Source organism: Nelumbo nucifera, chromosome 8 (genome assembly GCF_055504915.1).
Source record: "Nelumbo nucifera cultivar China Antique chromosome 8, China Antique-T2T, whole genome shotgun sequence".
Classification (NCBI taxonomy): domain Eukaryota; kingdom Viridiplantae; phylum Streptophyta; class Magnoliopsida; order Proteales; family Nelumbonaceae; genus Nelumbo; species Nelumbo nucifera.
In genome coordinates, this window is record NC_142656.1 from 28392060 (window position 1) to 28460463 (window position 68404).

Here is a 68404-nt window from a genome sequence, read left to right on the forward strand (position 1 = left end):
AAAGACAACCCAATCCGACACCTAGTGCAGTATCATAATCAAATCTAAGGGTCAGGTGTAACATTCAAGTTTTGCCCATCTATCTCCAAGGTCCAAGGCAATACTGGAATTTTGGTCCGATTCAGGGTTTCAAGAAAACCCACATTGCATGTATCTCAGGTCTCACCCTGGCAGTTGAGACGAGCCACCCCAACCAACTTGGCAGTACACTAGTGTCAGCCTTGGCAAGATAAATCTCCCTATATCTATCCAACGACTGTGATAATTCTAAACTAACACGAGTCTCATATGTGTCCAGTTTAAGGGTATTACGCAGAAATATATCACAATAACAAGAATTAAATATGTACTTTATTCATTTACAATAAATGTCATAATGTACATCATGTTGATTGGAGCTAAGGGCATACATTGTCTAACAAATATGTCTCCCAAGAAATACTTGAAGGACATGTAAAAAACCTATGGAATATTCAATCATCATTAACAACGAGATTTATTGAGGGTGGTAACTTGGAGTTTATTTTCGAAAATCTAGAAGACAAAAAGAAGGCTCTCAAAGAAGGGCCTTGATTCTATGGATCTAGCTGGTTACTATTGGATAAATGGTCTAACTCATTTACAGGGGGAATAGAGAAGGTATGGAAAAAACGTGTATGGCTATGGATTCACATGATCCCCAAAGATATGGTGGAAGATAGTCATGTTTGTTTCTTAGCTCAATATGCAGGAAAAGTGGTACCAAATCAGGATAAGATAAGAATAGGATATCTGGAACATGGGCTCTATGTCAAGAAAAAGGTAATCATAGATCTTCAACAACCCCTGCACACAGGAAGATTTATTATCTACAATGGAAAACCAATGTGGCTCCAATTTTGCTACGAACAACTACCAAGAATAGGTGTTAACTGTGGTCTACTGGGACATGTATGGACCAACTATAAACATCTTGACACCTCTGTGCAAGATTATAGATCGTACTTGGAAAGTCGCCCCATCAATAACCCAGGAGAATGGTTAAGAGCAGATCATTGACTGAATAAGCCATACAATATTCCTAACTTTAGTCCAATGTTTCAATCACCGAGTACTTGTAAAATCCGTCACATGATCAGGGTTTTTATGAGGATTCGGAAGATGGAACGGGTGGTCAAAAACATCATTGTATTAAACATTCAACATCTATACAGCCAGCGATTCACAACTCAATAACTCAGTGTCAAGCAATAGAGTCGATTCAGCCTCAAAAGGAGAAAATCACCCTACACATGGTAAATCCTCAACTCCACATAAATACCATGCAGAAGACAATCCTGTTATCCCCATGCAATCCCAACACTTGGACGCGAATCCTGTCCCATCTCCTACTACACGTAATCAACATGCATTAGTCCCTTCTGAAGCTTACTCAGATCTGGTTTCAAAGAATAGTCCATTGGTAAACCCCAACCACCCTCAAGTAATTATGTCAACCCATGCACAACCCTCAGGCCAATTTTTACAAGATGGATATAAGAATATTACATAACAAAAACTAGGGGAATAGGGGTCCTTGACCTATGCACCATGAAACGTAAATGGGGTAGACCTTTTGGTATCATTTTAAATGAGAGCCAACAAAATTTAATCACAGTTCAAAATGGACAATTGGTTAACTATTTTCCAGAGCCCACTCAAGTATCTCAAACACAACTAGCATAAGTACTAAAAGGACAACGTTCAGGAAAGATGAATGCAAATGATTTGTACGTCCAATGGCATCTAGGCAGCTTAATGAACCAAGAGCTAGCAACTTCTGAGGCAGTAAATCAAATGGTAGAGCTGCGGTGGGTAAACTCTATGTTAGTTGGCCACATAACAGAAGCCGTTCAATTCCCATATCCTCCAGTTCTTTGAACCCATGCAAAGGTATGCCAATATTTACCACATTCTAACATATCTGCTTTACTACTCTATTCCTGCTTAATCTTAATCACCCGACTTGTGTATATTTGTTCTAGAATAACCATGATAATATTGGCATGGAACATTAGAGGGATGAATAATCCTAAATTAGTAAGGAACCTACAAGCTCTATGTCAAACGGAAAAACCTAACATTCTTTTCCTCAGTGAAACCCGTCTCTCCCAATCTAAGACTGAAAGCCTAGAAAAAGAAAAACTCAAATACAATAACTACAATGGTCAAGAAGCCCTAGGAAAATCAGGAGGTTTGTTCTGTGGATGGAAGGACAACATGTTGATAACGATCCATGACACCCAATGAAATTTTATACATCTTATAGAGGGTAATTACCCTGTCCATAAACCATGGGACATTATTTTCTTCCATGGACACCCACAAAAGCACAAATGGAAGGAAATCTAGGATACTTTGAAGAACAAAATGAATTCCATAGATAGACCTTGGATACTCATGGGAGATATCAATGATATTTACCTACCCCATGACCACAAAAACTAACATGGAAGCCCACCCCAAACCTCAAAAAATATGAAACATTTCATAAATATCTTTTAGCTGGTGGATTTAGACTTTGTGGGAACCCCATTCACTTAGACAAATGGCCAACATGAGACTCAAAATATTAAAAAGACTTGATAGGGCTCTGGTTACACCCTCGTGATTACAAATCTATTCACAAACAACTCTCTACCACTTACCCATAATCTCTTCAAACCATGGTGCTATTAAACTATCCACCCTTCCTTTAAACGCTCAAAAGAAATCACAAATTCACTATCAACCATTTTGGTTAGACCACCTAGACTGCAAATACATAATTGCTGAAGCTTGGAATGTACAAAACTGTAATATAGTTCAAATGAAACTATAGTCTTGTAAACAAGCATTAAAAGGCATGGAAGAAATCTTCTTTTGGGTATATACAACACCTCCAACCCTTGCCAAACAAATAGCAGATTTGCAACCCAAACTTTTATCAGTTAGGGAAGAACAACAACTGACAAATTTGCAAAGACAGTACCAATGTTGGCTGCAGAAGGAAGAACAACTTTGGAAGATAAAATCTAAAGAACTTTGGCTTCAAGAAGGAGATAAGAAGACAAATTTTTTCCACCACATGACAAACCACAAAAACATCAAGAATGATATAGCCTGGATTTAAAAGCCAGATGGAGAATGGGCATTAAACAAACAACAAATAGCTAAGGTTCTCAAGCATTCTATGGAGGTAATTAGTGGAGTACAGGAAGACTTCAATTCAAGATCACTCTCTAACATTTCCCTCCCTTGTATCTCGCAAGAGAAATCACAAATTCTCATGCACCCCCCTAATGGAAAAGATAACTGCAATAGTTTAGCAAATGAACCTACATAAATCCCCAGGCCTAGATGGGTTCACTGCTCATTTCTATCAAAAACATTGGGATGTTGTGGGTAAGGACATTTATTAACTGGTCACAAATTTTTATAACATTAGGAAGTTACCAGAAGGTATCAATAATACCAACTTAGTATTTGTCCCCAAAAATAACTCACTAGTGGATGTATTTATCTATCGACCCATTAGTCTATGTAATGTCAGTTACAAGATCATCTCCAAGTGGTTAGTCATGAGAATGCAGCCGATTTTATAGGACCTAATCTCCCCTTACCAATCTGGATTTCTAAAGAACCGACAAATCATAGACAACATCTTGCTGACAAAAGAGATCCTACATCAAACATCAAATGAAATCACAAAAAAGGGTGCAATAGCTTTGAAATTAAACATGTTGAAAGCTTTTGACCGAATGGGAAGGAATTTCCTCATAGGAGTACTAAGAGCCATGAAATTTCCAAAGAAGTGATGCAATCTTCTATACCAATGTGTATCTACTCCAAGGTTTTCAGTTAAGTTGCGTGGGGAAATATATGAATCTTTTCAGCTCAATAGGGGATTATGGCAAGGAGATCCACTTTCTATGTACCTCTTCATAATTAGTATGGAGGTCCTTTTCCAATTATTGTTAAAAGCCTCAACACATAACCAACTCTAGGGAATTTCTATATCTAAGGACTACATTCCCATCACACATATTTTATTTGCAGATGGCTGCATCTTGTTTTGTTGAGCTAATCTAAAACAAATAAAAGAGATCAATAAAACCCTCCAACACTTTGAATCCCTCTTAGGACAGAAATCCAATCCAGGAAAATCCTCAGTAGCTTTCAGTATTCTATGCTGAGACACCATAGAGAAATCATCAATTATGTGCTCAAAGTGAAGCAACCTTTAGTTGGGACCAAATATCTGGGAGTGAGGTTGTATTCACATGACAAAGAGGCCACCACACAAATGGATCTTCAACAAAAAATCTTATCAAAGCTAAAAACTTTGGAACTCAAACTTGATATCCCAAGCAAGTAGAACCACCCTTCTAAAGTTAGTGCTCCAATCCATTCCATTATATCAAATGCCATCAACTATACTCCCTCCAAAATTTACAATTCTTTGGACAAATGGGCCCCTGATTTCTGGTGGATCTCTGGCCAAAATCAGACGAGACACACCATTTCATGTAACAAATTATGTCTCCCTAAAGTTTGTGGTGCATGCTTTTATGAACAAAGCCTTATTTAGTAGGCAGATCTGGTGACTAGCAGTATTCCCAAACAGTTTATGGAGCTCTCAAATGAAACAGAAATGTTATCCTAAAATAGGCCTGTTTTCAACAAGAAAAATAAAAAAGGAGATTAGCTTCCCATGGTGGCAACAAACCCAAAAGCTACTGCCAATCCTCAAACCGAATATCATGTAGATGATTAAAGATGGGGATAATATATTGGTCTTTGAGGACTCTAGGGTTCCCACAATAAATGGAGGGGTACCAAACCAGCACAAAATGAAAATCAAGGATCACAAGTTAAGGTGTATAACTCATTATGCCTAGGAGGAGAATGAAACCTGTCATCTCTACAATAGCATATACATCAGCAATCAATACCTCATATATTAGCCATCACTCCAAATAGAGAACTTGAGAAAGATACACCAATCTAGAAGTTAACAAAATTAGGAAAGTACACAATCAATTCAGTGTATTCTTCACCACAAAAGTAAGCTCATCATGTTCAACTTTTTTTTACTGGAAACTATTGTGGAAGCTTAAAATACCTTATTCCAATTATTTATTTGGAAAATTTTATGGGTAGGGCTGCAAACTAAGGACAAAATCATCACTAGCTATCTCCATCAGACTTAACTTGTGCCTTGTGATCAAGTGAAACAGAATCTTTTCATCACATATTCTTCCATTGTCACTTCACCAGAGCAATTTGGTGCTTAGCCCAGGTTGGACTAAACCCAAACAAAATAACCAACCAACCATCCCATATAATTCTCTTGGATTGGTATTAGAAGCTCAAGCTATCATATTCAAAGACAGAAATGCTTAAACTCTTTGGAAAAGGGTGTATTTTATTCTATCTCATCTGGAATGCTAGAAACAAAAAACATTTTGAAAACTTCACATACACCCCTCGTGAACTACTAGAAAAGTGGAGAACTTATCACAACTGAGATAGTCAACAGTACTTAAGAAGCACTGCTGATGTTCAGTGTCCAGACAACCCCCTTAGAGGAGTGGCTACACTACAAATTGATGGTTCATATGATCCTTTAACAGGAAGTACAGGAAGAGCTTTTATCTTCCAATGATCGCAGAAGAGATAAAGCCAACTTTGAAGGAAAACCATGCTAGGCCATCAGTCCTTATGATGTCAAATTAAGGGCTTTAATCGCTAGTTTAGAGGCAACTTCAAATCATGTAGTAGATATGTGGTAGTTTACAGTGGCTCTAAGCAACATATATCCTTTATACAGAATATGTCCAAGCCTAGTCTCTGGATTGAAAGTCTCCATCAACAACGGATTGCAAAACTTTTGATTGCTTTCGCTAAGGTTTTTTTGATATATGTAAATAGTTCTAACAACCAAGCTACTCAGTAACTGGTACGTAAATATTATCCATATTTATTATTGATTAAAGGAAGGTTTTCAGACCACAGCCTCCCCTAATCAAACACATGGCCCTCCTCCATTCAGACACTTGTCCTTCCAAAGTTTAAACAAATTAGACACATGCATAATTCTGAAGACTAAAGGGTAAAGTAGTCTTTTTATTGATCAATTTGACAGTTTTTGATGAAGAACCAAATTTGGCCGAGAGCACCTGTAGTTAATGCGTACTGCCGTTGCCATCACACACCCATCTCAGACGACTGATGTGGAATTCTTGTTAGAGATGGGACCACGTGATATTCCAAAGCAACCGTATGAGATGAGAATCTTGGACCATCAGATTATTTCTCTTCTTTAATAATAGAGATATTAATTCTACATGGATATAAATCGCCATCATCATAAATTCATAATCAGACTTTGTTGGCCATTCAGGAGTCATTTCCAACTGCTTCAAAATTCAATAGCATGCCTGCGCTTCTTCTAACCCATTAAAGGTGATTTAAGCTGTCTACTGTGTACGTAAATTGACATCAATTTCGAAATGACACCTGCCTACACCTGCCCTGATAGTGATTCAAGTCTATAAATTCTGACCCAGGGTACCCTGATGGTTACTTTCTCTTCATTTTATTTCCAACCACTTGATGCCGGGTTGTTTGTTGGAAAGTGGTTTATCGGATAAATGTTTTTATTTATGTTCTTTTCTGAGATAACGTCAGCGGCCTAAGTGAGATAATTTCTTAATTAAAGATCTCTAATTTTTGTGTGATAGCATCTTCAACCAATTTTCCCCATCTATTGGTGAGTGGCCCAAAAAGTTATTAGAAGGAAGATTCACTTTCTATGGGCCCCACACATCATGCATGATAAAAGAAATGGAAGAAGTTCTATCCTCCTCCAACCAACTCCATCCCCAATTTATGGGCAAATGAATAAGAAAATAATAACTCATTAACTCCAATAGAATTCTCTTTTGAACTATGATACTGTCCTAGGGCAGGGGTAAAATAGAAAATCATGACCTTAGATGTACTGTAGTGGCCCCACCAAAAAAGTCTTTCATTAGTTGTTTCAGCGCAGGGCTATGATACTATCATTGCAAATGTTGGCTGATAGTCTACATTGCAAATGTAGACTGATTTGATGATTTCATCTAATAATATAGGGTATGAGTTTGCATCTTATGTCTCTAAGGCTATATTTGGTTTAAAGGAAAATGTAAGAAAGGGAAGGGAAAGGTAAAAAACCTTTACAACTCTTTGTCTCTCCCTTCCTTTCCCTATCCAAAGATAGCCTAAGGCTGGTTTTAGTTGTTTTGAACCAATTAAGACCAAGGCCAACTAATTATGAACATGTACATTGGCATATTACGAAGATACCCCAGTCTAATACCTATTTTTTATGATATATTTTTAATATGATCATGTTATCATGTTCAAATGTATCAAATTAACTAATAAGTAGATTTATTGTCAAATTACAAGTTAAAAGCATATCTATAAATTATAGTTGAATCTTCTCATGTCAAAGTTGGTGGTCCTGATTATAAACCCTATAGCCCTTTTCTTTGGAATATTATGTTCACTAATTTCTCTACTTGATACATGGACATGGCATTTCCTAACTTGATTACTTCCAATTATCTCTTCCAATCGTGTCCAAGATTTTGATGCCCTTAAAAAAGATCACAATCACAATTTCCATTGTTAAAACTTAATTCCTCCAATGTTTAGATGGACGAATCAGAAAAAGTCCAAGGCTTGTTCTTTTGATCTGGTTTCAACTTCTAATGTATTGAAAGCAAAAGACTATAGATATCGTGTTGTTCATTTAGGCCCTGTTCACTTTTTGGGAATATATTTATCCAATTAATTGCATTTACTCATGTTCTTTTATTTTTCAGGTAAATAAGACAATGATCGTTTTAACCATAAAAATCCATTATTAAAATGGGCAATTTAGTCCCATTTAAGTGTTGGCAACTTTCTCCTTGGATGGCAAAGTTATTTACTCACATGGGAGATGGGTATAATTTACCCGAATAAGTCATATATAAGAAAAATAAATTTTGTTCATGGACTCTACATAAATCTGAAAAAATAACATGGATATCTTGATCAATAGGAACTAAAATCCCATTGACCAACTTTCCCCCACTCAAAATCCAAAACATGAATGGCCATTGATACCTCTTATTTTTTAGACATTAGACTTGCTCACTTTTTTTTATTATTTCTCTAAAACTTTATTATTTGCAAAGGATGCTATGCTATGTATAAATTTGTGTAGAAATTAGGATTGCCTCCTAAGATAGCCATTTTTATGTGAAAAATCCTTAACTTGGCTATTGCTATGGATTAAGCGGTTAAGAAGAAAGGTGTGTATTGATGACATTCAACTGTAGAAATTAGATTATAGGTCTAAGTGGTGGAATTGAGACAATTACTTTGCTAGGATCTTTGAAATCCCAGATTATAGATCTCAGCATGTTAGAGATATATGGTGAGGGGTTGATGGAGCCTACCTAGTAGAAATTGTTAGCGAAGTCAAATTCCTACTCCTTTTCCCTCGCTTATTCTGTGGGAAGTATGGCTGGAGAGATGTGAACAAACTTATTCCGTAAGTACTTATCTGAGTAAATGCAATTACCTGGGTAATTTTTTCAGGGGAAACACTTACCAAGGTAAGTGCATTTATCCATTTTCTTTTATTTCTCAAGTAAATAAGACAATAACCATTTTAGCTATAAAAATCTATTATTAAAAGGGGCATTTAGGTGGGAAAGTTATTTACCCACGTAGGAGATGGGTATCACTTACCCGGGTAAGTAATACTCAAGAAAATAAACTTTCTTTGGTCCCTACATAAAGCTGAAAAAAGAACATGAGATTCTTAGTCAATGGGAATGACCATCAACTTTCCCCCCTCTCCAAATCCAAAAAAGAGTGACAATCAAGTGTCCGTAGAGGTCTTAAAAGGATGATACGACCACCCTTGGGCCATACACTACAATCTCATTGAGATTAAACAAAATGCTGCTACTCTTAATATCACTTATTCTGATATATGTTTAGAGAGTTAGAGACTCAGAGTGTATGTGACTAAAGTCAAATAATTATATGTGTTTTTAGTTTGGATAGGGTGGAATTGGTGGAGGGATTTGTAATGTTTGGGCTTAGGGCAATAATGCGGAGTCCGCATCTGCTTACTACAACACATTATTAGCCACGTGCATCCTACTGCACATTGAGAACATTAGTGATGTAAAGTACAACTAATGTTCCCGATGTACGGCAGGATGCATGTGGCCAGAAATGTATTGTGGTCAGCAGATCCAAAATCAGTAAGGTGGGGCTATGTCTTCCCCTGTAATTTTTCTCCAATACAATAATAGTTAATAAAATTGCAAAGGTGGCCGCCCTTTGGAATTAAAAAAATAAAAAAAAAAAACATTAAAACCCTTATCTATATATGTACAATTATTAATAATTATTATGTGATCATATATAGTGGCTGAAATTTTATATAAATAGATAGATAGAGATAATTAGTTAGTTTTAATTACAACTTAAAATTTTAGCATTTTTGGTGAAGTAATCACAAAAGCTTCAGAGTATATGCAAAGGTGCAAACCCAATTAACTTACCTTTAGTAGGACAGTAGGGCAGTAACGATCATGGTGACAATTACTCATTAAACTCTTTTATAGTGACCAATTAATTATTTTGCTGAAAGTTGACATTAAATGGATGTACCTGAGTATTCCCTTTCTAGTTGAGAAAAGAATAAAAATATTGAACATTATCAATTGTCCCAATACACCATGGCTAATTGGCTATGCAATGCCACCTACCCAATACAACCTATTTGTGGAAACAATTTGAAATGATATAGATTGTGTTTGGTATCATTGCTCCTTCTACTCGAAATGTTTGAGGTTCATCAATAACAATTTTTTATAAAATAGGCCACTACTTGCACTAAAAAAAATTCATTTTAGTATTAAACGCAAGTACTATTGCCACTTCCTCAAGAAACCCTAAATTTGATGTTTCTATCGTAAATGTCAACACCAATCCCATGCATACTGATGTGATATTAAGGCATACAACAAACATATATATGTGAATACTTAGAATTGCTTGAAAGTTTAAACCATCTAATTCATGGAATTAAGGCTTAGAGCATATTCGTTTTCACTTAACTCTTATCTCTTACAAGAAAAATGAGTGTTCATTTTTTCTTATCTCTTACCTCTTAGTCTCCATTCATTTTTTGGTAAGTTACTTACCCGGGTAAATGCAATTACTTGGGTATGTTTTTCCTGGAAAATACTTATTTGGGTAAGTACATTTACCCATGTTCTTTTATTTCCTAGGTAAAAAAGGCAATGACCATTTTAGCCATAAAAATCTATTATTAAAAGGGGCATTTTTGTCTCATTCAAGTGTTGGCAACCTTCCCCCTAGGTGGGAAAGTTATTTACCCACCTAGGAGATTGGCGGGTAAATGGTGCCTAAGAAAATAAATTTTCTTTGGTCCCCACATAAATATGAAAAAAAAACATGAGATTCTTGGTCAATGGGAACCAAAATCCCATTGACCAACTTTCCCCCCTATCAAAATCCCAAAAAAGACCGCCCCCTTAAAGAGAAATCTTATAACATTTTGTTTCCAATGCCCCATTCTTGTGTATTGTCTGTTTAGTGTGATTTTTATGATTTCATAGCAATGTGACGAGCGGAAAAGAATTGTTCACCCTTCTAAGATTTTAAACCATGTAAATGAATCCTTATTAGAAAAAAAAAATCTTTGGATTTCTCCTATGTGCCATTTATATCTACCTTGTTAGTTAAACTCAAATATAAAAATTATACTTTGTTAAAAATAGCAATTTGTATTGATAGAAATAATAATTTATATTGATTAATTCGGAATGTTTCAGGTAGAAAAATCTTTCTTACACAAAATTATATTGATCAACCCAAAATGCAACAATAACACCACTGTACCAAACACTCCCTTATTCACTAAAAAGCAAAGCAACTATTCATTAGGGGGTGAACTCGGGTTACTGCCTTAGACTCGGGCCTATGGGGTAGGCCCATTCAAATTTCAACATAAGCCCAACCCAAACCAGCCCTAATTGCACCCCACTGGTCGTTCGGTTCAATCACTTCAGCCCCTCCTCCGCCCATACGAGTTTGCATATAAGGTGGCCCTGGGCCTATATTTATGCCCAGTTTACAGGCTAGGCTGGGCCAATGATAACCTAAGGTTAAGGTAAAATTGATGCTTTCGAACCTGGATTTGACATAAAACTGAAAATAGTTCACTGAAAACCCGTATGGTGTACCTTCCTCCCGTGATGCTTTGCTAAATTAGAATATTTAGGTAGGTGTTTGGCATCGATGTGTTGCTTTAGAGATGTTTTTTTGAGAAAATGATGTGGTATGTACGAGGGTCTGCTGCATCGTTTTCTTAGAAAATGGTTCATTTTTTTTTGTTTGAAATCGATTCTGCCACATAGGCTGTTTTCGAGGAAAAGAGTACTGATTTTGTTTGGTACCAGTGCTGTATAACCGTTTTTAGCATTGGTCTGCATTATCCAATACCCAAGATGATGCTATATTGATGCCACGCCATTGCACACTGCTAGCATCAACAGGCTGTTTTCTAAAAAAACATCGAATTTGACATTTCTTCAAACCACACTTTCCCAATTTCCAAGACATGATCTGGAACAACATTTTCTTCTGGAAAAAACGATGCCAGATAAAAGGCAGGCCGTTCTCTGAAGCACCACTTTTTTTGACATGACACCAATATAGCACCATTTCTTCAAAAAATGGCATCAATGCCAAACCCCGCCTCTGAGTATCAATGGGTTGGGTTAAAGTGGTAAACCCGAACAAGGGTGATCGGTGATCATTGTAGCACAGCCCAGAAATTTCCAGGCTTTGACGTTGGACAATTACCTTAAGCACAGCTTGGCCCACAATATTACATATATAACATACATACACATTTGTGTTTGTGCTTCTCTTGTTTTATATTATTTTATTAAATTTATATATCAAAATATCAAAACATGTATTATATATTACATAATACAAAATATTACGTAAGTGTTTTATATTGGTTGGTCAATATTTTAGTAATAACATATATAGTTGTCCAAATCTCTTTCTTTTAAACCTATTCACCAACGGGGTGTTTGATACAGTGGCATTATATTGTGGATGCAATTTGGGTTGATTAATACAAATTTGTGAATGTGTGTGAGACATCAAGTTTGATGTGATTAGTTAATTTGTATTGATCAACCTAAAACTTAATGGCAATACAATACCACTGTACCAAACACCTCCCAAATTAGGATGCTTAAAATACATTATTAGTAAAAAATTAAAAATAAATGTCTTTTCATATTTTTACCCTTTTATGTTTAATTTTAGTGTATTTAGAACTATAGGCCTGGAACCTGGCCCAGTCCTAGTCTTATAATTTTAAACCAGGGGTCTGTGCCTGATCCCAAACTAGAGCCCTTAAGACAAGTCTGGATTTACTCCTTACAGAGCACACCTCACACGGTTACTCCAACCTCATAGCACTTTAGTGGTGCACAGGAAACACCTCCTGTATTTGTATATTGTCGTTCATGAGAGATGTTCCCAATGTATGACTGCAATGTGCTATGGTATTGGTGTGAGACATGCTCTATGAGAAGAAAATCTGATCTCGTCACAACCAAGCCATGATCATCCAACCTTATAAGGGTTAGGGTCAATCTTAATTGGGTTTTGGATTGAGGTGAACCTCTCCTAAAATATCCCAATGACATTGTACCATTTAGAAATTTGTATTGTTAGGGGGTGCAAGTCGGGTGGGCTGGGCTGGGTTTAAGCTCAACCTAGGCCCAACCCTAAGATTGGGCCTAAGGCCCAAGCCTCACCCTAATGTCAAGCATAAAAGCTGAATTGTCCAACTAAGGCCCAACTAAAACTGAAATTTGATGCACTGGGATTAGTCAATCAGTCCACATTAAAATTCAATATAAAATAATAAATGTATGTATATGTATGATTTATCAAAAAAAAGTATGCAAATATTCTTGTATGCATTACACATATACGTTTATATAATATATGCATGCATGCATAAATGCATACAAATATTGTGGACCGGATCTAACTGACCACGGGTTGGGCCATCCAAATTGAACCCCTATGTATTGTAGATGTGTGATGTACATGAGATGGATCAGCTCTTTATTTGATTGGGACCATTTTACCAGCCCACTTGGCTACTTCAATGACATCATCATCTGCACGCTAAATCATACGGTTGGATGTCTAGATATTCCTTGATTTATATTACCACCTTGTATATACCAACCACTAATATTCTGACCGTTCGATCACAAGTCTATTTTTTGATTGGATGGTCTTAGGAATTGTTGGAAAAAGAGGAGCCCATCCGATTGAAGAAACAAGAATTGTAACAGAATTAACGGTAGAGATGGTTACTCTACCAACTACCAAGAATTGTGGTTGTATATTACCGTTGAGAAAATCTTGACAAAAGAAGGGCAAACTCGGAATTTTGTATTGTTCACGAGGCGTAGCGTAAAGACAGACGAGTCTGAAATTTTGTAAACGGGTTGTTCATGGAGGCTTTCTATTTCCAATTTAGGACTCAAAATCAACTCAGATCATGTGTATGTATGATCATCTCTTTCCCTCCGGTGCAAATAACAGATTAGTTTTTCGATTGATTCCTTCGCCAGAAATAAAACTCTGATTTTCTCATTCTGAAACTCATAAACCCTAGCTCTCGCAATCTTTCTCATTTTTTCATTCTCACTGTTCTGTCTTGAACTTGTAGTCAGTCAGAGTAATCGTGATCAGTCTACAATTCTTGATTGCGCAATGGGTCGTAGAAGGATCAAGATCGAGAAGATTGGGTGCAAAGAAAAACTTAATGTATGCTTTTCGAAGCGAAGGACGGGATTGTTCAAGAAAGCTAAGAAACTAGATGATCTCTCCGGTTCCAAGACTGCGATCATCATCTTCTCTCCCGCTGGTAAAGTTTTCACGTACGGCGATCCGGTAGTCGACTCCTTAATCGACCGCTACCTCCTCCTTCATCACCATCAACCGCACCGCCTTAACAAAAGCAGTGTAGCCACTGAAGATGATAACGGAAAAGTTGATCTGAACGATTCTGAAGATCGGATGCGAGAAATCGAATCTTTGTTGATGAGAGGCAAGGAGAATGTAATGAAACGTGTATGGGAGCAACAACAGAAAGAGCCTGTTATACCTAGATCTTCTTCTTGCTTTCAGGCAGCCTTGCTTCCGAATGAATCATTAGCTGGAATTTCGTCTTATTCGTCAAGCTCATCACTGGAAACTTTTGGCGTTAACGGTTTTGAGAATCCGGTTCACCTCGAGCAACCTGAATCAGCGAGCGCAGGTGTTTCATCTTCTTCTTTGTGGGGGTTTGGCGCAGTAGGTTGTGAAGCTGAACCTGAACGAACCGAGTTAGAATTCGCAACGGAGCCAGTGTTGCAACCCCATTTGTTCTTTGACATTGACGAGTTACTGAAGGCCTTCTCTGACCCGCTTACACCAGAAGAACCCACCGATCTGAACATTGATCATCACCAACAACAGCAGCTTGGCCGAGGATTTCAGAATGGCGAAATCTTGTCTGAATCGGCCGCAGAGAACCCACTGGAGTTTCCATCATATCATCGTGCTCTTACTCCACCTTCGCAGTCTTGGGGCGTAAAAATATAGCTCTCAGGAATCTCTTTGATATTTGGCCAGTCTCACGATCGACCTGATGAAACTCAATTTAATTAACGCTGCACGACTGTACTGATCAACTTGGTTATATAAATGGTATGCAAATTTTATTTTAATTTCCTTTTCTTGGTCAGTATCATTGAATCGTTGTGAGAATTTTTTTTTGCATGTTCTTTTTGTATCTGATTTTATTTTAATTAAAGATTGTTATATATACAATAAATTCATGCTAATTCTCATTGGTGTACAGTTAGATTTTTTTTAACCAGCTTCGTTGCTCATATTTCAACTTACAAGAGTCTTTTGTCAGGCTCAGCTAAAGCGTTCAGCTAATTCGCTTACGTGTACCCTAAAATAAAAAACAGTCAAAAAATCATCATCCAGGTCGATAGTTTGAGGACTGGATCAATGAGTTATTGACTAAATCAACATTATTTGGTGTAAGAACAAATTAAGGGTGAAACGAAATCAGTTGCTTAAACAATTTCTCAGCCAAATGGTCCAAGTGTCGGATCATCAATTAATAACGGTTTCGAAAGTAGCATGGAAGTAGAGTGATGAACAATGAAACATGTCATCAAGCCTGAAGGTCAGGGCAATATGCCTTCGAGCAGCTTTTAGAGCCTTGTATTGGACATATCTTCATATTCATGTGCTTTATTTTATGGGAAGATATTCCTGATGTAAGGTTGCAAGAGGCTGTTGGGGACGGTGTGAGCATTGGCTTACCCTATCTAAGCCGATCTCTGTTGAAGGGTGGTCCCAGAAACTTTTGCTCCATCAGTGTACGGATATGTTGCTACAATTTCATTATTTTTAATTGTTCATATATAAATAGTCAATGTAATGAATTACCCCATGCATTGCATGGTTTCCAAAATCGGACAGAATCAGATAGTTATTGAACCAGAAAAATTGGAAGCCAATCACTGTTTTACCCCAGAACCATCATTTTAGCCAAAAATCGTTAATTTGGTCGGCAAATCGCTGACCCAGGTGATCGAACCATTCAAACCGCCTAATATTTTTGGCCATTTTATTTTTTTAATTATTTTTGGTAGAACGGATTGTCTATTCAATTTAAACACCCAAGTAGTTTTGGATATTTGTGTTCAAACTTGTATTTGTATGCCTGATTAACCAAGTAATTTTGGATAAACAATAAAAAACCAAAAAAGAGAATCGAAAAATCTCTTATTACACTCTCTGACTCCGAAGTCCGAACCCATCCTATGTTGTATTGGGTTGACAAAGTAATCAAGGCTTTAACCTGTGTTGGTCAGGCTAGCTTCTCTATCGAAAAACATAAGTTGGCCAGGCTCAGGTTCGAGGTTTCGGTCTCTGGCTTGGGTTAGGCCTGGATTGTCCCTTACCCCATCCCAACCCCTGAAACATGAATTCAGCAGCAAAGTTTAATGACTCAAGTTATAGGGTGCTTACGGTTCGATTAATCGAATCCTGGTATTAAACTGGTACTACTAGTTTTTGGATAATCAGTAATTGAAATTGAATCAAAGACAATCGATTAATCGGTTGATCGATTCGATTCATTGATTTTTTGTTTTATTTATATTTATAATATATATTATAAAAAATATATAAGATATAATAAAAATTCAGAAATATATAAAATATTATATTTAAAATAATAAATATATATTTATATATAATGCATATTTATTAATTTATAATGTATAGAAAATATAAAATATATAATATGCATAAATATACCTAAATATATATATATATATCGGTTGGTTTGGTTAACTGCCGGTTTTCTATATTGGTTAACCAAAACCAAACTAGTACCTTTAGTTTTATAAAAATACCAAATCAATTGATTCGGTTAACCAGATTTTCGGTTTGGTTTCGGTTGGTTTTCCAGCTCGATTCGGTTTTTTGGTTTTTCTTGTTCACCCCTAGCTCAAGCTAATGCAATACTTATTCTTCATGTACCACGCAAATTTCAAACTTTGCTTGTTCTTGCATCTCCATGTTGAAAGACTAGGAATGGCAATGGGGCGAGGTGGGACCAGGTTTTCTATGTCCTATCTTTGACTCCCAACCCTATCGAGCCTAAAAATCCTAACCCCATCCTCTTCCCTATGCCCCTATCATTCTTACTTGCACACTTATCACAAAATCCCCACCCTTAGGAGGCCCCCAAAGGAATGGGTTGCCATCCTTAATTAAGAACATACAGAAAGTCAACAAAAATATAACTCCTCATTTTTATAGCAACGAGGGAAATCCAATGCCTTTTGAGAATAGGGAGTTCTTTCCACTATATTATGATATTTAAGTCATTTGGCTCATGTGAACACATGGAAGGTATAATAAGGTTTCCCACAATCCAAAATCAACTCTCCTTTTAACCTTTTTAAAATACACTTCAAGGCAATTGGAGCTAAACCAACTTAACTCAACTACCTTGTTAATGGCTTAAGCTGAGATTTATAATTATTAGAGATCAAAATGGCATGGGGATGTAGCACAGATGGTAGAGTGCTTGCTTAGCATGCGAGAGGTATGGGGATTGATGCTCCGCTTCTTCATTTTTATAAAATTTTAAGGTCTCGAGTAAAGTTTAGGGTTTAAAAAAATGAATTTTACCATTTTGCTATTACAATTGTTATTTTTCTCTTTTTTACCTTATGGAAACTTACAAGTCTTTTCTCGGGCTAATTAATAGGAGTTTTCTTACATAGTTACATATATTGAGTGTAAAGTATATATGTGACGCATGTTAGTGCATAAACACAGGGAGGCACAATTTGCTTGGGTCACCATATAAGGAGGTTCAAACCATTCGATTTTCCTTTTGTGCACTCCAACAGCCAAGACTTGCTTAAGTGTATTAAGATATAAATTTGATGTTTATATCATAAATCATGGTTTTCAAAACCAGACCGGACTGAACGGTTGGACCGGAAAAACTAAGAACCGGTTAGTTGACCGGTTCCGTTTTTCCCTAAAATCAAGATTTCTCAAAAAAAAAATATTGATTTTGGTCAACAAACCATTGACCTGGGCAGTTAACCGTTCAAACGGTTTTGATCGTTTTTTATTTTTTAATTTATTATTTAATTTTTTTTATTTTTTTGTCAAATTGGGTCGACTGTTCGTTTCGAACGGTTGAACTGTTCGACCCGGTAACTAGAACCCTAATCAGTTTGGTCTCCGGGTTGGTTTTAAGAACCATGTCATAAATGTTAATATTAATCCCATGTATAAATGTTATCTGATGTGATGTGACAAGACAATTTCTCAAAAATTTGTATGATAAATCCCAAAAGATGTGTTTGGTTGCAATGTAAATAAATTTGTATTAATACAAATGTATGGGAGTGCAAAAGTAAAAAATTGCAAATTCTTGTTTAATTTTGTTTTGGATTTTACTTTATTCTACTTTATGTCTTAATTTACTTTATTTGTATTGCAATCAAACAAAATAAGCTAAAATTTGAAACAAAAATAGGTCAGAATTTACACTCAAATCATTTGTACTGCCATGGTTTTGCATCAGTGCAAATTTATTTGCATTACAATCAAACACAACCAAGGTTTCTAATACAAATAGCAATGACACCAAACACAACCACAATATTCCATGTGTGGTCTACAGTACTTTTATAAGCTAAGGCATACAACAAACATATTGAATACTTTGACCCGTATCGTCCGATACATATCGTTCTGAGACCCCTCCGATATGCCCCTATAATGAGTGTATCGAAGGTCTGACCGGTTCAGGGGGTAGAGAAGACCTAAACCAGCCCCCCTGAACCAGTTGTGAAAAAGAAAAAAAAAAAAAGCCTGAAACACTATCAATTCGCCCAATACGCCCATACCGGTGTATCGGGCATATCGATATTTTGACCCTTGAGTATACATGCATATTTTAATACATCCACCATTTCCCAAGGTTACCGTAGTCTCTCTAAATTGTATACTTCTTGTTATACCTTATAACCATTTGAATCACAGATTGGGTGTCACAAATGCATTTTGTGAAATTTACAAGTTTCCCATGTATATCCATCCGTATCCAAATGGTTCCACTATATATTCATGCATTTTCGTGTCCCCCAAATTATTTTAAAACTGCCTTAGCGATACCAAATTACCAATACTTTGAACTTCGAAACAGACCTATATTTGAAGTTTTGAACCGTAGAGGTTGTTGATTGCAACAGATCATTATTTTCTATCAAAATCAGTGGCAGAAATGATTTCAAGAGATTAACATTTCCAATTTACAATCACAGAGGTTAACATAATAAGAAAATCAACTTTTAACAGCCTCAGCACCTACAGATGTATGAATGGATGATACACACGGAAACCAGTAGCGTCGCTTACGATCTTTGTGGCCGTCATCAATCATTGCAAGCCCCTCCTGTGTAAATAGAATTTGAGAATATGAGATACTACCAATAACAACAATAATTCAAGTAAATAAACCTTCCATAAGAAAGCAAGTACTTACTTTCAGGAGAGTTTCAAGGCAGTCAGTAACACGGCCAGATGACCAGGAAAGCTGCCTCTCTACCTCTTCCACAGTCACGTAACCTTGAGCCTAAGAGGTTTCAAGTCCATGCCAAAAGGGTATTAGAGTAATGGTCTCTGTGATTACAAAAATTAAAGCCGTGTACTGTCTCATTCATTCCATTGTTTTTATTTTCTAGTAGAACATAAAACTAATGCAAAATGTACTTCTCACATGTAAATGATTCTACTATTCCTAAGAATTGGAAATTTTGTGGGGTGTTTGCCATATTTATGATTTAATTTTGTGGAGAGCACCGGATTAGATTCTAATAAAAGTCTTGGTTACTTGTCAAAAGTCAGCCACCAGTGCTAGGAACCCAGTGGGAGGTTTCTGGACATGACCTTTATGTTGGGATCTCCCACATGGCCACATTATTCACAGGCTAAAATTCTGATTTGTTTTTGTTATGGCTCCGTCAAAACCAAGCACCTAAAGATATTGCGATTTTCAACGACACTTGGACTGCATCTGGTTGCATGTAAAACGAAGGCAAATAAATGATTTCCTTGGAAAATGGTATTCAATAGAAAGAACAATTTTCCTAATTTACCAATTAGTTTGATTTTCACATGGAAAACAAATCTAAATTGTTGAGAAACATACAAGTGTCACAAATTTTGAGTAAAGAGAAACAATCTTTTTGGAAAATGACAAAAATATTAGATATTTGTCCACATTTATTCCTCAATTATTTGGAAAAACATTTGTTTCAGTGGTCATGTATATACCAGGGTTCAATCCCGAGTCCCAGGTTTGACTCAAGACTACTAAAAAGAGGAAAGAAGGAAAAAAGGAATAATATGCAGTAAACCATTCTGTGAAGCAGATTATTCAATTTGAAAGGAAAATAAGAGAAGAAAATAGACAAACCTGGGCGAGTTCCAAAATTTCATTATGGTCTTTGTTCAATTCAGTAGGAACAGAGCGCACAAGCTTTTTCTTTCCAACCGAAATAACCTCATAACCACCACCCAGTACCTAAAAGAAACCAATCATCACAATCAAGTAGAAATTTCATAGAAAGTGACATGGCCTATGGGGTTATCCAAAATGTTTCATATCATTCCCATGAAGCAAGACAATCCTGCAAGCAGAGTATCGGTGCATGCACTATGGAAAATCATTTAATATGCCTCCACCAAGAGATCACCTCCATGACCTGAATGATCAGTTTTTTTCCTGGACTCTTCACTTGTTTTTTATTTATCTTTCCCCCATTTGATTCTCATAATATGAAGCTTATAATCATTCAGTGTGTTCGCTTGTAGTTAAAGAAATCTGTGGTTGGTCCAACTAAATCAAGAGTTCCACCACTATCCAATGCGCGTATTGCACCGTCATAACTAGCATTCTGTGGAAAACATGTTGGATTTGATCTAGAATACATGACGTAGCAATGAAAGCAGTAAGTTTCATTGATACCTTCAGCTTATTAATAGCACGCAAACAATCATCCTCAGAGACAGATTCACGAGCAGCCTTTCGCCTTTGACGAAGACGACTGCAGAGTTCCTGCAAGTTGATCAAACCTCCATTTTCAGATCTTGTTTCCAAGCAAATGTCAACAATTTGTACCCCTGCCTAGACAAGAAAGAAGCCTCATCTCAGTAGAAGTAATTCTAGAAAAATTAAAATTCAAACTTAACCATTTCATAATGGATAACCATTTACAAAAAGTAGTAATATGAGGAAGTAATGTTTTTAAATGGCATAGAAACAAATTTCTTGCCCAAATTTCATAGACAAGCACCTTTGTGTGCGTGTGTGTGTGTGTGTGTTCCATTAAATGAAATTGATATTAAGAAGAATCCTTCAATTCCTCCTATTGATCTTCAATTTATATTCTTGATCTTCTAACTAATCCCCAGAAATCTTCTCTTTTGCTTCTCAATTGCTGCTTGTTAATCAATGAGAAAGAGAAGCCAGCAAGAGAGAGCAAAGAAACTTCAGATCTGTTAGGTTTTATCAGTCAGATCGAACCAACCCAGAAAATATGAATTTATATTAAAAGGTGAATAGACAAGATTATCCTTACAAAAGAAATAAAGAGACAAGGCAATACACTAATATAAACACCTAATAATATACAGTAGAGGGTAAAAGTACAAAACTACCCTCCATCTTCTCTACACTCCCCCTCAAACTGATGCTAGGGAACAAACATCAATTTGTCTATAAGAAAACTATGTTGGGCTTTAGTCATAGCTTTGGTGAAGAGATCTACAAGCTACAAGCCCAAGGAGACGTGAGAGAGAGATGTGACTCACAAGGAGAAGGACACGAATGAAGTGACAATTCACTTCAATGTGCTTAGTATACTCATGAAAAACTAGGTTGGATGCAATCTTGATAGCACTCATGTTATCAGCAAATAGAGGGATGGCAGATGAAAATGATCAATGTCCATATCACGAAGTAGCGCCTTGAGCCAAACTATTTCACTACATACAAAAGACATTGCTCTATACTCCGTTTCCGTAGATGACTTGGAAACTATTTGTTATTTCTTGCATTTCTAATAAATCAAATAATCTCCAAGGAAGATACACTAGCTAGTAGTAGTATGACGAGTGTCAGGGTAGCCCACTCAATCAACATCTATATAAGCTCGGAGATGAATAGACGAAGAAGATGAGAAAAATAAACCATGAGAAATTGTTCCCTTGACATAACGAATGATCTGGAGAACTAAAAAGTGGGGCTGGCGTAAAGCATAAACAAATTGGCTAACTAGTTGAACAGCATAGGAAATATCTGGTCTAGTCATAGTGAGGTAGATAAGACTACCTACAAGTTGTCGATATAATGTAGCATAAGGAAGAAGCTCACCCTCATCCTTACTTAGCTTCTGATTGAGATCTAGAGGTGTATCAACTTGTTTAGAATCAATTAGGCGAGCCATTACAACTAAATTAGAGGCACATTTCTATTGGTTGACAAAATATTCTTGAGGACACCGCTGAATTTCAAGGCCTAGAAAATAGGTGACCAGCCCAAGATCTTTCATTTTGAAGGAGCTGCTGAGGAGTTTCAAGTTATTAATGCCTTCCACGTCATTTCCAGTGATAAGGATATCAACATAAACCAAGAGGAGAGTCAACCTTGTGCTCGCTTGAAGGTAAAAAGACAATAACCTGATGCACTTTACTGAAAACCAACCTCCACCACTGTACGAAAATGATCAAACCAAGCTCGTGGAACTTGTTTAAGACCATATAATGATTTCTTCAGTTTACACACCAAGAGGGGGTTATCACAATATCCAAGAGGTGATTTCATATAAATCATCTCTTGTAAATGCCCGTGGAAGAAGGCATTCTTGACACTCATCTGATGAACTGTCCATTTTCTAAGAGAAGTAATAGCCAAAAGTACATAAGAGTTGTCATTTTAGCAACTGGAGCAAAAGTTTCATCATAGTCAATCCCATATTCTTGCTTATAATCTTGAGCAACCAAAAAGGCTTTATACCTGTCTAGAGTACCATATGATTTGAGCTTTATTGAATAGACCAAATGGCTACCAATGATGGAGGCATCTGGTGGAGGAGAGACAAGCTCCCATATATCATTCTCTAGTAGAGCATGAACCTCTTGAGTCCATGGAATCTTTCCAATGCTTAACTACTATAGCCTGGTGGTATGAATCAAGAATGCATGTAGAGGACTAAATAGCAAAAAAGAGCTATGGCTAGAGAAGAAATCATAGCAATCAAATTGGCGAAAAATACGCGAAGATCAATGCAAAGGAATAGGTGAAGGTAAGTCAATAGGATGAGAGGAGGGACTTATAGTGACCAATCACTTCATCACTGGTGCTGGAGGTGGAGAAGACCTAGGCATTGAGTGAGATAGATGCTTCCTAAAATAAACGTATAGTTGCTAAGGACTGAGAGGAGGAGGATCACTTGCAAAACCAAAATGATGCAAAATAGAAAAAACGGTGCAGGCAATTTGTTTATGTGCTCAAAGAAGAAAAGATTCTCAAAAAAAATGACATTACGGGATATGCACAATCGACGGACCTTGGGATCATAACAAAGAAACCTTGTATTCCATACTATATCCCATGAATGCACACATAGTTAATTGAATAGTTAGTTTTGTGTGTTCATGGGGAGGGAGATAGACAAAGCAGACACAACTAAAGACACAAAGCATGGATAGATTCAATGGGCACTGAAACAAAGATTCAAAGAGAGAGGAATCTTCAAGGATAGATGTAGGAATGATATTAATAAGGTATACAGCAGTACTGGTCGCCTCCACCTAAAAGGTAATAGGAACACAGGACTCTTGCAATAGGGATCTCATCATACTAGCAATGTAACAGTTCTTGCACTCAGATACCCCATTTTGTTGAGGTGTATCTGGACAAGACTTCTAAAACTGAATGCCATGTTGTTTGAGATAGGTTTGGAACTCACCATTCTCACCATCAAAGTACTCTCCCCTTGAATCCAATCTCAAAATGCTTATACCACTTTTAAATTGGGTCAAAACCATGGCATGAAAATTCTTAAATGTGGGAAAAACTTCTGATTTCTTATGAAGAAAATAAACCTACGTGTATCTAATACAATCATCAATAAATAATATAAAATATCTATAACCCAATCATGAAATAACAAGTGACAACTAAACATTACTGTGAATGAGGTAAAAAGGTGTAGATTCTGTAGAAGCATGTTCAGTAAAAGATGAAAAAGGTAAAACATGAATTTTACTAATAACAGCAAGTTAAGCAAGATTTATCAACATTTAGATGTGGACAGAAAAACAAATTACATGCAACACTTCAAGTATACAGCAATAAGCACAAGAAATACCAAGCTGAAAACACAAAATAAGATAGATTTTTAGGGATTTCAGACCTAAACCTAAAGTAAAACTCCTCCTAGAACAGTCCCGCTACAGTAACAATGGCAGCAAGTTGGCCTCCCGTGCGGACACGCAGCGATGGAGGGATCGGAAGGTGCCAAAATGGGTCAATTCCTCAAAACCCAAGCTCCCAATACTTGAAAACCCTAGCTGGGGCTGAGCTACAGCTCAAACAAGAGAGTAAGAACTAAAAGACCCCCACAAAAACAGCCCCCTTTCTCTTTTATAAGAATCGCTGGCTTGCTGGACAACCTAGCTAAAATATTTACACATAAACCCCTAGAATGTGTTTTTTTCACAAACAACTTCTTAAGAACAAAACTAACTACAAGCCAACCCCCCAAAAGATAACTTTCATTACAAAAAGACCCAAGAGACCAAAACCCAACAGATGTACACCCAACTTCCCCTGACCAGAAACTGAATTATAAAACAACGAAAATACCCCTGGGCCCAAACTATCAACAAAGCTACCTAAAAACAACAATTTGGGATCCTACTACAAAAACATGCAAAACAAAATACATTCACATTTTTTTCTTTTTTGTTTTTTGTCGGGTTAAAAAGAGCTCAACCTCATGCGAGCAGCAATTTTAGCAGCCTTGCACATGCCTCCATCTAGCCTCATAAACTCTTCTTCACTAATTCAAGAGTTCTCAATTGTTGTTCAAACTCATTAGAACTCCTAGCCCTTTGTGCTTGTCCTTGCTCAACCTTTGTTGCTGGTTCTAGATCTCCATGGTAATCAAAGAGGTCTGCTACATTAAAAATAAGTGAAATGGACAAATCAGCTGGTAGTTCAACTTCATATGCATCATCGCCAAACTGTCTCAGCACTTGACATGGCCCAATCTTTTTCTACTTCAACTTGTAGTAAGTCCTAACAGGGAACCTCTCAGGCCACAAATAAACCATGACTAGATCACCCTCATGACACTCTTTCTCCCAACGATGCTTATCTTTAGCTTCTTTATACCTTCGATTGCTTTCTTTCAGCTTCTATTGTACATTTTCTTGAATCTCCTAAATGGATTCAACTAAAGCCTCGGCATCATCACCAGGGGTGGAGCCAGGGGTGGCAGAAGGGAGCCATGGCCCCCCTATGCCTTGAAATTCCCTATAGTAGCCATTTAAATTTTACATATATTTTGCCCCTCTTACCCATGTTTCCTATCTTTTGCCCCCCCTATCCATGTTTATTACGATTTGGCCCCCACCAATAAAAAATCCTACCTCCGCCCCTGATCATCACTAACTTGTCATGACCCTATTATAGGGACTAGATCAACAACACCTTTAGGTGCCCGACCATACAGAACCTCAAAAGGAGGACTGTTATAGGGACTAGATCAGCTAAAGATTCACAATTAGTAATTGATGCTCTAGCAAAAAGATTCAATGCAACATTTAGTTGGGTAAGGAGACTACTAATGGGATGGCAGATGCAGATGCAAAACAAGGTGTTGACAGACATCTTCTATATTGGGCAAGATTATAATATGTTGTAATCTGAGAAGGGGGAAAGGTTTATTGAATCTGCCAATCTATACTAAATGTAATAACTTCTATAAATCATTAATGAAATTTTTACTAATAAAAAAAAGTGAAGTCATTCGAAAAAAACTAGGAGTTGCTCCAATAGGTCATAAATTGATAGGAAGTAGACTAAGATGGTTGGTCACATGCATAGAAGACCACCAACAGGACCCATAAGAAGCTATATGTTGTAAGTTGAAGGGGATAGAGGGACTGGGGGTAGGCCAAAAAGAACACTGATTGTAGTAGTTAGAAATGATTTAAGAGCCCATAATTTAATAATGGATATTGCATTAAACAAAAGAGGATGACAAAACAAGATTCATGTAGCTGACCCCATATATTTGGGATAAAGCTTCAATTATGATGATGATTTATGATTTAGTCACTCACTAGACTCACTACAAGTGACTGTGGAGTGGTGTAATCTGTGGTTGTGGTGGTTTGAACCCACTATTTGAAGTTATCAAAGAGGGAAATGGAAGTAGATGTTGTGGGCAGGTCTAAATAAATTGTGTTAGTGGTGGCAAAGACAGATACGCTGAACTGTGAACTGCTAGAACTGAATTGTTAGTGTTGTAGAGTCATCAAGTTTTTGCTGCTGAACATGTGAATACTTTCTTGAAGACATTATGGCTGCATCTGGAAGTAGGGAAACTAAACCAAGTGGTTTTAATGAACCTGAATTAGTTAGAGTGCAGATAACTTCTATCAAATTGAATGGAGAACAATATACCTTGAAACAAATCTCTAGAAGTTTCTATCAAGGCAAAATGGAAGTCAAGATACTTGAAGGATAGGAAACCTGTGGTTGGTAGCAGTGGTTATGATGAGTGGGAATAGGAAATGCCCAGATAATGATATGGGTTTGGAAGAGCATGGAACCAAAGGCAATTGTTAAGGGGTGGATCTAACACACCAACCCATTAATGGCCCATTTAGGTAAAAGTAAATGGCTTGGGTTCAACCATTCAATGGTTCAACCCAAACCTGCCTTGACCCAACCCACATCTTTTAATTCATTAAACAAGACATTCATAAACTGTAGAAAAATACAAAAGTTATAGAAAAATACAGAAAATGCAAAAAAATGACTGAAATTGCAAATATGTATATAGATATAAGAAGCTAACAGCAATAGAAAAACAGAAATTACAAACAAAAAAAAAACAAAGAAAAAACAAAAATTACAGAAATTACTGAATAATATACCAATAAATATAAAAAAGCATAGAAAATGGAGATAATTAACAGAAATTACAGAAAAAAAAAAAGAAAACGGAATTTTCAAAAAAATAACAAAGGGGAAAACTACCAGAACATCATGTGCAGGTCTCATAGATAAGTGAAAAATTGTTGCCCAAAGTGAATAAAGAACGAAAGGGTAAAATGGTCCTTTCTAACCAGAAAATGCAGATTCTGCAATGAAAAATTTCCTGCAATCAACTCAATAAAGACCTGCAGAAGCAGTGTAGTGGTTTCCTTTTCATTTGACAACAAAATGAAATATCACCAACAATTGGAATGTTTATTCTTTGCTTTGTTGCACATTTCAAAGAGTAGTAACACCAACATCATATCAGGATCAGGAGATTTAGGTTGCCTCTTGATTGATATTAAGCTGTCAATGGATTGAAAATAGTAGACTAAGAAAAAACATGTGAACCAGTAACCAGAAATAAAGATTCTAATTAACCTACACTAATAGTGTTCCTTGGACATTGATAACTCAAGGCCTAAAACCACCGAGAAAACTATAAAGAGAGAAGAGAAATAGAGAAAGAAAAATGATTTGCTAGTTAGAAAACCTAGAGGAAGCAAAGAAAAAGAATATAACTTCAATTATAGGGAAAATGAATACCAGAAATTGGTGGTGTGAGTGATCCATCTCCAATTACCACTGCTGAATTTGGTTGCTTAGGGTTTGGATTAGGGCTATCCAACTAGAGAGAGAGAGAGAGAGAGGAAAAAGTGAAGAGAAAAGTATACACAAGGTTGAGAGTAGTAGTCTAGGGTTAGACAATGGTTTTCGTCACCATCTTGTACACCTTGGATTAGAGTTGCTTGTAGAGAGAGGGAAGAGATTGATTCCTAGAGAAGAAAGAAGAAAACTGAAAAAGATGAACCAGAGGTGGGGAGAGAGAGAGATGAAAACCAAGATATAAAAAACTAATCCGTTACCCATTGATAACCATGATCCAACCCATCAATTAATGGGTGAGTAGGATGGGCAGAGCAGGTTGGGTTCAAAATTGCCACTCCTGGTGTAAACTTCATGCACAGAGACTTTATTCGGGCAAGGATAACATTTCCCTAGTGTATCAATTGTTCCAAGAGTACTTTCAATTTCAACAAAGTAATTATGCCAGCCTCAAAAGTACAAGGAATGAGCCATATTTATCAGCCTCTTAGCTTAGATATTAAGATCCAGCAGCTACAAAGAGAGCATTTTGACGTGGCACATTTCCTTTCAAGTCTTAGACCAGAATATGAGATGGTCAAAGCTCAAATATTAGGGAGTACTGATCTTCGTTAGAGGTGTTGCATGGATGCATAGAATATCTCTATACCCATAGAGACAAGAGCTAGTCATAATAGATCAGCATTAGCAATTACCAAAGGTGGAGGACAAGGTGGTAACAGAGGTACTGGTCAACATTATAGAGGAGGTGGAGGGACTGGCCCAGGTAACCAAGAAGTTTTTACAAGACTTGGAGGTGGTCCAGAACAAGGGGGTGGACGTGGGCCACAGAAGTGAACTAATTGTGGCATGGATGAACACAATTAACTTTTGTTATGTTCTTGAACCACATACTAGTTAGGCAAATCATGCAGTAGAAAGTGATGATCATAGAAAAAGCTTGATGTGGACAGAAAAACAAGATTATGACCTGAATCTGAAAAACTCCCGGAACAGTTCTGATACAGTAATAATGGTGTCAAACTGGCCTCTCATGCGGACACGCCATGATAGAGGGATTGAAAGGCACCAAATGGATCGACTCTTCAAAACCCAAACTCCCAATACTTGGAAACCCTAGTTGGGGCTGAACTACAGCTCAAATAAGAGAAAAAGAACCAAAAGACCCCCACAGAAACAGCTTTCCTCTCTTTTATAATACTCAATGGCTTACTGGAGAAGCCAACTAAAATATTTTACACATAAGCCCCCTAGAATTTCCCCCTTCACAAACAGCTCCTTAAGAACAAAACCAACTTCTAACAACCCCCAAAAGATAACTTTAGTTACAAAAACACCCAATAGATGCACAATCAACTGCACCTGACCAGAATCTGAATTATAAAATGATGAAAATCCCCTAGACACAATTTGACTACAAAGCTTCCCAAGACAACTATTTAAGGATCCTACTACAGAAACAAACTCAAAACATATTTACATCATTTATTTATTTATTCTTTTTTCTGACCTCATCAAAGCTCCACCCCACTGACTGACCGATTGATCTATCTTCATTGGCAACCACATATAATACTAGAAAGGAGACAGTTAGCATCTCAAGTGAGGAATACGAGAAAATTCCTTTGATTCAACAACCATAACCATAATAGTACTATCATTGCTACTTCATATATGGCATGTTTTGCTTCCCATTCATTTCCTTCTTCAACTTGGGTCATTGACCAGGTCCTTAGGTATGTTTTCTTCTGTTTCCAAATCATCTCCTTATCAGTTAGTTACCATAGCCAATGGTACCTACCTCCTCTTCTATTCATGATGTTGGTAATGTTTCTTTTTATCCTTCTTTATCCTTATCTTCTATTCTCTATGTTCTAAATTTCCCTTCATTGTCAATGTCTATTAGGAAATTAACTAAATATTTAAACTACTCCAGAAGTGATTTTCAAGATCTAAAGATAGGGAAGGAAGATTGGTAGCGCATGAAGCAGGACTTATTATCTTGATTGGTGGTGGTGGATCAAAGGCAACCTTCCAATCATCTCTGTCTCCATTCCAGTGGCACTATTACCTCAGTCATCCTACTCTTCAAAAGTTGAACGCATTGGTGCTTACTTTGAGTAATTTGTCTTCATTGGAATGTGATTATGTCAGTTAAGTATGCATCAATAAGTCTCTTTTAGTCCTCGAGTTGAGAGTTGTGTCTAGTCCTTTTCAATTTGTTCATTCTAATATTTGAGGCCCAATAAAAGTCGAGTCCTATATTTAATGAAAGATCATCCAAAGTTTTTTTCAATATTCCAGTTGTATTATGCAAAAATTAAGAATCAATTTGGCATTTCTATTAAAACTTTGAGATCTGACAATGGCCATGAATATTTGAAATTCTGAATAAACAATTTCAAAACTTTCTTAGGAAAAATGGCATTATTCACCATACCTCGTGCTCATATGCCTCCCAACAAAATGGTGTGGATAAAAGAAAAAATCGCCACCTCTTGAATATTGCACATTTTTTGTTGAAATATATGAATACCCCAGAGAAGTTTTGGAATAATTACTGTTTGTTTCTTAATTATAGAATTCCATCATCCGTTTTTGCATAGTACTTCTCCTTCCTCTATTTTATTTCCTTCTCAATCCCTTTTTACTTTGACTCCACATATCTATGGTTGTGTCTATGCACCTCCTTGGTATGAGTCTTCATAAATTGGATGCCAGGGTTGTCAAATGTGTTTTTCTTGGCTATTGCCATACCCAAAAGGGATATTGATATTACAGTCCTACTTTAAGAAAGTCCTTTGTTTATTGCTACTTTCTTTGAATCTATACCCTATTTTGCTCTTGAAGTTGTTCCTGCTAATGATCCCAAGGCATTTGCTTATTCCTATCTTGCGTACAAAAAAAACCACCAATTTAATAAGTGCACCATCTACTTTTACGACAGATTATTTGCCTTCATTCAACCTTGGTCTTCCTATTGCCTTCCAAAAAGGTAAATGTAGTTGTACTGCTCATCCACTATCTAGTTTTCATTATTATGATCACTTATCTCTTGCCTATCATTACTTCCTTTCCTTCTTATGCTCTGTCTCTGTTCCTCTCTGTTCAAGAAGTTCTTCAGTCAATTGGTTGGAGACAAGCTATGGAGGAGGAATTTCTTGCTTTATAGAAAAATTGCACATTGGATCTTCTCTTTCATGATAAATATCTATTTTGTTGTTAGTTTTATACTGTGAAGCATCTCCTTGATGGCAGCATGGAAAGGCTAAAAACCTTCCTTGTTGCCAAAGGTTATATTTAGATTTATCTAGCTGCTAAAACTCACTAACCATTATTTCAGCTTGATATTAAAAATGTTTTTCTACATGGTGACTTGGAGGAAGAAGTTTATATGGAACAACCACCTAGGTTTGTTGCTTGGGGAAGGAGCATAAGGTCTGTTAGTTGCAGAAAGCAATCTATGGTCTCAAATGAACGCCTAGGGCTTGGTTTGTTCAGTTTAGTGAGGTGGTGAAACAGTTTGGATTGAAACAGTGCTGAGTGGATCATTTGGTGCTTAGTTGTGGCTTGTGATATGACAGCTAGTAAGATGATATTAGTGGTCTGTTGATGATATTGCCATCACTGGAAGTGATCAACATGAGATAGAGATACTTAAACAATTTTTGCAACAACATTTTCAAACCAAGGGCCTTGGTACATTTGCATGGAAGTGGCTTGGTCCAAATATAGCATCAATTTAAGTCAAAGGAAGCATGTACTTGACATACTTGAGGAGAATGGGTTGTTGGATGCACAACTTGTAGAGACTTCCATGGATCCCAACATCAAGTTAAGTGCTGATTAGGGGGTATTATGTGATAATCGAGGAAGGTATAAAAGATTGTGGTGGTCAAGTTGAATTATCTAACTATCACAAGATCCAATATTTTGTATGCTCTAAGTATTATTAGTCAGTCAATGCAAAGCCCTTAGTTCCATAATGGAATGCTATGATTAGAAAAGTCAGCTATTCGAAGGGAGCACCTGATTGTGATTGTTATACAACGCACATGGTCACTTGGAGGTTAAGAGCTACACATATGTTGACTGAGTTGGTTCTACTGGAAAGAGGAGATCCATTATTAGACACTGCACATTTTGGGTGGTAATCATGTCACTTGAAACAGTAAGAAATAAGGTGTAGTGTAGTAGCATAGAGTAGTGCAGAGGCTGAATATAGGGCAATGCTACATACTATATTTCAGTTAGTTTGGCTTCAAAATCTCCTACAAAACTTGGGTAAGGTGTTTCAATCCCTATGAAGCGACACTGTAATAACCAGGTTGGGGGGGGGGGGGGGGCAGTTCACATCACATCTAATACTGTTTTCTATGAAACAACCAAGCATATAGAGGTGGACCATCATTTTGTTAGAGAAACTAGGTAACACTATTTCTACTGTGTTTGTATAGCCACTCAAACGGAGAGTCAATGGGCAGATCTGTTCACTAAGAGTTTAAATGTGGTTAGAGTGATTCATATTTGTAACAAGATGATATCCATGCTCCAGCTTGAAGAGGAGTGTTGAGAGGTGTATAATCAGGGGCAAGGTTCAAAATATCGATACAGGCCGATATGCCCCTAATGCTACATACTATATTTCAGTTAGTTTGGCTTCAAAATCTCCTACAGAGACTTGGGTAAGGTATTTCAATCCCTATGAAGCGACATTTTAATAACCAGGTGGCAGTTCACATCACATCTAATACTGTTTTCTATGAAACAACCAAGCATATAGAGGTGGACCATCATCTTGTTAGAGAAACTAGGTAACACTATTTCTACTGTATTTGTACAGCCACTCAGACAGAGAGTCAATGGGCAGATCTGTTCACTAAAAGTTTAAATGGGGTTAGAGTGATTCATATTTGTAACAAAATGATATCCATGCTCCAGCTTGAAGAGGAGTGTTGAGAAGTGTATAATCAGGGGCAAGGTTCAAAATATCGATACAGGCTGATACGCCAGTCGCTTCCCCCTTTTTTTAGTTTTCTTTTTCAATCTGGTTCAGAGGGGTCAGTTTAAGGCCCCTCTACCCCCTGAACCAGGGTCTGACCTGAAACTCCCCCTGTAGGGGCCCCCCGATACAGGCTGATACATTGCAATTTTTTTATTCTTGCTCAGGGGTATATGTCTCCTTTTACTTTATTTTATGTTTTAAAGATATAGTTATATCATTTGCCTTGTTTAGTTGTATCCAATGTTCAGAGAACCGGACAAGGCATAAAACCAGAGAAAGGGAGAGGTTCACGGGTCAGAGGTTCAACAGGGGTCAAACCAGAGGTCAAACCTTAATGATGTGGCATATATGCATATATACTATGGGTTATCTAAATACTATATATTATATATTTTACAACTTTTAATATAATTAAATATGGTGGATGGATGGCAAATTCCTCATTTTTTAAAGAAAATGACTAGGGTTCAAGTCTCTTAATTTAAATTTTATTTAAAATGTGTGTAATAAAGTAATATATACAATAAAGAATCATTAAATAACACAAAGAATTCAACTAGTGGTAATTAAGTAATATATGAAAATAAGAAGTCATGGATTCAAGTCTTGTTAAACACGTTTTAAAATTTCAATAATTTAATGGCCTGGGTTGTTTCATGAAACCGGGACAGGTTCATTTAATCGGTTTTCTGGTTAAACCAGCCGGTCAGCTGGTTTTCACCAGGTTTTTAGAAAATACAGTTATTGGGGTGTGACCAAACTGGCCAAGGCCTTGGGTCATGGTTCAACCAGTCCAACCATCCGGTCCGGTCCAGTTTCCTAAACACTGGTTGTATCCATCCCAACTTAATCATGGTCAGTTGGTCACATTAGTCAGTTATAATGCTAATAAAAAAAAAGGTTAGTTATACTTATCCTTGAAAGCATGTATTTATTCTGGCCACCAAGGGGAGAGATTACTCTTCTCTCCTCTCAATTTCTCTCACTCTCCCTGTCTCGTTTCTTCTATTTATTTCCCTTTATTTTCCTGTTTTCCGCTCTATTTAAGGACTGAACACCATCAACACTCACCATTGATGACTTGAAAAAAAGAGAGGTTATATAATAACCAGCTTGCATTATATGTGTAACAGTAACAACAAGAATGTTAGACATCTCTTCATTGTAACTTGTAAGAGGGATCATGAAAGATTATGTGCTGATGCTGGAAACATGATTCCAGAATTTTTGAATGTTCAAAGATCGCCTTTTCTTGTCCACTCCTGATACAGTATCTGATGTTGGGATTTGATTTTGTATTTCCTTTTCCTTTTACTTTCTTTTTTATGCATCTCTCCGGGTTGGAGGCATGGAGTGTTTAATCACCTCTCTTCTATTATGTACTCTTCTTAAAGAAATTTATTTGCACTTATAATAAAAAAGTAGAACAATACAAATGCACAAAGTAAAATTTTTATATATTATTTCCCCATATTGTAGCCATGTACAACATGAATATTCCCTTTTAACATTAAGTGTTCAAAAGAATTGTTCCGTATACTACAACCAAAATGTGCAAAGACTTTCAATATAAGATCTGTGCCAGGAATAAAGATCACTACCAACCTAACTCATAGTAGAAGTCACCAATCCCGAGTAGCTCAGCCCAGAAACCCTTGTTTGAGGCAAGGGGATCTACTCCAACTTTAGCACACATCTCATGAAACTGTGATCTGAATGCAGGATTTTTACGAATGTCATTCTGCAGTAGCAAAATGAATGTTGAAAGTTCAAGATTACTAAAAAGTTGAGTATGACCATTACCAATGGAGAAACAACATTCTATCTGGAATTTTATTAAAAGAAGCATATAGAGATTGAATAAATATGAAACAGGCACAAAAGATTAAATTAGTCATAATTATAATTGTTGGTATCCAGACCTGTTCGCGGGTTGAGTTTGGGCCCGACTTTTCACTATGTCGGACTTGGGCTTTGGGCCGGGCCCCGGGTCCATTCAAATTTTACAAAAGTCAAGCCCAAGCCTGGCCCATGAACAGATCTATTGGTATCTTGACTCAATTATCTTTATTGATGAACTGATTGAAGATGGTGTCATATATAGGATTAGAATTATATCTATCAAATATATATAATATATAGGATTAGAATTAGATGGATAAGGCAATGTACTTCAAAAGTGTCATGCAATCACCAAAACCATTGAAACTGATAATGATGCCCTTTAGTTAACAAGAAAGACAACAAATTCAACCATGCTTTATGAAGAAAAAAAAAATTATACTATCAAGAAATGAAATAACCATAAAGTGGAGTCACTGGCAGAATTGTTGCATAAGCTTTGCAGTGATCAAGTGGACAGCAGGGGAGAGGATAGAAAAACTTGGGAATGGGAGGAATCTGGAGTTTTCTCAGTCAAATATTTTTACAATTACATCTCCAGATTGGAGGAAAAATCTTTTCCTGTTAACATCGTTTGGTGTAAGAATGTGCACACAAAGGTATCTTTTTCTTGTCTGGACTGCCTATTTGAACAGAATTCTAATCAGGGACAATCTGGTGAGGAAAGGTATGGCCCCATTTGGCATTACTGGTGATTCTTTGGATTCTTAGGATGAGAAATACATTTGGACACGACTATGAAGTGTTTCTCGTTCGAAGTGGGATGAGAAGCTGGCTCTATAAGCAAGATTCTGGGAAGTGAAAAAAAAAAAACGACACTTCTCAGAATCGATGATTCTCGCAAGAGGCAATTCTTGCCACATTAAGTTAAAATAACGAACACATGTGCTGAAAGCCACATGTCAAAATATGGGCAAAAACGTAAATTCATTGATTATCACAAAAACCAATCGATAAACCCTACCCCACAGCCCTTCATTCTTCTTCCCTTCCATAATGCCATGGTTAGAGTGTATTTATGAAACTGCTACATTATTTAGTTCAAAAGCTTGATCATAGAATTGCTTTGCATGAATTCTTTTTGTTGTTGGCCATTTTTCTTATTAGTCGTGTGTATCATTTTAATTTTAAAATGAGCATGAGACTTCTCTCCTTTTTTATACGTATCTGGCAATGATTTAAACGTAATAGAGTACAATGCAGTTCATTTGGACTTATATATTTATTAAAACTGACATGGTTTTGTGTATCAATCATCTAGAGAATTGCTGCCAAATGATTTAAACGTAATTCATTGCTGCCAAACACATCTAGTGATTCTCTCAATGAAAATTCTCAGAATCCATTGTTTTCTGAAAGGATCCTGAGAATGAGAATCTCCAGAATTGATGCCAAACTGGGCCTATGTTGCTGGATTCCACCATTTGTGTCTTAGATCAGGAGCAAAATGAATCAATCAACCACCTGTTATTGCACTGTAGATTCTCTTTCAAGGTCTGGTATAAGGTTAGGAACTTGTTTGAGCCTTTGAGGTGCAAAGGTGCTGCCCAGAATCGAAGGTGGATTTTGTGAAGGGCTGGAGAGTCAAAGGTCTCACTAAGAGAGGAAAGCTGGTGTGGAACATGGTCCCTAAAGCAGGTTTTTGGAACATATGGCAGGAGAGGAATGCAAGGATCTTTAAGAATAAACTCTGCTCTACAGATACAGTTTTTCAGAAAAATGTGGGAAAATTACTCTTAGATGGTAGTAAATAGATTGTTTAAGGACAGAAGTTATAACTCTTTTTTTTTTTTTTTGAATACACTGTTGTAAAACGGGGTGTGGGGGTATAGGACTGCATAGGCAGTATTTGTAAATCCCTATGTACAGCTACTTGTTATACATGCCTTTTGTTTATTTTAATGGCATTATACTTTACCTTTCTCAAAAAAAAACGGCATACCCATAAAATGAGTTCAAGTAGAATAATAGATATCTAATAATTTTTTCAGAGAATAAGATTGAATTTTCAGAAACATCAGCAACTCTAATTTCGGCATACTGAACTCACTATCTACAAATTGGCAAAGCATTACAAACTAATACCAAACAATTTCTTTCCAATTCACAAAGAAAAGCTGCCGAAGAAGTTCCGACAAAACCAATGGCAGAGATTAATCATGTTCATTCAAGAAACCTGTGTGATACACCAAAATAACACAAAATGTTCAAAATAAAAAACCGAAAAAAAAAAGACCTTATGCTTGCGAGCAAATTCTTCTAATTGGGTTCGAAATGTAGTGAGCTGTTCTTTCATGATGTCGGTTCTGAGCTTGGTCACATTTTCTCCAAGCAATCGATATTGATCCTTAGAGAGAAATACAACAAAATGGAAAATAAAAAATCGATCCAATCAATCAAAATGACGAGTATGGATATCGAAGCAGAAATTACAAATAACAACAACAGAAATCAAAGCAACAAACCCTAGCAGCCGCGGCCGTCTGCAAACCCCCAATTCCTGGTCTTCTCCTCATTCTTCTCGAATGATCTGAGCGTAACTCGACCTTGAATGGGTAGCAACACCACTCTCTCAACCAACGAAATGTAACTCAAAGGTTTCGCCTTTTTGCAGAAGCCGATAATGTTCGACGACCAGTTTCAAACTTTCTGGAATTCAAACCTCGACGAAAAGGAGTAGCAGCACACGGTAAGCTTCCGGCTTGTTTCTGCTTTCAGTATCAGATTCATTTTAGACGTTTCGCGTCGTTCCGGGTTAACCCAACCCACCTATAAAGTAACAAGCCGGTTCGTGTTCTTTGTTGGATCTTGTTAGTTCGTCACCAGCCTCGCCCGAGTCCGGATCTTCTGCCCACAAGAACTCTGTCCACGTCTATACATAATAACATCGCAGACACAGTTTGAAAACATCTACACGGGGAGATATTCTAAATGCACGGGGTAGCGTGTTGTGGGTAGACATGGGTAGAGTCGCCTCGGCTACACGATCTCCAATATGTCTTGGCTGTCTTGACGATAGGATCAAAGTATAATATACTAGTAATTTTAGTTATTTCAGATAAATTTAATAATTTTAATATCTTTACTAAAATTATTTTATTTTCTTCTTAGTAAAAATACTTCTGCTTTATCATATTTTCTTTTGTTTATTATGATAAATATGTAATATTAGAAATGTGCACAAACTTTTATATTTTTTATCTATTTTTTATTTTTAATTATATAATTATGACATCATGATCTCACATATTTGACTTAAAAATACAATCTCATTTTTAGGCAACTTTAATTTTTTTTTATTCCATTTACATAATTAATTCTTATTTGCTTGATATGATAAGTTTATAATATCTTAGATATTATTGTGTTCCTATCTATTTATTAAATTGTTATTATTTAATTATGATATCATTGATTAAACTCATTTACCCAAACGATGGGACCATTATGGTGCAAGTCAAGTAGGTTGGATTGAATTTAAGTTAAACCCAAACCCAACCCTATACATTGAACCTAAGGCTTTAGATCAAAGTCAGGCTTGATTTGTCCAACTTGGTCTCACCCTGCATTGAAATTTGTTGCATTTGGATTAATCTTGGACTTTGTTATGTCAATTAGGTCATGACAATATTTGACATAAAATACATGTGTATAATTGCGTACACATGCATGTATCCATTTATGTGCTATATATGCATTTATGATTGTATGAATATAATAGGGCCTAACTTTAGCTATCTAACGGATAAGCTTGGGTCCAATACGAAAAATAAAAAAGAACAAACTTTTGAGACTAGACTTAGGCCTAAGTTGAGAATCAAAAATCGAATCTAACTTGTCTAAAATTATGAGATGGGTCCATTCGAGCTCGAGCTAAGCCCACCTAATATGCCTCCTTATAGACCATTGACCATCAATTAAATGCAAAAATGGTTTTCCTTTAATGTTAATTTACTATTAGGCAAATTTCTTAAAGTATCCCTAAGGTTTAGGAAATTAATTAACTCTATCCTTACCCCAAAGTTTTCTAACAATTGTCTAAGACATCCCCTACCGTAGTACCGTTAACTTTGAATCACATACTGTTCACATGTGACATCACATGACTGACCTATTTTTCAAAAATTCCAAAATTACCCTTTCAGGGTCAAAAATGCCCTTCCAATTTATGCTCATTGAAGCTTGGACCATGATCTATGAGGATGAGCTTTGTGGGATGTTCTCTTGGGCAGGGCGACGGTGCTTCACAACCTTCAATGAAAGAGATGATGTTGATGAATGGTTGGTGCTTGGGTGATTAGAGGAAGAGGACATCCAGGTTATGATGGAATGAACATGGCTTCTAGCCTTTTGACAAATGGATTTCGGTTTGTCTATGATAGAGCATGGATTCTGAGTTGGAAAAGCTATAGAAACTACTACAGATGAAGTAGGAGACGAAGTAGTAGCAACAATTTGAAGTTTGGGATCCTCTTCCGAATTTGAATTGGGAACTGTCTAAGCTCTCGGGCTCACCTTTGCCAACACATCGCAGAAAGCCTTATGAGTGATAAAACTAGAAAAAAAAGTCATAGAAACATGTCTTCGAATGTTGCATTTTAGCACCACCATCAAAGCCCGGACTTATAAAGAGATAAATTAAGGAAGAGAAAAAAAACCTAGAAAACAAAGTTTTTACAATCGCGTTTGTATTCTTAGGTTCTACATGTCTTCAAATGTATGCACCTTGCTTGATCGTTGCCTGATCTTCCAATGAAGATTGTGTCCGCGACAGTGAAATTGCAAGTTTTGATCTCATTGGAACCCCTTATTGCAGACAAAAAAGAGAGTGCATTGAATTGTAGATTGAAATATGGAAGATTAGGTCTTGTAAATTCAACGAATGGACATCTAAGATTTCGAGAATCCAAGATTAGCTCTTATAAATATCGGAGATTAGCTTTGAAATATCAAATACCATCCCATTGACAAGAAACAACAGAGAAATCACCGCATTGAACCAATTTCACAATCTAGGCATCCAAGATTTCAGCTCAGAAGGGGATGAGGAGCTGAGAGCTAGAGCCTTTGGTTATGAGTTTATGCCGATGCTGATTGCAAGCATTGGTTTTGGGAAAACTCCGCTTCTGAGTTTATGCCGATGCTGATGACAATAGGATGCATTTTTATATTAATTAAATGTTTATCTTTAATCTTACCTGAGGTTTCAGGAAGATTGCGCTTTTTCTTGTTGTCCTCGACAGCGAAGTTGATTGGTTACAAGACAAAGATGCACACTAGCTTCTACTAAAGCTGTAAAATCAATAATGGCGGACATATTCTCCAACTCCACAAGCATGTTTCTCCAAATTCTAGGATTCTTAGGAAAATAGACTCCAATAGAATCTGGAACTGGGATTGATGTTCAATTCTAGGCAGTGGGTGTCGTCGGCAGCACCAAAGGCGTATTTGAGCTTCGAGTTGGACAAGAGGACTGTCAGAAATTTGAAGACGTTGAGTTGAGTGTTTTGGGTGTGGAGAATGCGCATAATTTGCAAGAATTGAGGAATAATTCTAGACCCAGGAGACAACGGTTGTAGTAGTAACCATTGTAGGTAATGAAACGTCTCTCCATAGACCATGGCGGATATTCTTTTGAGATAGGATTTAAAGGAAAAGTAAAGTTGATATTTCATAATTTCCATTAGGATTTAACAATAATGACAATTGTCAGAAAACTTGATGGTACTTTAAAACAATATGTAAATAGTAAGGATACAATTAGTCAATTTCCTAAATCTTAGGGGTATTTTAAGAAATTTATCCTTTACTTTTTAATTATATTTCTATCATTAATAAAAATAACTATTATTTATAACACTTGTTTTTATTTAATATGATGAATACATAATATTAGAAATGCACTCACAAGCTTTTTTATAAAATTCTTATGTTTTTAATAATTTTCATCTCTATCTTTTTTAAAATTTTTATTATGATATCATGGGTTAACCCATTTGACCTAAAAGGTTGAACCATTAACCCACTACTTGAATAGGAAAATAGTTTTGCTTTTGGGTTATTAATTTCCATCGAATAAAAATACTTTTATTTAGTATGCTCATTATTGTTTGATATGATAAATAGATAATATTAGAGATGTGGCGAAAATTTTCACAAATTTTTATAATTTTTGTAATATTTATATATGTATTTATTTTTAAATTTTTATTATTTAACTATGAGAACATTGATTAACCAATTTGATGTAGATGGTTGAACTATTTACTTACCACTTAGACAAAAGGTTGGTTTATTTATTTATTTCTTGTGTTGGTTTTGAGCATAGGTTTTACATTATTAAAAATATTGGATATAGATTTAATTTGTAGAATTTATTGGTGAGAAAAATAATTTAAATAAAGTATTTAAGGAGAGAGAACGAGAATTAATACCTTAAGGAAAGGGAATTTAATGAAGTAGAGAATAATAGAACTTTAAATTACATTTTTTGCCCAAATAGTTAAAAAGGGACTAAATTCATATATATGGGTATTTTAGTAAAGAAAAAAATCAACAAAGCTCATTTATTTAATGTGTCTTAAATACAAGATTAGATAAAAGGACATGGGAGTTAATACCTTACATATAGGACTTAATGATGAAGAATATATATTGAATTTAATAAAAGTAGTAGTTCAATTTGTGTTTTTTGCCCTCATAATATAGGGAGACCAAGTTAAAAAAAATAAGAATATTTTAATAAAAACAAATGTAGAATCTAAATCTCATTCACATTTTTAATAGTAGTATAGATATGAATATAGGGAAAAGATATAGATTTACTTGGAGTTAGATAAGGTGAATTTAGGGAGTCCGAATCACCAGACAACAAAATGTGTTCCAACACCATATCAACATGATTTGATACCACACATCTCATACATGGTTGGTCCTAGTCTCATAGTGAGATTGTGGTGTCAAATCTTGTTGGTAGGGTGGGATGTGTTTTGTTGGCAGGATATCCCAACTCGAATTTTAGAGTGGTAATCACTGTAATCTAATTCAGTCTGTTATGACCCCCTACCCCACCCCAATTAGGTGTGGTTTTTTACCATGGATTGGGTTAAGGGTGTTATTCTAGTCGGGATGGTATATATATATACCATTACTATTACTACTATAAAAAGTAAAAATAGGTTTTGGTTTCTAAAATTTATTATTAATGGAAATATATCTTTTTAGAATATAGTCCCTTTTTTATTGTGAGGTCAAAAAGTGTAGTTTGAATATTATTATTAATTTAATTTAATTCTCTCTCATTAAATTCACATTTAAGGTATTAATTCTCATTCTCCCTCATTGAATCAGGCATTTTTGTTTTTTACCACTAAATTCCATTAATTAAATCAATACATAATAATTAATTTTAATAATATAAAATCTTATATTAGGTGGTGGTAAAAATTTCAATCATTTTAAGTCAAATGGGTCAACTCATGATACCATAATTAAACAATAAAAATTTAAAAATAGATAAAATACAAAAATATAGAAAATAAAGAAAATTTAGGACACATCTATAATAAATAAAAAATAATTTTATTAATAAAAGAAATGGAATATAAAATTTAAAACCAACTAGAAATGAAACCATTTTCTCTCTCATTAAGTCCCATACATAAGTCATTGACTCTTATTCTCTCATTAAATCCTATATTTAAGGTATATTTATTTTCCATTATTAAATTCTTTTAATTAAATCTACAATATTAATTTTAATAGTATAAAACCAATATTGCGAAAAGTAACCTAAGAATAAAAACCATTTTCTTCCTTCCCTATAATGGGTATGCATTTTGATCATTTGGGTCAAATGGGATAATCAATGGTACCAAAATTAAATAATGTAAATTTAAAAATAGATATAGATATAATATAAAAATATAGAAAATAAAAAGGACTTGGGCATAACTCTAATATTATATTCATCATACTAAATAAGTATAAGTATTATATGCCAAAGTATTTTTAATTAATGAAATGATAAAAATACAATACAAAATTTGAAGTTAGCCTAAAAATGTAATGATGCCATAGTCAAATGATAAAATTTTTAAACTGGTTATATCAAAAAAATACAGAAAAATTGTAAAAAGTTTTGAGCACATATCTAATGTTTATAAAATTAAAAAACTGGTTATATCTCTAGTATTGTATATTTATTATGTTAAACAAAAATAAGTATTTCACATAAAAAGTAATTATATTAATAAAAAAATGGAATACAAAATTTAAAATAAACCAAAAATAAAACCACTTTCCTCTTTGGGTGATGGGTTACATTAGTGGTTTGGGTCAAATAGACCAATGTGATAATTAAATAACAAAACTTTTAAAATAAAATACAAAAATATAAAAATATAAAAATTAATAGAAAATTTAGGCATATCTCTAATATTATATATTAATTATATTAAAAAAAATTGATAATTAAGATTTATTTTTATTAATGATGCAAGTGAAATATATAATTTAAAATTAATCTGAATGGTATTTCCATGTAGGTGATGGGTGAGTGGTTCAATCATCTAGATTAAATGGGTCAATCAATAATGTTATAATTAAAGTAATAAAATTAAAAAAAATAAATAAACAGAAATATAATAGGTTAAAAATAAAAAAAAAATTATAGGAAATGTGGGTATGTTTCTATTAATGTATGTTTGCCATATTAAAAAATAAATGTAATAAATAATAACTATTTTTTATCAATGAAAGAAATAAAATAAAAATTAGGGGCAAAGAAAATTAATGCCTAATAAATGAACCCACTTTTTTTAAGAAAAAGCCCGTAGGCATCTTTTCATTCAACTTGGTTAGCAAAATTGTCAAATACAATAGTAGATAACAAAAATTTAGGCACCTAAGAGTATAAGACCCATTAACCCATTGATCAAGTTAAATGGTTCAATTGTTTAATTTTCTATTAATGTATGTTTGTGATATTAAAAAATAAATGTAATAAATAATAACTATTTTTTTATCAATGAAAGAAATAAAATAAAAAATTAGGAGCAAAGAAAATTAATGTCTAATAAATGAACCCACTTTTTTTAAGAAATAACAAAAATTTAGGCACCTAAGAGTATATGACCCATTAACCCATTGATCAAGTAAAATGGTTCAATTGTTTAATTATCAATGTCAAAAAAAAAAAAAAATTGTGTAAATGGACCCAAAATCATGTTCAAGTGACAAGCCGACTAACCTAACCAATTGATCTGAGCATAGGATAAAAAACACTAATTAAAATCTTGTGTAAAACACTAATAAATATCCTATGTTCTAAAAATCAATTAGAATTGTATTTTAATCTAATAAGTCAACATAAAAAAGAACAGCTCAATACATGGGGCTCCTACCAATGCAGGGTGTAAAGAGGGACAAATGTACACAACATTACTCCTACACATATACAAAGAGGTTGTTTCCAAGATTTGAACCATAGTCACCCAAGCCACAATGGAGCAACCCAATTGTTATGCCAAGGCCCACCCTCAATCTAATAAGTCAACATGAAATTCATAAATTAAATAATAACAATAAAAATATAACAACTTTTGTAAAATTTATAAAAAAAAGTTGAGCATGTCTTTAATATTATATTCATCATATTAAACAAAAATATGTATAAAAAATTAAATCTATTGTTATTAAATATGAAAATAGTTAAAAACACAAAGAAAGAATCAATATCTTACTTAAGTCCTATTGATTTGGTCAAATAGATCAATAGTTCAACCAATAAGGTCATCTACTTGTTAACCAAGTCAATATTTTTTAAATCGTTGGATTGAAATATATTTTTTATTAAATTTGTATGGGTGATAGGTCAATCAATTCGATTATTTTTTTCAACCATAAGTTAAAAACATTGTATAAAATACAGATAAGGATATTTTAAGCTAATTCTTTAAGTTGAAAGACAACAAATTTACCAATATTCCATGCTTCAATTACTTGTCTTTGTTGTAATGGCATCTACTATGAACACAGGTGTGCAGACTTGATTATGTGTTTATCACAAGCCAATATACCGATATCTTGTATACATGGGGCCTACATCCTATATGGGTCCCATGCATAAAGAACACTGGTGTGTTCACTCATGATTTGTCATTTGACCAAGTTCATACACATGTTTCACACAAAACCCGAATTCATACATAGGTTCTAATAACAATATTCAAACTATCATCATCATCACTTGTAATTCATCAAATTCCCTTTCATTAATAATTATGATTAAGTTATTAACTCCAATTTTATCATTAAATCCCATTTTAAAGCATTTTTGTTTCTCACCATTGAATTTCACTAATTCTATATATACCACATAATTTTAATAATATAAAAATATTTTTTTTAATTGAACAAAAAAATGAAACCATTCTTCCATTTGGGTAGTAGGTTGATAGTTTAACCATCTCATCAAATCACAAATAAGACAATCCATGATGTCATAATTAAATAGAAATAATCTATAAATACAAAAATTAAAAGAAATAAAAACTTCATAGAAAAATATTATAAATTCATCCTATTAAACAAAATTAAGCATGTGATGAATAAGAAATATATTTATTAATGATGGAAATAACAAAACTTAAAATTGACTAGGCAACGATAATGCTTAGGTAAGTCAATGGCTCAACCATCTAGATTAAATGGGTCAGTTAATCCATGATGTCATAATAAAATAATAATATTTTAAAACAAATAAAATACAAAAAATTATAAAATTTTGGGCACGCTTTTAATATCATATTCATCGTAATAAACAAAAATTATTTTTATTAATAATGGAAATGGAATACAAAATTTAAAATTAATCATAAATGAAACCATTTTTCTGTTGGGGTGTGGTGGGTAATTGGTTTAAACATCCAAGCCAAATAAGTCAATCCATGATTTTATAATTAAATAATAAAAATTTTAAAATATATAAAATACAAAATTTAAAAAAAAAAGTGTAGAAAATTTGAACACGTCTCCATTATCTCATATTATATAATCATTATATTAAAGAAAATGTGTGATAAATAATAATAATAATAATAATAATAATAATAATAATAATAATAATAATAATAATAATAATAATAAGTGTTACTATAACTTGAAATTTGCACATGCCTATTTACTAATGTGTGTATATACATACGCACGCATGTATGTATATATGTATGTTTTTTGATAATGGGTATATAAAATGTTACTTGATAATTGATAAATCAAATTATTGACATACCTTTTAAACATTAAAAGATAAAGATATTAGGGCTTTTAGAAGAATTTACAAAAAAATAATCAACTTGATCAAGTTTCTATCATTTATCACTACAACCTATCAAAAAAGTTTCAATCATTTACATCTTTACCCATTTAATTACCATTAAGATATTAGGTTATATGTGTGTGTGTATTGATAATATACAATACATGGAAAGAAATTGAAGTAGAAGCCAGAAAAGCAGAAGCAACCTTATGGCATTCCCATTTGGTTTGCAAGTTTGGGACTTTCGGAATCTAGTGAGGTTCTAGTCTAATCCAAACAATACTTTTAGGTGCATTACTTGTCTATGAAATTTAATTTTTTACTAGTTAGTTTTAAAACTATAAGTTGTTATAAAATTGAATTGAACATTCTTATTTTATTATTGATAGTGAAAAGAGATGATACTAGGAAAACTTGTATTATCTTATTCTTTTCTATGTAAAAGGCTATGTAGCCTATCATGAGTGAACATGCTAGTGTTCCTTACATGAACATGGGTCCCATGTGTATACAAATACACATTTGTACTGTGTATTTGTACTGTACACATTTGTATTTGTACTCCTTCCAAACTTTGCCTTAAGAAAAAAAATATACCTAGACAATTCCATTCAATAAAGATTTTAATGAGTACAATAGATCATCTCTTGGTTGATCAAGCCCACAAAACCTTGTATTTTGTATGTATTTGCACTATACATATTTCTATTTGTATTCTTTCCAAATTGAGCCTTAGGCTACATTTGGAAATGATGCAAATGGAGTGTAAATCCCGGTTCACGGTAAATTTGCACTTTGGTTCACTTTTGCCTGTATTTGGTAACATTACATTTATGCATTGATAAAATGCATATTACATTGATAATAAGATGTAAAAGTACATCAATAAAAAAGAAGTAAATTTGCATTCAAGTGGGTTTTTGATTAAAAAAAAAATGTATGCTTGATTGAAATTCATCTTTGCATCTATTACAGCTAAAAGTCTGTTTGGTAAGAAGGTAAATTTGTCAATGCAAAACTAACCCAACTTTGTAATTTATATGAACCGTTTTACACTCTACATATTCGCATTAACACTTATTTTCATTGTTTCCAAACACAGCCTTAAGAGAAAAATGCACCTAGATCCATTCCATTCAACAAAAGAATTTAATGATTACAATAGCTGATCTCCTGGTTGATCAAGTTTATAATAATATGCAAACATTATTTAGTTCAAAATAATATTCCTTCAACCCCCTACTTGTCAAAAGAATATTGAGAACAATTATTCTTTCACCAAACTCCCATTGTAACATATCATGCTCAATAAAGTTTCCAAAGTCTATTGGCCCTGAACAACCAAGATTTTTTACATTTGTGAGCTATATCTCATTAGAACATATATGGAGTAAAAACAACCGTCACTTATAGGTTCCTCATTAAGTAGCAACAATCTAATACCACATCTCTTATCCTCCAATGCATCTTAGTTGATAGTTAAGAGAGTGTTTTTACAATAACCCCAGCATCGGGACTACATCTAGTAGGCACAACATAGTAAGCACGTTCAATGAGCACTTAATAAATATTCTGACAACCATCAAAAAGTTGTTTTTAATTTTTTTCAAGGATAGGCTGTGGGTATATTTTAAGGGACAGGTGTCAAAAACTTTTCTAAGTGCTCATTAGACATGCTTACAATGTTGTGCATACTTGATCCAAAGTGCCTAGCATCACCCTTAATCATGAAATGGTTAGAGTTAAGGCAACAACATTGTCCTAGCCGAATACCAATTGACACCGGACATAATGTGTCATCCCAAAGAATTGGGTAAAATACAAAAACCTCCCTTGAAGTTTTTGACAATCATAAAAACCTTCCCTATAGTTTCATTTTAACAAATGCCTCTCCTAAACTTTTGAAAAACTTGACAAAAGCCTCCCTTACATCATTGACTCAGACTAAAAATGTTAAACTGATGCATCATTTTTTTTCCAAATACCCATTCTACCCTTTTATAAATTATTTGAAATAACCCTGTTTTGATGGAATTCCTGGATCCACCTTCACATATGTATGTCATAGAGGGGAGTTTGGATCTCTTGCACTCATGTTCCTGTATGCTAGCATGCATTTCCACTCACATCAGCCACATACATGAGAGATTTGGATCACTTATGTGAACACACTTGATCGAAATAAGCCTTCCGTTATCGTTATCTCTTAATTTTTTTTTTTTTTGATTTCCAAGTTTAAAAGCCTAAAATTAAGATAGAAACCCTGACCCTTCTTTGCTGAAGTTGAAACTTGGAAGTCTTTCATTCTACCCACCAGGCCACGATTTATATAAGTGAAAATGAAAACAGAATAGATTTCTCAATGATCTCAAGGGACCTCACGAGTCTATATGATTAAAAAGAATCTCATCAGTTGAAGATTTTTGGGTTTATAGCCGATAAGGGCAACTTTTAGGCCCTAAAATAAAAAAGAATAATCTTTTTAATATAATTATTAAAATAGGTTAATGTTTTTTACAAAATATCAAATAGGGGCAGAAATACTATTCATCTCCTTCCTCCTTCAAACCACCAAATAAATCTCCCCAATCCCAATTTCTAGGCTTTAATGGTGTTCAAAACTGCTTCAGATACCTCTAACAGGCTTTTGAGATACCATAATATTTACATCCCCCACTATGCTGCTCACATCATCGGTTCCTACACTATGAACAAGGTTGAGTTCGCAGAGGAAGCTGTAAAATCTGGCGTAATTTCACCATTGATGGAGCTTCTTCGAGGGAACATCAATTGAGTTGAGCAAAGAGTCGCTGTACGAGTGCTGGGTCACCTGGCCAGTTACGAAAGAACATTCGAGGCTGTTGCACAACACAAAGAAGAGATAATCCAGCTAGCCATGCAATTGGCTTCCACCTGCTTTGATGTGGTGTACTATGTTAAGTTTGCCTGCATGACCAATTTGGTTGAACTGCAAAATGGAAAGATCAAGAGTAGGAGACCCAATCACAGAAGCGTTCTTAATGGATTACAAAGAAAACAAGAAGAAGAAGGGAGAGAGAGATAAAGGTGGAGAGATTTGTTCGGTGGTCTAGAGGAATAAGGAGATGAACAATGTTTCTGCCCCTATTTGATATTTAAAAAAAATTAATCTATTCTAAAAATTATATTAAAAAATATTTTTATTGATATTAAGACCCAAAAGTTGCCCTTATTAGTTAAAATCCCAAGATTTTTTCATATTACATCATAACTTGATGAAAAGGTAGAGGTTAAACAAAACCCCCATGAGATAGAAACCATTGGGGGTCAAATAGATGTTAAAGAAGAATTCTTGGTGAGCATCTTACGATTGAGAAGAGCAATGTCTATCAAAAAGCGACTTCCAAAGCCAGTGAAATGTTACTGTTTTGCGTTGTTGATCTCCCCTAAAGAAGCTGCTCTTTGTTGTTCTTCACTTGCTTATTTTATTGAACTCATTCAAGATATTGTGTGTTTTCATGATTTTCATTAGAGAATTTGTCAATGAAACGTCGGATATTGAAGACCTAAAGAAACTGCTCTGTATTGTTATTCTTCTATACGTTTTATTGAACTCACCCAAGGTATTGTGTGCTTTGATCAGAGAAATAGTTGATAGAATGTCGTCAGTTGAAGATCTTGGTAAGAGAATGATTAGGTTTTATCATGTTATAATTTTTCACAGGATGTATTTTTCCTCTCAATTCTCGAGCATGCAATCAAACTCTCTCTCTCTCTCTTTTCATTGCATGGTTTTTAAAACCGGACTGGACCGGAAAAACCGGTTTCTGTTTTTCCTCAAAACCAGATTTTTGCCAAAAAATATTGATTTGGTCAACAAATTGCTGATTCAGATGGTTGAATCATTCGAACCATTCAACGGTTTTGACCATTTTTTATTTTTTTGTCAGAATGGACCGATTGTTCGGTTCAAACGGTCAGACCATTTGACCCGGGAACTGGACCCCTAACTGATTCGTTGTCCGAATCGATTTTAAAAACCTTGCTTCAAGTAGTATAGCCACCTCCATGCATGAAGTGCTAGTGCCATTATCTCAATCAATAGAATCCCACCTAGACAACCAGTGTCAAAGTGAATTGGGAAGCTTTAGTTCAAATTATCAACCAGGAGCTAAATCAGGTGCAATGGGCCACCTCACAATAGAAAAGGACGTGATTCATAGCAGAAACCCTATCAATTGATTCACCATTAGTTGGTTATTTGTATTTTATTAAATCTCTTATGTTTTGTTTGGTTGTAGCGCAATTTTATTTATTATACTAGTACAAATGCATGGGACTGTATATTAAAAGGATGCAAATTATAATTTAATTTTGTTTTGAGTTTTACTTTAATATTATTTTACTTCATTTGTACTGCAATCAAATAAAATCATCAGCTAAATTTTGAAGCAAAAGTAAATCAGAATTAGAGCCCAAACCATTTGCTTTATCATAGTTTTGCACCGGTACAAATAAATTTGCACTGCATCCAATCACAACCTTAATATTTGAGTTTCATTTGCTTTCATTTTACTTGCCAATGTTTTCTTAGTTTAGAATTGAAATTAATTTTCGTTTTTGGACATTAATGTTAAATTTTAAAGTCCAACTACAATGCATTTTGAAATTTTTACAATAAGTTATATCAAAATTTCAACTTCTCTTAAAATAGAAATATCAAAATTTTAACAAATTAAACTATAGAAGCCACATAATTTACTTAATTTTATGTTTTACAGTATCATTATCTTCATTCAACCAATCATGTTAAAGACCAAACGAGGGGTGCTGCGTGGTATGTTAGTTGATTCGCTCTAGCATTGATGCGGAATGGATTCCGCAAACAACAATTTAGAGAAATAGAGGGTGGTTATTAGTAGTGGGCACCAAATACAAAAAAAAAAGAAGAAAAAAAAACAATCATATTAAAGAGGCCACATAATCTACATTTTTCATTAATAACTTTAGAGATGTCACTACAATGTATCACTTTATTATTGATTTATTGGCATTTAATTTCCATAAAATACAATGTAAATTTAGCCTAAATTTTATCACTTTTACTTAGGCCTCCCTTGGAGGAACCGTCTCCATTGGGCCAGTGTTGGGCATTAATTTTAAGGGTGAGCAAAAATAATCAAATAAAAAAATCGGTTAATTGAATCAATCGGTTCGGTGTTTTAAAAAAATCAAAGGTACCGGTTTAGTTTTGGTTAACCAATATAGAAAACCGACGGTTAACCGAACTGACTGATATGCATATATTTCTATATATTTTATATATACTTATGTATATTATATAATATATATTTTATATATTTTAAATTAATAAATATGCATTATATATAAATATATATTTATAATATATGATGTATTATTTATTATTTAAAATATAATATTTTATGTATATTTATAATTTTTTATTATATATTTATATATATTTTTATAATATATATTGTAAAAATTAAAAAACCGAATTCCAATGAAGTAAACCAATTGGCTTCGGTTCAGTTTCGATTACCAATTTTCCAAAAATCGGTAGTACCAGTTTGGTTAAAAAAAGGTCCACGGTCCAGTTAACCGAACTATGAGCACCCTTATTTAGCCCCTATTTGATTTCACTTCTAAGAAGTACTTTTTTTAAGAGTTGGGACCACACATTAAGTGGTTATTAAGTGCTTTTATGTGCTTGGTAAAAAAGTGGGGAAGAAGTACTTTTTGTTAAAAGAAATACTTCTTAAAAAAGTGACTTGAATTTGGCTTTTTTTTTCTAGCACTTCTTGGAGAAGTACTTCTCCAATAGAAATGGACGAACCAGTCCCTGGTATTTTCTTTTAATACCCAAAATACCCCGCACAAGGGTTTTACCTCCATCTCTTCTCATTCAAACATAGTGAACCGGGTAGCGGCACACCCAATTATAGGTCCAATGGTGACGATCGACAGTTAGGAAAAGTGGCAAGCGGACATGTCATTTTGCCATTTTCTTCCATTTTGTGAAGTTTTTCTTCTCATTAAATCATTTTTCTTGGATTTTTAAAACTTGAAACTCCCTTGTTTGTTGTGTTAGCAGATCTACACTTTGGAAGAGTTTAACGGCGACAATCTCATCGTCCAACCACCAGCGACAAATACTATTCAATATTTGTTAAATTATTATTATTGTTATTTATCAATATTATTCATTATTTGTTATTATTTTTATTTATTATTATTATTATTATTGATGTAGCGCAATCCGGTCACTCCTAGTTGACACTCACGTGGCTCCTGGAAGATACCTGAAATGTGGAATAAGAAGAATCCCCGGGGGGTTACCTGGCGGGAACACTCTGATGCTTAAGTTAGTACTCTGTAGGAGAAGCAAGGAGAAGACGAAGGCTAAGAATGCAGATAGCACGAGTATAGAAGACGATACCTCGTTCTTTGAGAATAGGCTCCTTAAAACAGAATTCCGTTGCATCAAGCCCACTGGCCTCTGACAAGGCAGGTATAACCGCCATTGTCAGCCCGCCGCAGCCGTTGCAGGCAGGGCTGAGGTGACACGCGCGGGGCCGTCATTGCAGGGCACGTGCCTATCAGGTGTAAGGCACCCTCTAAGGTGGTAGGCACGACGTTGTCTAACGAGAGATATGGCTGCTGTCCCCAGATTTGTCGGGTACGGTGGTCGGGTAGGAGGTCTTCCTGTGGTATGCCGAACTTCCCTTCCGCGAGTTACCCTATGTCGGGCTATCTCGTAAGCGGCGAGCTGCCCGTGGCAAGCTAAACCGAGCTGTCTGACTCGAGGTGTCTTCACCTCGAGGTATTTATAGCTGAATCGGTGTGTTCCTGTCTGGAGTGGCCCGAGGTCCACTGGGAGGAGCTCAGGTATTAGAAAAGGTCATGGGACCCCGAGCTCAGGGGTAGCTCGAGGTGCCTTAGCCCTGGGGAGGTGGTGCAGGCCAGGGGGCTCCCGACGAGTAGTCTATCCCGCCGAGTTGTCAGGTTGAACTCGGAGGGAGGGTCCCACCGAGTTGAGGCTGCGCCTGCTGTGTTGTCACGCTGAGTCATCATTTGAGTAAGGACACGCCCACATGTACCCGGGCTACGAGGTCGGGCCAAATCACCCTCCATCAATTGCCCCCCACTCCCTGTGCTGGTGGTGTTGACCCAGCGCGGGGAGTTCATATCGCGCCGGGTGGATTTGGCTTCGGTACTCATGCCGCTTTGTCACCCGTTTCGCCAAGATGGACCGGTCTAGATCCCGGCTCAGTCAAAAGGGACTTGGGTCGCGTCCAGTTTACGCGCAGATGTCACGCGATTCGGACTTTGCGGACGCGAAAAAACGCGCTAAACTGATTTCACATTGAGGAACCCGTAGTTGGTTTTTCTGAAAGCCGTTGGATCGTTTTGATCGTGACCGTTAATACTCGGGCGCAGCAGCTATAAATAGTGGGGACCCTTGGCCATTTCTTTGCCACAAAGTTTCCAGCGTCGAAGTTGAGCTCGCGTTTGAGGTTCCTAGCTCGGTTCGTTCCTCTAGTCAGTTCGTGTTTCCTATGGTGAGTCCCCGAGCTCCTCTTTCTATTCCGAGCATTCTTTCCCTTCTATCTCATAATGTCGTCTAGCGTAGATGTAGATAGTCTCATCGATGAGCCCGAGGTGGGTACCTCGGCTCAGGGTGGCTCCTCTGCTGCCCAGCCGTCCGATGTGTGTGTGGCTTCGGGTCATCTGGCATCCACCTCCCACCGAGGTCAGATGCCAGATCAGTTAGGCCCTTCCACCATGACCCCGAAGAGGCTCCAGGACCTCATACTGAGGTTCAACCTCCCTGGGCAATATTCATACAGCCTTCCTACCGGCAACTTCCCATGGGAGCACGGTCCTGACGAGATCGTGGTGTTTAGGGAGCAATTGATAGCCGGACTCCGACTTCCTCTTCACCCCCTGATTGTTGAGGTGCTGGTGCACTTTAACATCACTTTGGACCAACTTCACCCAAACTCCATACGGAATATGGTGGGGATCATTTCCCTATGTTTTGACCGATCTCTTTCCATTGACCTGGACATTATCATTACAATCTTGGCCAATAAGAGTGCTTCGGGTGCTCTCCCTGGGCACAGACGGTCTTACTATCTGTCTCCCCGCCCGGGTTTCAAACTCATGCATAGGCTCCTGAGTAAAGTCCCGGCCTGGAAGCGGGACTACTTCGTAGTTCGGAGCAGCACGGGGTGGCCCTTCCCTACTGACTGGAGGGTGGCCGTTCAAGACCCCGGTGTCATTCTAAATGGGAAGACCAAGAAGGCACTCCAGTCACTGGCTCAGCTCGGGTTAAATTACAAAGACTTCATAGCCTAGGAGAAGCTCATCCAGGCTGGCTTGAGCCCGGGTAGGTTTTCCTTCACTTCGGCTTTTTGTCCACATATTTACTTCAGGGTTACTAATGTTGAGCTCCGCTGCAGGTCCCATGGAGGCGGAGAAGATTGATGGTCAAAGGCTCTTCCGCCAAATGAAGAGGAAGAAGCGCGTGGCCAAGAAGGCACGCATCGAGTCTCCGCCAGCCTCTGCCGAGGCTCAGTCTTCATAGGCTCCAGCTCCAGAGCCCGAGCTCCCCTGTCCTCAACCCGTCATCAACCTGGAGGAGGGCATGGTGCCTTGGGGTCCCGAGATGGCGGCAGAGCCCACCACAGAGCCTGCCGAGACCGTCGCCGGGGGGGCTACAGAAGTCGCTCCTAAGCTGGGGCTACAGCCGAGGCCTGTCCTGTTGATGCCGCCGCCGAGGCTTCCGAGGAGTCCACCCATGCGGCAGAGATGGCGGTGTCTAGCTCGGAGAGCCAGGGTGGTGAAAGCATTCTGAACCCCCAGTGTAGTCTCTAGAAGAGCAAGGAGGCCACATACCCGGAGGAGGTCACGGAATGGGCTAACCTCACTTCTGGTCAGCTCGATGGCCGGGCTGCTTCTCATGCCATGGTGGTGAGTTCTCTGTGAAAGACTCTCTTTTCTTTCTTTTTTTTTTTTGACTGATTTCCTTCTTGTAGTTGAACACCGCCGTGTGTGCCTTGACCTTCCAGTCCGACTGGCACCAGAGACGGGCTCTAGAAGCCGAGAAGTCATCCCGTGAAGCCCATACTGAACTGAGGGCAGCTCGGGGTCAGATCCACCGCCTTCAGAACGATGCCTTATTGAGGTGTTGTTGGCGGAGAAGAACGAGTTGGCCCGAGACAAGGACAGACTGAGGGCCGAAGTGAACGGGTTTAAGGTCGGCCAAGAAGCCTTGAGGCTTGAGGTTGATAGTCTCAAGGCAGACCGGGACAGTCTCAAGGCAGACCGGAACGGTCTCGAGGCAGACCGGGACTCCCTAAAGCTCGAGGTGCAGAACCTTAAGGAAGCAAAAGGGAAATTAGAGCACGAGGTGGAGTACCTCCGAGCCGACCTTAAAGAGAAGACAAGAATCTTTGAGGACGCCCTCCAGGAGACCTGTTATTGATTACGTCTAGTCGTCAAAGTTTGACAACGTGATGACCGAGGCCTACCACAAGGGCTTCAAGCTCAGTCGGTGGCTGATCAGGCACCTTTACCCCGATCTGGACACAAGCGCAATCACCACTTCCCGGATCACTGATGACATAGTGCGTCAGTCGGCGGATGATCTGGACTCTGTGGATGAAGGTGCCAACAATGAAGCAAAGCCTACTGGCCCAATTACTGCCCCCGAGGAGGTCCCTGGCAAAGACAACTAGCCTTCGAAATAGCTCGGTCCCTATATTTACAAGCTTAGTCTTCTCTTCTCTTTTTTTCCTTGTAACAACTTTTGTAATGAAATTTTCATAATGAGAAATTCACTTTGCTAAATACTTGCGTAATTTCCTTCACTTGCTGAAGTGGTTATTTTATTTTGAGTTGTTAGGCTATCAGGCTAATTACCTGAAGTGAGGGTTCCTCCACTATCGCGACCCCGAACTGTATTCCAATACTTAGTAGGGGTACCCTTACGCACACCGAGGTGAGTAACATAGTAGGGCACATGCCCGACCTGTCTGCACCTGGGGCGGGCTATGCATCACAAGGTTCGTGCCCGGACCGCCTGTGCCTTAGGAATTACATGTACTTAGCCTATGCTGATGAGGAGACTAGGCTTTATATGGTGCCGGGGTCTTTCATTAGCCTGATGTCATAGCCCTAAGGTTGGAGGAGCGGCTTACAGTCTGTTCTCCTGGAGTCCGCCTATGCCGAAGAGGCAATAGGGTCTTATAGTGCCGAGACCATGTTAGCTCGGCATCTTGGCCCTTAGGCTCGGGGAGTGGTTCGTAGCCTACTCAGCTGTTACAGATAGTATTGTCTCAAGTTGACAATATTCCATGCCCGAGGTACTTGTTTCCCTTCGAGGGTCTCAAGCTCGTATGTTCCTTCCCCGAGCACTCGTTTCACTCGGTAAGGTCCTTCCCAGTTGGACCCGAACTTTCCAGTGCCGGGCTCAGGTACCATAAATTTACGAAGGACCAGGTCGCCAACGCGGAGGTTCCGTTTCTTGACCCTGTCGTTATAGTACTGAGCTACTCTCTGCTAGTAGGCTGCGATCTTGATGTACGCGAGGTCCCTTACTTCGTCGAGTAGATCGAGGTTGGTACGGAGCTCATCTTCATTCGTCTGGTCACTGTATGCTTTGAGTCACAGTGTAGGGAATTCGATCTCTGTGGGGATAACTGCTTCGGTGTCATAGGTGAGGTTGAAGGGTGTTTCTCCCGTGGCGGTCTTTTCCGTGGTCCGGTAGGCCCATAGAACACTGGGTAGCTCATCTGCCCACAACCCTTTAGTTCAGTCCAACCGTGCTTTCAGTCTGCGGATGATGGCTCAGTTCGTGACTTCTGCCTGACCGTTTGCTTGAGGGTGTACGACTGAAGTAAAATTTTGTCGGATTCCCATGTCTTGGCACTAGTCTTGGAATTTGAAGTCCTCGAACTGCTTGCCGTTGTTAGAAATCAATACCCGAGGTAACCCAAAGCGGCACACGATGTTCTTCCAAAAGAAGTTTTGGACGTTCCGGACTGTGATCGTTACAAGGGGTTCAGCCTCTACCCACATGGTGAAGTAATCCACTGCTACTACTAAGAACTTCTTCCCACCCGTTGCTGACGGGAATGACCTGAGTAGATCGATGCCCCATTGTGCAAAGGGCAACGGGCTGGGGAGATACTTGAGGTCGGCAGCAGGTTGGTGGTGGATATTGGCGTGCTTCTGGCATTTGTCACATTTTTTAACAAGCTCAATGGCATCTGCCTTCATTGTTGGCCAATAATACCCCTATAGAAGTGCCTTTTGGGTGAGGGCCCTGCCCCCTAAGTGTCCGCCGCACAGACCCTCATGAGTGTCGTGGAGTACGAGCTCGGCTTCGGTAGGTCGCAAGTAATGCAGGTAGGGGAGTGTGTAGGATCTCCGGTATAGCCGTTTGTCTATCATGACGTATTTGGCAGCCTGGCGCTGCACCCTTCTGGCGGCATTGCGATCTGCAGGGAGGGTCCCGTGTAGCAAGAAGCCCGCGAGCGGGTCAATCCAGCTCGTATCTGCTTGAACGACGGGAGCAACCTCCTCTGCCCCCCCCCCGAGAATGCTAGGCCGAGGTAGGTCCTTTATGTACATGGTTCTCATGGTGATGTCGTTGGCACTGACTAATCTGGACAGGGCGTCAGCCTCAGCGTTCTCCGACCAAGGGATTTGCCTGATAAAGTGCGACTGGAAGTTGAGCAGGGCTTCTTTGACTTTGGCTAAGTAGGCGATCATGGTTGGCTCGCGAGCTTCGTATTTGCCAGTGACCTGGTTGACCACGAGCTAGGAGTCGATACAGATAACAATGCCGCGAACTCGAAGCGTAGCGCGTACTCCAGTTTCGTGCCACTTGGGCCATGCAGAACTATTTTGGCTCCACTGCCCTGTTGGTTCGAGGAGCCATCTACGTGAAGGATCCAGGGCTCCTATCCCAGCTCGCGCTTGGCCGAACTAGGAGAGATGCCACACTAGCTGCTACCTCACGGGGCTCGAACTCAACCAGCCTAGGAGCTTCGGGCTCACCCGAGCTGGGAGCCTCGTGCTCAACCGGCCTGGGAACTTCGGAGCTGAAAGTGCACTTGACGATGAAGTCTGCTAAGGCTTGGGCCTTAATGGCAGTCCGCGGCTTGTACTGGAGGTTGTACTCGCTGAGCTCAACGGCCCACTTCGTCAACCGACCAAAGACCTCGAGCTTAAGTAAGACTTGCCTCAGAGGTTTGTTGATGAGGACGATAACAGTGTGAGCCTGGAAGTACGGGTGGAGCTTTCGAGCTACAATTACCAGTGCGTATGCTAGCTTTTCTATCTCTAGATATCTTGTCTCTGCTCCCTACAATACTTTACTAACATAATAGATGGGTCATTGAACCCGATCTACTTCCTTTATTAGTACCGAACTGGCCACTTCGTCGCTTGCCGAGAGGTACAGTTCTAAACCATCCCCCTCCTCGGGCCGAGTTAAGATCGGCACACTAGCGAGGTATTTCTTGAGCTCGTCAAACGCGAGCTGACAGTCTTGGGTCCATTTGAACCCTTTGCTCTTGATTACCCTAAAGAACAGCAGAAAGCGGTCCGCCGATTTGGACATGAAGCGGCTTAGGGCGGCTATGTGGCCATTCAACCTCTGAACCTCCTTCAACTTCCAAGGTGGTCTCATATCTAAGATGACCTTGATCTTATCCGGGTTGGCTTCAATGCCGCGCCGGTTTACGATGTATCCTAGGAACTTGCCCGAGGTCACACCGAATACACACTTGTTTGGGTTCAATCTCATATTAAACTTACGCAAAATTTCGAAAACAGAATGTAAGTCTTGTATTAATTTATGCGAAAATTGAGTTTTGACGACCATGTCATCTACATAACATTCTACTTTTCTGCCAATTAATGGTGCAAACAACTTATTTACAAGCCTTTGAAAGGTTTCCCCTGCGTTTTTCAACCCGAAGGGCATAACCTTGTAACAGTATAGACCGAACTCTGTGATGAAGGCAGTCTTTTCTTCATCCACCAGGTCCATCTTGATTTGGTTATAGCCCGAATAGGCATCCAAGAAACTTAGCAACTCATGCCCTGAGGTCGCATCTACCAAGCGGTCAATTTTGGGGAGCGGGAAGCAGTCTTTTGGGCAAGCACGGTTTAAGTCGGTGTAGTCGACGCACATGTACCACTTGCCGTTGGCCTTCTTTACCAGGATGGGGTTGGCTACCCAGCTCGGGTAATGGACTTCTCTTATGAAGTCAGCTGCGAGGAGCTTCTCAACCTCCTCATCGACCACTTTCCACCACTCCGGGGCTAGGTTGCGTTTCTTCTGTCTAACGGGCCTAACTATAGGATCAATATTCAGCTTGTGAGTTATAAGGTCGGGGTCTATACCAGGCATCTCTGCCGCATACCATGCAAAAATATCTAAATTTTGAAGTAAGAAACTTATCATTTTGGATCGTAGAGGTTCTTGGACGGAAGCACCGATCTGAAGCGTCTGAGCTGGGTTTGCTGCTGAGGTCGGGACTATGACTATTTCTTCCCTGGGAATGGCTCGTTCTTTGCCTTGATCCGTAGGCCGCTCCAGTTCGAGGTCGTCGGCCACCTTGGTCTTTCCCTTTAGGGCGACAACATAGCACTTGCGGGACTCGAGCTGGTCACCCCGCGCTACCCCCACACCGAAGTCTGTAGGGAACTTCATAGCCAAATGATAGGTGGAAACCACCGCCCGTAGGATATGGGTGATCGGCCGACCTATTATGGCATTGTATGGGGAGGGGGTCACGACCACCAGGAAGTCGTGGTTGAGTCTGACTACGCAGGGCCATGTGCCGACTTCCACAGGTATTGTTATTTTCTCAAGGGGCCGGATTTCTTCTCCGCTGAAGCCCACCAAAGGAGTGTCTGCGGGCTTCAAGTCACTTTTCTGCAACTGAAGCTGGTCGAACGTGGCTTTGAAGAGGATATCTTCCGAGATGCCCGAGTCAACGAGTACGTGCCTGACCTCGAAGTCGTTGATCCTCAACTTTATCATAAGTGCGTCATCATGGGGGTAGTGGACCCCTCACGCATCATCCTCCGTGAAGAAAATTGACTCTTCTGTCCTCGGCCGCTTCGGAGGATTCTGTTCTTCTCGGGCGGCTTCATGAACTGACGTCCGAGCTGCTGCTGAAGTACAATCCGCAACGATCGAACCCCCTAGTATCATGTGGATGGTGCCCCGAACCGGCCTCTCTTCCAGAGGCTACCTCTGTGACTGTTCGGTCGGCCTGCTGCTGGACTCGGGAGCACCCTTACCGTGCTCCCATTGCTGACCTATTTTATTATTATTATTATTATTATTATTATTATTATTATTATTATTATTATTATTATTATTATTTTGTACAAAGTTCCTTAAATATCCGCGACGGATGAGCTCCTTAATCTCATCGCGGAGGTTTTTACAATTTTCGCTACTATGACCGTGATCTCTATGAAAACTGCAGTATAGATTCTTATTTCTTTCATTGGGATTCCCCCTCAAACGGGGTGGCCACTTTGTTATGGGCCCAGGCGTAGGATCTCGTCACAGGGCGGTCCGCGGGGAAAACTCCTAGCCTTCCCTTGCCCTTCCCTTTGCGTGCTGACCCTATTATGGCAAACTAGGGGGTGATTTGTTCAAGAGATCACCCTAACTCTCCTAAGCTCTTTCCTTGATTGAAAATTCCATGCGTTTATTCCAATTCCAAGCTTCTTCAAATAGGAAATTACAAGAGGGTTTCCTTGTTGTATTTGGCTAGGATAATCCATCTCTTATCGAAACTCAAACTCCTACTTCTAATGGTAATTAACTTCCTATTTCTACTGGTAACACAACTCCTACTAAGAACATGGGATAAGTAGATGAGATAAGGGATAAGGTAAGGGATAAGGGATAAGGTAAGCTGGCGGTGAGTTGGCTAGAGTGGCAACGTAAGTGGGCCCCAGATGAGCTGTTGTGTGGGCCCCCCTTTCAGTGCTGCTGCTCACTACTGTTGCCCTTCACTGCTGTTGCTGGCCGCGGTGGTTAGACTCGCCTACAAGTGTGTCTATTGCTTCTGTGTCCGCAACATTACACCCCTTTTGGACTACGAGCTTGTCCTCAAGCTCAAATTCAGGATGGGTGTCGGGAACACCGTCAAAGGGATCTTGGATAGGTGGAATGGCTTTGCCCTCCTGGATCGGATTCCCATGAAGGGGGTTCCTCTTCATCTTCCTCTTGTTTCACCAGGAGGCAAAAAAGTCTCTTGCACTTGTGCCCTGCTGTTTAGAGTTCCTCGCAATTAAAACATTGCCCCCTCGCCCTGCGTTCTGCTATCTCCGCCATGGACAAGTGCTTAATAGGGGGTGTAACGACATTGCTCCCTACACTAGATGCTGACCTGGGATTGGTGCTTGTCTGTGGCTTCCGTTCTTGGCTGGCTGCTGAGTATAGAGCCACTCCGAGTGGTTCCGGGGATGCCCATGCTGATGAAGGCCACCCCATACTGACGGTTCCGTAGTTGAGCTGTAGTTTGCGTTCGAAGGTGCGTGCCAGGTTCATGGCTGTGACTAGGTTGGGAGGGTGTTGCATCTCCACGTCCACCCTTAGGGGTTCTGCTAGCCCTGCGGTGAACATATCCACCGGCTGGTCTGGGCGTATTGAAGAGGCTCTAGCGAGAAGGGTCTGAAATTGCCGCTGGTACTCGGCTATGGTCCCAGCCTACTTGAGGTTAATTAATTCTCCCAGGGGGTTGCTCGTTAATGGGGGTCCGAACCGAAGGAGGCAGTATGACTTGAACTGATCCCAACTAAGTCCTGGTTCTTCCTGCTCCACTCAGAAGAACCAAAGTTGCGCTTTGTCTGTCAGATGGAACGCGGCCAGACTGACTTTATCCTTCTCCTCCGTGCGCTGATTACGAAAGAATTGCTCGCAGCGATACAGCCATCCCAGTGGGTCGCCGCTGCCACTTATGAGGGAAACTCCAAACGACTATACTTGGGAATAACTGCGGTTGTTGGGGCAGCGATCTGCTGTTCGCTGGATGCCTCTGCCTAGTCCGGATGGCGACTGTTTGTGTATGCGATTCCCTCATAACTCTTTTCTTTGTTGGAGAGGAATGCTTCTAGCAGGCGTCGCAGCTCCCGGACATCTTCCTTTTCACAAACCTCCATGCTGGTCTCTACAAGCTTGTGTTCCAGTTCGTGGACCCTAAAAGACAACGGCTCCTGTTTCCCCATGACGGTAGGCTCTGATACCAGAATTTTATGGGCCTAGGCATAGGATCTCGTCACGGGGCAGTCCACGGGGAAAACTCCTAGCCTTCCCTTGCCCTTCCCTTTGCGTGCTGACCCTATTGTGGCGAACTAGGGGGTGATTTGTTCAAGAGATCACCCTAACTCTCCTCAGCTCTTTCCTTGATCGAAAATTCCATGCCTTTATTCCAATTCCAAGCTCCTTTAAATAAGAGATTACAAGAGGGTTTCCTTGTTGTATTCGGCTAGGATAATCCATCTCTTATCGAAACTCAAACTCTTACTTCTAATGGTAATTAACTTCCTGGTAACACAACTCCTACTAAGAACAGGGGATAAGTAGATGGGATAAGGGATAAGGGATAAGGGATAAGGTAAGCTGGCGGTGAATTGGCTAGAGTGGCAAGGTAAGTGGGCCCTTGATGAGCTATTGTATGGGCCCCCCCTTTCAGTGCTACTGCTCACTGCTGCTGTCGGCCGCAGTGGTTAGGCTTGCCTACGAGTGTGTCTATTGCTTCTATGTCCGCAACACACTTCACATATGGGGCGTCTTTGATTGCCATCAGGATTTCGGCCTGCTTTGCGTTCAATGGGGTGTAGTCAGTTCGGTCCTCTACTGAAGCTCGGAACGACTGACCCGGCTTTGCCCCCCGAGCTGCATCTTATTTCTTTCGGCTGTCCCCTTGGCTGAAAGGCTCTCCTTCCCTTTTCCTCTTCTCGGGCACGCCCTCGCCCTTCTGGTTGATCTCTTCCTCCGTGGCTATAAACCTGTCCGCGAGCCTAAGAAATTCAGTTATGGTCACCGGTTGGTTGATGACCATGTGCCATTTGAACTCTTTATGCGTCATGCCTTTCTTGGCTACTACGAGGCGCACGACGGGGTCTAGGCGCAGTATCTGCATGCACGCATCGTTGAACCACTTGATATAGTTTCGGATGGATTCTCCCTCTCTCTGCACTATGTTGATAAGGCTTTCTTCAGTCTGCGGGCACCGCTTGCTGGTAACAAAGTGGGACGTGAAGGCCTAGGCGAACTACGCCCAACTTCTTATTGATCCGGGCACCAGGTTCCGGTACCATGTGCGGGCTACTCCTCTGAATGTGGTGGAGAAGGCCACGCACATGCACGACTCACTGGCTCTCACCAGGTGCATCTGCAACTGGAAGGCATCTATGTGATCATTTGGGTCGAACGACCCGTCGTACTTGTCAAGGGGGGGAGTTTAAAATCTTTAGGCATTGGGACTACCAGGAGCTTGGGAGATAGGGGGGATTGAACTGAAAGGAGGGGAGCCTTGACTTCGCCCGAGCTTACCTCTTCTTTGCCTCTGAGCTCGGGTAGGTCGTGGGTGGTAGATCGGCGAGCTCGGCGGCGGCGTCTCTGCTTCTTGGCGGGCTCGGCGTTGGTGCTACTCACCTCTGTGCTATCAGGAATGGTGTGTGCAGGAAGTAGCTCAGGCCGGTGGTGATGGTTGCGGACAGAGGGATCCTGCTTGGAGCCTGTAGCCAGGATCTCGAACCGGTTCTCTAGGAACGGGGTATCGGGCTTCGAGGGCTGAAGAAACGTGGACCTGGTGAGCTGGGGTCCTCCCGACCTGACTGCCCGCGGTGTGGCCGGAGTGGCTGGTCTTTCTTGTCTACTGTAGGAGGAGGCCTGGCTCCTAGGAGGGTTCTGGGGGGCCTCCCCTTGGCGAGAATGGTGCTCATTCTGACGGCGAGACCTGGCTCGTTGTGAGGCTGGGTGCCGAGGAGGGAGCTGCGACTGCTAAAGCTGAGGTTGAGGCAGTTGAGGGAATTACTGTTGATACTGGTACTGGGAGACCTGGTGTAGCACCTGCTGCTGATAGATCTGGAACTGTTGAAACTGTTGCATTTGAGCCTGCATGGCTCGCACGCACTGCACCAAGTCCTCCAGTTGGTTCAGGTTGGTCGTTGGGGGAACAACCGAGGGTTTTGTGAAGGTTGCTCCGATTGTGGTAGGGAGTGGAGCAACGACGGGTGCCCCTATAAGAGGCACGTTCGAACTAGGAATCCCGTCCGCTGAGAGGGGGACAATGAACTGTCTGATGCAGACAGTAGGAAGCTGGGGCTGTTCCCTGGAGTTATCCATCTCCATGCTTCATCCGATGTTGCTTGAGGAAGCCATGAGTGTTGAGTTTTCAAGGAAGAAAGAACTATGAAGGTTTAGAGAAAGGCTTTTCGAAGCACTTCCCATAGACGACGCCAAATGATGTAGCGCAATTCGGTCACTCCTAGCTGGCACTCACGTGGCTCCTGGAAGATACCTGAAATGTGGAAGAAGAAGAATCCTCGGGGGGTTACCCAGCGGGAACACTCTGATGCTTAGGTTAGTACTCTGTAGGAGAAGCAAGGAGAAGACGAAGGCTAAGAGTGCAAATAGCACGAGTATAGAAGATGATACCTCGTTCTTTGAGAATATGCTCCTTAAAACAGAATTTCGTTGCATCAGGCCCATTGTCCTCTGACAGGGCAGGTATAACCGCCACTGTCAGCCTGCCGCACCCGTTGCAGGCAGGGCTGAGGTGACACGCGCGGGGCCGTCATTGCAGGGTACGCGCCTGTCAGGTGTATGGCACCCTCTAAGGTGGCAGGCACGATGCTGTCTGACGAGAGATATGGCTGCTGTCCCCAGATTTGTCAGGTACGGTGGTCGGGCAAGAGGTCTTCCTGCGGTATGCCGAACTTCCCTTCCGTGAGTTACCCTATGCCGGGCTATCTCGTAAGCGGCGAACTGCCTGTGGCAAGCTAAACCGAGCTGTCTGACTCGAGTTGTCTTCACCTCGGGGTATTTATAGGCGAATCGGTGTGTTCCTATTTGGGAGTGGCCCGAGGTCCACTGGGAGGAGCTCGAGTATTAGAAAAGGTCAGGGGACCCCGAGCACAAGGGCAGCTCGGGGTGCCTTAGCCCCGGGGAGGCGGTGCAGGCCAGGGGCTTCCGACGAGTAGTCTATCCCGCCGAGTTGCCGGGCTGAACTCGGAGGGAGGGTCCCACCGAGTTGAGGCTGCGCCTGCTGTGCTGTCACGCTGAGTCATCATTTGAGCAAGGTCACGCCCATGTGTACCCGGGCTACAAGGTCGGGCCAAATCACCCTCCATCAATTATTATTATTATTATTATTAATTAGGTCCACATGGCAATTCACATGTGGATCCACGTGGGCTCTCAGTTGTCATGATGTGATGTTTTTTAATTGAAATGTATAGTATAAGATGTAAAAAGCATTGTATATATGTATGAGTGAAGTGAAGGGTAAAATTGTCATTTGTGTCAATATAAACACTTATGGGAAAAATAGCTTACTAAACATCAACATCCCCACTCTAATAAGTAGTTAAAAATATAATAAATGATTTGACAAATGGATCACCGAACAATCTTAATTGATTATTAAAATAATTACTTCTAACAAATACTTATAGAATAAATATTTTTTTAACAACCATTTAATCATCAAACTGGCATTAATTTCCTTACTCACTTACAAAGCCTTTATTTTTATTTTTATTTTTTTTTTGCTTTTTGACCAAATCCTAACGAACATAACTATATTTGGCGTTGGCCGTTAATTTCCTTTCATCTTGGCCTTCTTATTCTGGTCCCACCATGAGAAAGTGAAGAACCAATCCAACGGTCAAGGATGTCTCGCTCAACCCAAACAATCCACAAAGCCACAGCATAAAACCGTAGAAAGAAACACGGGCAACAGATCGAGAAGGAAAGGAATGTCTGAAACCGAAGAAGTAGAAACTCGCTCCGTTTCCGCTCTGAAAACCCTCGTCGACTCCTTCAAAATCCTCCAAACCAATCTCAGTCTCTTCATTTCCATTTTTGTCCTCACCACTCTCCCACTCTCTCTCCTTTCCTTCGCCCTCTCTCTCTATTCCCACCCTCTCCAACTCAAAATCTACAGCCTTGAAGCCCTTGCGCTGTTGTCACCTACCCGGACCGAAGCTCGGCATGTTTGGGAAGAATCCCGAGCCGACTTGCTCACTCTGCTCCGGTTTAAGGCTCTCTTTTTCCTTCCTTCTTATGTTATCTCCCTCTTGGCCACGATAACGTCCGTTAACTCGACGGCACTGGCGTTCTCCGGGAAACGGCCGAGTTGCCAAACGGCGATCGCAGCAGTCCAGGCGAGTTGGAAGAGACCGTTGGCTACGTCCATATATGCGTTTGCGATCTTGTTGGCTTACGAGTTCGTGCCGCTGACGTGCTCGGCGGTGGTGGGGGGTGGCGCACGTGCGAGGTGGCTGGTGGCGGTGATCGGGGCGGCGGTGGAGGTGTATTTGAGGGCGGTTTTGGGCCTGGCGTTGGTGGCTTCGGTGGTGGAGGAGACGTTTGGGTGGGAGGCTGTGAAGGTGGGGTGGAGGGTGGTGGAGCAGAAACGGGTTTTCGGGTGGGTATTGGCTGGATGTCTGGTTTTGGGTTCGGGTGGGGTGGGGTGGGGGTTGAGGGTTGTGATGGACGGTCAGGATTGGGTGATGAAAATCGGCCTGGCTTGCTTGTTTGGGTTGCTTATCCTTTGGAGCTATGTCGTTAATACTGTGTTATATTGCGAATGCAGCAGAAGTAGGACTTGGCAGCTTGATAGAGTGGATAATGGCCTACCGTTTAAATTTGTTTCTTCACAAGTTTTGTGAGTAGAGAAGGTTCTTGTGATTTTCTTCTTTTGATCTTTCCGGTGGTGGGCCCACTTTAGTTACATTCTATGCCAAAGTGGTTCTGGATTTTGATTAGATTGTACTAATTGTAGTACAGAATAGTCTTTCAATTCCATTGTACTGGATTTCAATTTGATGGTGATAACTGATAAGCACCTCGTCACATTTGGATGATATCGGGTCAATATCTGGGTTTGTAGATAATACAGACATTTTTGAAGTGGGTCTGGGCTTGGATTGGCTAACCAACTGCCGGTCTGAATTGGTTGAATTTTGTGAACCCGTTAACCCGGGAATTTGGGGTTGGCGGGTCGGGTCGTTAGGTGCACACTCTAGAACCTAGATTCTCTGGCTGTAGAGAAAAGCTAAGGCTTTGCTTTTATTTCTTTTGCTTTACTAAGGGGGCTGTAAAGTGGGCTTGTATTGTTCTTTGCATGTGCTTCAAGCAATCCCACATGTTCTCTTCTCTTTTCAAATCCACCAGACAAAGGAGGAACAAATGTGACAAAGGGAATTGCTCTAGTGGTGTTGAGTCTCAACAAAGCTACATACTGACCCATGTCTTGGGTGCTAAGGTGCCAACTCATTTTTGCTTGTTTTCTCGTCATCCTCTTGACAATCAAACAAATTAAACAATATAGAGAAAAATTTACTCGTTGAGTTAAGGTTTTAACCAGTTGCACAAGCAAAATAAAGTGGCCTTCACTTTAAATGAAAGGGAATAGTGGTAGGAAGAGGGTTATCCGTCTAGGAGTTAAGGTTTATATGAGAAATAATTGAGACTGGGGAAGGTGGTTTGAGATACAAAATTTGCACTGCTAATGAATGCAAAATAGGCATAGCAAACTTTGTATCAGTTAGAATGCAAATTATAATTGATTACAAATGCAAAGCAAAACTGAAATGGGTGCAAAATTGCACTGGTCAACATTTGCAATGCAACCACAACAGCATTAGCATTACTTGAGCCCTCATCATGCTATTGACAAATCAAGCAAATAATATGAAGATCTATCAGAAAAAAAAATAAAAAAGAAAATACTATGAAGAAAAGTTTACTAATTGAGCTAATTAATTAGGGTTCTTCTGTACACCTTTGTTATTACATGTTACATGGAGGGGATGATATGGTTGATCCTATGTCCTAACTATGTAACAGATAGGGGGAAGCTTTGGAAGTTTGGATTGGTTCCTTGTTCATGTTGTATTTATTGCTTTAGAATATTAGAGTAATTTCAAATTGATATATTTTATTTTAAATATTTTTATCTTGTCTTAATTTTGACTTTTTCTTTCAAGTCCTCCGGGTTTTTTTTGCTCTTTTGTTGCACATCTCTTACTTTGTTTCCTTTTATTCTCTTTTGTTTGAAGGGTTGTTTGATAACAACTGAAGTTGATGAATTGAATGACTTAGTCTTTTGTTTTTCTTTTGGGTTCATCAATATGCTTTTTCTATTATGGCTGTGGATGCAAATACAAATATGTACTCTGCATATATAAATACCCTATTTTTGGTTCAAGAATGCAAAGTGGGTTG

At 38.5% G+C, this 68404-nt stretch overlaps 2 protein-coding genes across 3 annotated transcripts; one reads left to right on the forward strand and one right to left on the reverse strand.

Moving 5' to 3' along the window:
* The first annotated feature begins 13552 nt into the window (after positions 1-13552).
* On the forward strand, positions 13553-15033 carry LOC104605344 (uncharacterized). The gene is made up of 2 exons (XM_088893989.1): positions 13553-13691; positions 13859-15033. Exons 1-2 carry the CDS (start codon positions 13688-13690, stop codon positions 14773-14775), a joined length of 921 nt encoding a protein of 306 aa, XP_088750115.1. The 5' UTR covers positions 13553-13687; the 3' UTR covers positions 14776-15033.
* Positions 15034-18920: 3887 nt separating this feature from the next.
* On the reverse strand, positions 18921-37413 carry VPS22 (EAP30/Vps36 family protein). 2 transcript variants are annotated; one of them, XM_010270071.3, is made up of 7 exons: positions 37046-37407; positions 36817-36927; positions 34284-34419; positions 20759-20913; positions 20207-20314; positions 19274-19363; positions 18921-19183 (listed from the first exon to the last, which is right to left on the reverse strand). In XM_010270071.3, exons 1-7 carry the CDS (start codon positions 37094-37096, stop codon positions 19073-19075), a joined length of 762 nt encoding a protein of 253 aa, XP_010268373.1. In that variant the 5' UTR covers positions 37097-37407; the 3' UTR covers positions 18921-19072. The 2 variants fall into 2 exon arrangements, with proteins under 2 accessions (XP_010268373.1, XP_088750014.1); XM_088893888.1 differs by lacking the exon at positions 36817-36927 and having other exon boundaries at positions 37046-37413.
* Between the last annotated feature and the right edge of the window lie 30991 nt (positions 37414-68404).

Bases quoted from the DNA above. Each gene is read 5' to 3' on its own strand.
- VPS22 (XM_010270071.3), bottom strand. From the start codon at position 37,096: ATGAGGAGAAGACCAGGAATTGGGGGTTTGCAGACGGCCGCGGCTGCT. The intron at 20,315-20,758 runs GTATCAATGAAA...GGTTTCTTTTAG, and splicing joins GTGCTATTAATAAGCTGAAG to GTACTGGGTGGTGGTTATGA. The intron at 19,184-19,273 runs GTAAGTACTTGC...CTATTTACACAG, and splicing joins GCCTTGAAACTCTCCTGAAA to GAGGGGCTTGCAATGATTGA.